The 70,774-nt window shown below is 48.2% G+C and overlaps 1 protein-coding gene across 7 annotated transcripts; it reads left to right on the top strand.

Annotated features, from left to right (window-relative positions):
• The first annotated feature begins 11,596 nt into the window (after positions 1–11,596).
• Positions 11,597–52,821, top strand: SPOCD1 (SPOC domain containing 1). 7 transcript variants are annotated; one of them, XM_026014494.2, is made up of 20 exons: positions 11,597–11,870; positions 13,560–13,633; positions 15,539–15,614; positions 15,736–15,821; positions 16,986–17,078; positions 24,514–24,581; positions 26,039–26,308; positions 41,342–41,383; positions 42,206–42,382; positions 43,184–43,244; positions 43,550–43,640; positions 44,616–44,775; positions 44,890–45,006; positions 46,514–46,639; positions 48,672–48,825; positions 49,046–49,196; positions 49,500–49,635; positions 50,153–50,242; positions 50,865–51,051; positions 51,991–52,821. In XM_026014494.2, exons 3-20 carry the CDS (start codon positions 15,544–15,546, stop codon positions 52,653–52,655), a joined length of 2,745 nt encoding a protein of 914 aa, XP_025870279.2. In that variant the 5' UTR covers positions 11,597–11,870; positions 13,560–13,633; positions 15,539–15,543; the 3' UTR covers positions 52,656–52,821. The 7 variants fall into 7 exon arrangements, with proteins under 7 accessions (XP_025870279.2, XP_072606501.1, XP_072606503.1 ...); XM_072750399.1 differs by lacking the exons at positions 11,597–11,870; positions 13,560–13,633; positions 15,539–15,614; positions 15,736–15,821; positions 16,986–17,078 and adding an exon at positions 24,348–24,396 and having other exon boundaries at positions 50,949–51,051; XM_072750402.1 differs by lacking the exons at positions 11,597–11,870; positions 13,560–13,633; positions 15,539–15,614; ... (2 more) ...; positions 41,342–41,383; positions 42,206–42,382 and adding an exon at positions 24,333–24,396 and having other exon boundaries at positions 50,949–51,051.
• The last annotated feature ends 17,953 nt before the right edge of the window (positions 52,822–70,774 follow it).

Genomic DNA, 70,774 nt, shown 5'->3' on the forward strand with positions numbered 1-70,774 from the left:
CAAACGTGTTCAAAGAGGAACCTCTGATCTTCCACCCACTCCCAGGTCTGCTCACCTGGAGCCCTCCCTGAACCTGCCCCCCCAAGTTGATGAGCATCCTTCCAGTTGCTCAGACCAAAATCTGTGGATTTTTCTCTTTTCTTACATCTCATATTCTAATTGCAAAATCCCGCTGGTTCTGCCATAAAGATATATCCAGAAATGGGCCGTTTGTTACCACCTCCACTGCTATCACCTCTCACTTGGATTATTACAATAGCTTCCTAAGTGGTCTCCCTGCTTCTACCTTGTCCACTTACATTCTATTCTCAATATAGTATCCAAAGGGATCCTTTTTTTAAAACTCTATTTTTATTTTTTTTTAAATAGGCCCAATGCAGGGCTTAAGCTTACGACCCTGAGATCAAGACCTGAGCTGAAATCAAGAGTTAGATGCTCAACCAACTGAGCCACCCAGGCGCCCCAAAGGGATCCTTTTAAAATCTGGATCAGATCATGTCCCTGTTCTGCTCAAAAACTTCAGTGGCTCCTACTTTATTCGGAATAAAAGCCAAAATCCTTGCAGACCCTCATGATCCGATTCCTTGTCCTACTCTTTTTCCCTTCTCATCAGCTCCAGCCATACTGGTCTCCTGGTTATTCTCCCAATATCCCAAGCGAGCTCCTCCTGTATGGTCTTTATAGCAGATGCTCCCTGGGCCCGGACAGCCCCTGCCCCAGATACCTGCTCCTCCTCACTCCTTCACCTCCTTCAGGTCCTCACTTGAATCTCACCATTTCTAGGAGGCTTACTCCAAGCACCCTACTAATATGGCAGCCTGCTGCCAGTCCTTTCTGTTCCCCTCACCCTGCTCTGCTTTCCCCATCTCCAGAGAAAAGACATATCATTTACTTCCTTATTGTGCTTATTTTGTATCTCCCCTAGTGGAGGCCAAGACTTTTGTTTTGTTCCTTAGTGTCTCCTAAATGCCTAGAATAATGCCTGGCATTTAGTGGGCTCTCAGGGAATACTTTTTATATAAGCAGTTTCATTAGAAGAGTACGGTTTGTACTTCTGTCCTACAGATGAGGAAGCCGAGGCACAGAGAAGATAAGGAACTTGTCCCAGGTCACTCAGCCAATAAGTGGTAGAGTGGGGATTTGAACTGAGAATCTATGGGCTCAGTCACTACTCTAGATGCCTTTGTAGCTTAAAACATGGGAACCTTTGCTATAGGCTACTCTCTGGATTCCAGGTACTCAAATCACTTAAATTCTCTTTCATTAAAGAAGGCTGTATTCCCACTCAGGTTGGGGATGGATTTTGCCTTTCTTTATCTGTTAAGATATTAAGCATGGTTTTCCATTTTACAGTAAAGACCTTTGAACTGGATGGGAACTTAAATTCTGTCAGGTTTTGGGGCACCTGGGCTCAGTTGGGGTTAAGCCTCTGCCTTCAGCTCAGGTCATGATCCTGGGGTTCTGGAATAAAGCCTCATGTGTGTCCAGGATCTGAGCCCAGCAGGGAGTCTGCCTCTGCCTCTTCCCTTCTCCCACAACTCATGTTCTCTCTCTCTCTCTCTCAAATAAATGAGTAAAACCTCAAAAAAAAAATTCTGTCATGTTTTCATGGTCACGAAACTCAAAGAACAGAACCCAAGCTCCATGAGGGCAGGTGTTCTTGGATACCCTGCCTCTCTTGTTCTTTACTGATTCAGAGCAGTGCCTGGAGCCAGGTCCATGCCCCACAGATATTTGTTAAATGCTGAGTGAATAATATCTGGGATAATATCTAGTTAAATTTTAGCTACCTCACGTGGCTTTGTCTGACTCGAGGTTGTGATTCATTACACGGTTCTCCAATTTATTACCTGCTCTCCTTGGCTCCTCTCCGTTTCATTATCTGAAAGTGCTAGACTGCCACAGTGGACTGTGGTCCTCCACAGGCTTCTGGGTTCTTGGGTAACTGCTCCAGGTCTGCGTGAGCCGGATGGACCTGTCTGTCAAGGTGTCCGAACACCACCTACACAGAGTCGGGGAGCATGACCCAGCCTCGGCCAGTCCTGTGATTGATCAACACTGTGACTCAAGCAGAGCAATCAGCCAGGAATTTTTATTAGTGTTGTTACTACAACTGTTGTCACTACAACTGTTGTCACTAAGAGGACAAGCCGGTACTCTTTCTTGCTTTACACGGGGATGAGTGTAGGCTGTCAGTGAGGTGGCTTCTGGGGCTCCCACTGGTCACACAGAGACTGTGTAACACCAAAGGCGTGGAGCCCACAAACAAATAAAGGCAGAGAGGTGAGAGGGTGGGAGAGAGAAAGTCAGGGAGGAAGGGCTGGAGAGAGACCTTTTCTTTATTAGCCTGTTCAATTTTTCTACTTCTTGAGTCGATTTTGGTAATTTATATTTTGATAGAGTGTCATCCTCCTGTGGATGTGTCAAAATGTTATCTTTATTTTTTTTTTAAAGATTTTATTTATTTATTTGAGAGAGAGAGAGAGACAGAGATAGTGGTAGAGAGCATGAGAAAGGAAGAGGAGAGGGAGAAGCAGGTTCCCCCCTGAGCAAGGTGCCTAATTCGGGGCTCAATCCCAGGCTCCTGGAATCATGACCTGAGCCGAAGGCAGACGCCTCACCCACTGAGCCTCCCAGGCACCCCATAATGTTATCTAGATTCCTTAGCCCTGTCTGCCCCACAGCTGTATCTCCTTTCCCATGATCTGTATGTATTTGTATCTCCAAGCCCTATAACTTTTGTTCTTAATTAGGCTTACTAGTGGTTCTGTACTTTACAAGATATTTTCAAAGAAGCCATTTTTCTTTATCCTTTTCACTGCTTTTTCTTTCTTTGTTTTCTGCTTCATTAATTTTCTTCTACTTTGTCTTGTTCTTTTTTCAGGTCTTAAGCTGCATCTCAAGTTTGTTCACTTTCAGCATATTTTAACAAAATAATTTCAAATTGTAAATTATCTTCTGAATGAAGAGCACTATGCTTCATAGATTTTGATATAAATTTCCATTAATTTGATTATTGTGATGTCTGTTTTTATTCCCTCTTTATTTTATTTATTTATTTTTTTGTTAAAGGTTTGGTTTTTTAAAGATTTTATTTATTCATGATAGTCACACAGAGAGACAGAGAGGCAGAGAGGCAGAGACACAGGCAGAGGGAGAAGCAGGCTCCATGCAGGGAGCCTGATGTGGGAGTCGATCCCGGGTCTCCAGGATCGGGCCCCGGGCCAAAGGCAGGCGCCAAACCGCTGCGCCACCCAGGGATCCCTATTCCCTCTTTATTCAGGTATTTTCCTTCACCCACTTTTCCTGACGAATTCCTCCTTGCTCATCAAATTTCAGCTTAGACACTATTCCTCAGGGAAGTCTTCCTGACCATGTCCCCCATCAGGTTAGGGCTTCTGGTTGTAAACTCTTATAGAGTTGATACTTCTCTTTCTGATACACATTGGGGATGATTCTTTATGTGATTACCTATTTCTTTTTAGCTTTCTTACCAGACAGCAAGCTCCTGAGCTCAGGGATTGTGTCGATTTTTGTCACTGTTTCGATAAGTGCTTATTGTATGAATGACTGAAAATTAATTATCAGGGAGGTTGTGAAATAGTACAACTCTTTGGGAGGTGACCTTGGTAATACCTAAAAAGAAAAAAAATCCTTGATTACTTATGCATTTACCCTTTTGCCCAATGATCCTACTTCCAGGATTCTAGCCTAATGATACACCGGGAAAAATGTTAAAATGATTTATGCACCAGGTTATTCATTGTGGCATAATTTGAGATAACAAAATATTGGAAATAATCCAAATGTCTATCATTAGGGAGACTGGCTGAATAAGCTGTGATACATTCACACCGAGGAACCAAGGATAGTATCCAGCTGTAACACGGAATGTGGAAGATGCACTGCAATGGAGCAATCTCCAGGATATATTGCTAAGTGAAAAACCCAAGTTGTGGAACTAGATATCTAGCATGCTATCTTTTGTGTAACAATGGGGTGGGAAGGACTATAAATATGTATACAGATTGTATTTGCAAAAAGAAACACTGGGAGAATAAAGCAAAAGAACCCCCAAACCACTCAATGACAATAAAAACAATTACTTATGGAGGAAAGAATATGGTGGAGGGACAGCGTTGGGAGGGAAACTTTCTAAATGCATATTGTTATGTGGCTTTGGCTTTGGAATCAGATAAATATTTCACATGTTCAACAATAATATTAAATCAAGGGGCACCTGGATGGCTCAGTTGGTGGAGTGTCTGACTCTTGGTTTCAGCTCTGGTCATGATCTCAGGGTCATGGGGTCGAGCCCTGCATTGGGCTCTGTGCTCAGCATAGTCTCCTTGGGATTCTCACCCTCTCCCTCTGCCCCTCTCCCTCCTTGCTCTCTCTCTGTGTCTCTCAAATAAAATGAATAAATAAAGTCTTTTTTAAAAAGGAAAAATATTAGGGATCCCTGGGTGGCGCAGCGGTTTGGCGCCTGCCTTTGGCCCAGGGCGCGATCCTGGAGACCCGGGATCGAATCCCACGTCAGGCTCCCGGTGCATGGAGCCTGCTTCTCCCTCTGCCTGTGTCTCTGCCTCTCTCTCTCTCTCTCTCTGTGACTATCATAAATAAATAAAAATTAAAAAAAAAGGAAAAATATTAAATCAAAAGGAAAGGAGAAAAAAAAACAATGTCTAAAATTTGAAAACAATCTGAAATGGACTTTACATCACACTGGTGATATAACTACTCAGTGGAAATAATTACCTGAAGTGGCTTCACAATACAATATATTGACAGTAAATGCTTAAAAATATATTTTCTAAGGACAAAAGAGCTGCAAATAAATTTCAAAATTGCATTTGGAAGTTTCACTGTCAGTATAAATATTGATGTTGTTTTTTGAAACTATTTTATGTAAATCATAGCATAAGGCAAATAAGTAATGATGCTAATAGGAGAATCCAAGATCTTCAGTATAAAAGAAAAGAGGTGTGAGGATAAAACTAAAGAGGTTAAGCAAAAACCTTGAAATGTGGCATTTGAATTGGAAATATTAGCAGAAATTCATGATTCTTTCATTTTTCTGTCCAAAAGTTATGTATTTTCCAGTTCCATCCACTGAAAAATTTGGAAGCAGTGATAACTCACTATCAGTGAGCACATTTAGTGCCCAGATTGTGTCCTCCAGCCACCAAGAATTAGGGCTTCTTGGAGAAGCAGGTGATTCCAAATCTGGGGCAGGAAATAGATAACAGGAGCCTAAGACATCTTGTTGAGCCAGCCAGCAAGGACATTGTCACAGAGTAATGGGATCACACTGAATATATAAACACCCATTTGTCCATATTGACATTCAGAGAGAGAGAGAGAGAGAGAGAGAGAGAGAGAGAGAGAGAGAGAAAGCCTCACATCAAGCAAATACTATTAAACACCATTGGTGGTAACCAGACCACAATCCTCATCCTGAGAATTAGCAGTGACAAGAAGAGAATTAGGTCTTTATACTGTCATTCTTGTGCTATTTCATCTCAACCTAGAGCCGTCGTTTGTGAGCAATGGTAGTTCCTTATAAAAAAAAATTCTAACTAGTAAATGTAGAAGGATTGATGGGATTAGAAAATCACCTTTGTTTTTTTACAACCACCAAGAAAATAATAGATTAAGGCAATAATCACCAGTGGATGAAATTATTATATGAAAGGTTGATAGGGAATTTTCTAATGGAGGGAGTCAGGTTGTCACTGTCTGAGCCCACTGATCCATCTTAGCACCACTATGTGTGTCCCTGACATGATGTCATATGGTGCACACAGCCCTACATGTGAAGTACATGCCTGAGTTTGGATTCCCTCAAAAGCACACCCTAGGAAAAACATTTGGGTGCAAATGGTTTACTTGGGAAATAATCCCAAAAAGTACCTTTAAGGGATTGGAGAAATGAGGCAGGGGAAGAAGAAAACCAAAACAAAGCGAAGTAAGGAATGAGCCACCACTGGGCCACTTGGGGTCCAGTTCCTGTGCATCATCCTCTGAAAGACTGCAAAGTGTCAGGAACTTTCTTGGAGAGGCCAGGAGGCTGGGGTCTTGAGCCACCAGCTCCCACCCTGCACTAGTCAAGGCTGTTACTGGGGCCTTAGCTCCCCTGCTGCTCTCCAGACCAGAAAATACTCTCAGGGTGGGAGACTTGAAAGGGCATTGGTCTGGCAGGTGGGTAAGTGGTTTCCAGGACTGGCCCAGAGGATTAGATGAAGCACCAATGCCACCTGCTGTGGTGTCATGTCAGGAGAGCTGACCTTTGGGCTGGCTTCTAGTTCTAGGAGATACGGGGATGGAGGAACGAGGTAAACAGTACTATGAGGAAGTGAATAGACAAATCCAGAATGGGGGAGCCTTCTACAGGAGGAACGATTTCTTTAACGAGGATGTTCTCGGAGTTGGTTACAGCTGTGGGCAACTGGGCTCAATCTGGCCAGGGTCCCTCTGAGGACCCACCAGGAAGAGCCTCGGACTTGTTCCACTTGAGGACTGAAAGCTGAGGTGTTTATCCAAGATTCCAGGCTCCCTTTGTTAAGGGTTGCCCCTTGGGGGCCTCAGCTTCCCGCATTTCTAAATTGTTCCCAGCTGGAGGGCTGTGAGGCCTTCCCCAATGAAACTGAGAGCCCTGAGACAGAAGAACGTAGGCTCTGTTGATGTGGGGGAGGGAAGGCACGCAAAACTATCTTCCCAGCTGCTTCCAGTTGAGTCAGGGGCCAAGGGGATGTGGAAGGGGCACCACCAGGCTCTGTATGCATTTTGGCGGATTCCAAAAGAGGTTCCAAAAAGAATCCTGCTGCTGCCCTACTGGTTGCCTCCAGCACATACCCCTGGCTCTCACTGGGAACCAGAATTTCTGCTGTGCAGTTGTAGTGGAAGTGCAGGGCCATCCGTGCTGTGTGTGTGTTGTGGTGAAAGTGCTGTATAGCCCCTGCCTTGTTCTCAGAAGGACCAGGTGCTTCTCAGAGTGCTTGTGTGGAGCCATGCCCGTTCCTGCTCATAGATAGCTCACAGATAGGGGCTCTGTGAGCACTGGGGTTCCTTCATGTTGCTTCCCTGCTTCGGATCATCCAGGCAGCTGCTGGGCCTCCTGAGATGCTGGAATGCAGCTTGGCTGCCTGGGTTCCTCTGGGGGGCCCTGGCAGGGCCACAGTAGGACCAGCCTCTGCCCCCACTCCTGCCCCATCCTGGTGGCCATCTCTCCTCTCTCCACTCATCATTCCCAGCCCTCTCTCTTGCCCCCTCAGTGTGCCTCCCCTTCATGTCAGCCCCCATTTTGGCCTTCCGTCTGCCTCGAACCCTCCATCGCTCTTTGTGTCCTTCCTCCTCCAGCCTTTTTTCCACCTCAATAGCCAGTTTTAAAAACCAACTCTTATAAAAAGGTTTTAATTACAAACACGCTATAAAGAGACATTAAAAGTTGGAAAGAGGGAAAAAAAAAAGAATAATCCTGTCACTAACTCAGCAGCTGTGGTCAATTTTGGTTATTTCCTTTCAGTCTTCTCAAAATGAATTTCTAAACATATCATCCTATACTTTGATCTTATATTCTGCTTTTTAATTTTAATAATAAATCCTTCTGCTGGCTTCCAATGTCAAAGCAAATATCAAAGCACCTTTGCAGTGGCCTACAAGGCCCTACGTGACCTGCCTACCTACCCCGCCTCCCACAGGTGCCCAGTGGTGCACCCTCCTTCCAGATACTTCTTTCCTCTGCCCATCACTCTGCTCTCGCTACAATGGGAGCTTACCTTTCCTGAAGATGCTGAGGCCTCAGGGCCTTCACGCTGGCTATTCCTATGCCTGGAATGTCTTCTCCCAAGTCTGCATGGATCACTTCTCACCCCCAAATTTGAAGGATCACTTTGTCAGTCAAGGCTATCATGTCCACCCTCCCTAAATGGCAGCACCTCCCAACTGCACTCCCAATCTGTTACCCAATTTTTCACTCTAACATTATTGGGAAACAACTCTATTGCACTCATGTTGGGCAAACACCTTTACCTGTGATTTTCTCAGCCATCGCCTGGAGGGACATTTTGGTTGAAGTGGAATTGCTGGGTTCAAAGGTGTGTACATTTAAATTTTCTATGGCAGGGATCCCTGGATGGTGCAGCGGTTTAGTGCCTGCCTTTGGCCTAGGGCGCGATCCTGGAGACCAGGAATCGAGTCCCACATCAGGCTCCCTGCACGGAGCCTGCTTCTCTCTCTGCCTGTGTCTCTGCCTCTGTGTGTGTGTGTGTGTGTGTGTGTGTGTGTGTGTGTCTATCATGAATAAATGGATAAAATCTTTAAAAAAAAATAAATGAAATTTCTATGGCATTGGCAACTCACTCTATACTAAGGTTTCACCAATGAGTACTACTACCAGTGGCACCTGACAATGCTTTCTCCCCTTATTTGCCTAATTTTTGCCCATTTGATAAGCAACCTGCATCGTATTGTTTTAATCTGCATTTTCCTTATTAGAACTCACATTGAGGGGATCCCTGGGTGGCGCAGCGGTTTAGCGCCTGTCTTTGGCCCAGGGCACGATCCTGGAGACCCGGGATCGAATCCCACATCGGGCTCCCGGTGCATGGAGCCTGCTTCTCCCTCTGCCTGTGTCTCTGCCTCTCTCTCTCTCTGTGTGTGACTATCATAAATAAATTAAAAAAAAAATAAAAAAAAAAAAGAACTCACATTGAGCATCTTTTCATACACTTATTACAAGTTTATATTTCTTCCTGGAATTTTATTTTTCATATCCTTTTCTCATTTTTCTATTGGATTATTCATCTATTTTTTATTGATTTATGAGTTCCCTGTATGCTGTGGATCTATTTAGCCCAAAGTAGATTTTACCATTATCTAGTTCTAGCCAAGTACATGTTTCCAGGGGTCTTCACTTCCATAGTACCACCTAATCTATGGATGTCAGAGATCTCACCCACTGGTTTAGGAGGAGGAGTAAAAGTCTTAAGTCACTTAAATAGGGGAGGCATTGGTAGGACTAAGTGTGGACAGAGCTCCTCAGCAAAATCCCAGGACAGGGGTGAGCATCACTTCTTTTGAGCACTCCAGACAACTGCCAGTGAAGGCCCTGGCTGGAGAGTGAATAGCTGAGTGGCCTAAGTGGCCTGGAGCACCTACATAAGTGGCCATAGAAGATCTGCCGGTAAAGGCGCAGCCCCCACAAAGCTCCCAGGCAGTGAGGTTAGAGGGTGTGGCCATCTCTGGGCACTGACTCCTTTGTGGCCCTGGAGGCCTGGTACCCTCATCCTAGTCCCCCTTGACCTCTTCCAAGGTCATGTCTGATCCGACTCTCTTTCTCCCTCTCCGCCCCATCTCTCCATTGATCGCTCTAGGTAGCACCTGGTCTGGGTCTTCTCTGTCCTCTTTGCAATCTATAGTTAATTTATAAACTCTATCTCCAGCTTCCTTCAGGATCTACCCTTTTGATTTTCAAGAGCATTTTTCTTCAGCAAAAGCAGCTTCTTGCAGATCAAAGGCTCTGCCTTTCAAAAATGTGGTTTCTTATGTGGGCTTCAGCAGATGATCTGGAAAGTTAAAAAACAATGCCATCTGAACGTTGGCTCTTTCTCTCTCTTTATATTCCCGATATAAAAGCACTAATTCTCCTGGAGGTAAAGTGGAACCTCTGATTGACGTGAGGAAGTGGAAAAACTAAGAGCAAAATTGTTATTTTTGAGATATGTACTTGCGGCATTACTGCATGTTCACGGCAGGCTTGTTTTCCCCAGTCTGTTACTTGTCTTTCAGCTTGGCTCTTGTGGTCTCTGTCATTCTGAAGATGTAGTCAAATCTATCCACCTTTCCTACTTTTCTTCTAAAGCTTTCGTGGGGTTTTTTCATATTCAGTTCTTTAAATCAACTTTAAAGAACTTTGTGTGTGTGTAACTTTGTGTGTGTGTAAGGCAGAGTTCAGATTTTTTATCTTTCAAATCGGAGAGCCATTTGTCCAAATGCCATTGATCACATAGTCTATATTTTCCTTGTGAGTTTGAAATGCTACCCTTAAGACAGATAAACAGATAGGCAGACAGTCTCTCTTCTGCTATCCTGCCTGCCGATCCCTTGTGGTGTAGTCAATAAATTCCCATCTCCTTAAAAAAAAAGATAGGATGAAGAAAAGAAAGAAAGGGGGAAGGAAGGAAAGAAAAAAAGAAGAGAGAAAAGAAAGAAAGAAAAGAAAGAAATTCTCTTGTTTTATAAGTATTTTTATTTCTGGCTCATTTTTATTCATTAAAATGATTTTTTCTTGTGGAGAAAGAGGGAAATGGGAGTTACTGCTTAATGGGGACAGAGTTTCAGTTTGGGAAGATGAAAGAGTTCTGGAGATGGATGGTGGTGATGGTTGCACAACAGTGTGAGTGTATGTAATGCCACTGAACTTTATACGTAAAAATGGTTAAAATGGCAATTTTATGTATATTATACTACAATAAAAAATTCTAAAAAATTTTTTTTTGGATCTTCTAATCTTGTGTATTTTTTCTTCCTGTTAGACTTGAGAATCAGGTTGTCAAATTCCATAAAAAGTACCTTTGATATTTTGATTGAAATTACATTAAATTTATAGATTATTTTGGGGAGAACTGACATCTTTATAATACTGAGCTTTTCCACCCAGGAACATGGTGTGTCTTTCCATTTATTCAGATCATTTTTAAAATATCCTTCAGTAAAGTTTTATAATTTTATTCATATCAGCTTATTCCTAGATATATGATGGCTTTAGTCGCCACTATGAATGGAATCATGAGTATAGCACAGGGGCTGTCACTCAGGTCTGTCCTCAGCCCAGCCCCTGGGATGAATGACTCGATCCAAAAGACACATGAGTCAGGAAGTAAAAACTGTCATTTCATTTAAAGCCTCTGCAATAGGCAGCAGGTGTATCCAAGCGAACTGAGCCGCAGAGGGCTGGCAAGGTCAAGAGGAAGGACCTTCAGGATCAGAGAAAGCCAAGTTTATCACCTGTGTGGTCAGGAAGAGGGAGAAACTGAGATGATGAAGGTTGGGACCTATGCTCACCTTGAATACTGATGTGCCCCAAATGCCTCTTTCATTCTGCAGAGCAGATTGTGGCTTTGGAGCCAAGAGACCTGAGTTTGAACCCTGGCTCTGTCATTACTAGCTCAGTGGCTTTGGGCCACTGATTTTGCTGCTCAGAAACTAAGTGTCCTCACCAGCAAAATAAGAGTATAATGTAATTCTAATTACATATTTAGTTGTTGGATCATTTGTCTGTCCCCACCCCCCCACCTGTAACTCTACATGGGCAGGTACCAATTCATCAATGTGCAGGGCTACTTCTAGCCCATCCAGTGCTTTTGAAGGAATTAGGAAAAGGCACCCTTCTGAGCAGACACAGCTTTGTGAATCCAGTCTGGTGATTGGCCTGTTGGCTGGATCTTGGCTCCCACTTATCTCTCAACTGAGTGCCCTTGTGTAGTGAGTGACCTGCCCCAGTGTGTATACACAGTGCTTGGCACAGACCTAGCAACATGAGAGGTATTCAAGGAATTCATTGAATAGATAGATGATTAGATGTGGGGGCTTAGGGAGAAGGAGATGAGGGAACCCCTAAGGGGTTGTCAATTGAGCTCAAAAAGAAGTCCTCTGCTTCCAGATATAAAATAACACAGATTATTCCAAGTACTTTATCTCTCTTAATTCTACAGGTGCTGGGGATGGTGTCCACTAGCACCTAGGCTATGACCTCTACAGGAATGGTTCAATCTGATGATCTGGTGGGATGGAAACCCCAGGTCTTAGGAAGCCTCCAAGAAGCATCCTCATTCAGGGAAGAAGAAGGAGACTGACTTGGTAACAAAACTGTGAGCAATCTAGGGAAGTGGAGATGAAGAGTAGATGAAGAATAACTGGTATGGGAGGGGGTACTTTCTGAGGAGGGGAAAGAATGTGGTGACCTGAAGGATGAGGAGGATCCAGACACAAGAAGTGTGTCTGGAACATGCTTGGATGTTGGATGGAATGTGCAAAAGTCCTGACACTGGGGACGGGTTGCTTAGCCCCCCTGGGGAGCTGAGTATTGGCCAATTTGGCTAGTCCTCCATGCCTCATTTCATAAACTTTTCAATAATTAGATGCCCTTTGGGATTTTTCTACACTACCTTCCTCTTTCTGAACTTTGTGAGGTTCAAATAACTGAGACATACCCTCACTATACCACCATCTCCCCGACATGTACTTTGTCTCTTCATGTAGGGCCAGCCTAGGTTTGACTGGGTCATCTCACCAAGACCAATAAGAGTCCTAACTCCACCATGTATTGGCTGTGGTCTTTGTCAATCCTCACAGCCTCCTTCTCCATCCATAAAATGGGGATGAGAAAATTGACCTCACTAAGTTGTTGGGAAGATTCTGTCCTCAATAATAAAGGCAAATAGTGCAAGAATAAAGGGGAGATAATTAAAAACTCCAGGAAAAGGGCACATGGGTGGCTCAGTTTGTTAAGTGTCTGACTTTGATTTCAGCTGAGGTCTTGATCTCAGGGTGGTGAGTTCAGGCCCCAGTTGGGATCTATACTGGATGTGAAACTTACTTTAAAAAACAAAAAAAAAACCAACCTCTAGGAAAAACATAAAGATGTAGAAGGAAGGAAATATACAAGCCCACTTCTTAACTCAGCAATGAACAATGTTTAGATGGTGAGAGTAATCCTTAAGCTTTTAATTTCTTTTTCATGTCTTTCTGTGCTGGCCAGAACTACCAGTGCAACACTGAACAAAAGCAGTATTAGTGGGCAACCTTGCTTTGTTCCTGACTTTAAAGGGAATGGTTCGCATATGCATCAACAAGTATGAACGCTAGCTTAAGCAGCTGTGGGAATAGTGAAATCTGAATCCTCACAGAACCTCTGATCTTTTTCTTCTTGCAACTAAACAGTGGTTTTCATGCTTCAACCATTCCAAGATTCCACAGTCCCAGTGCAATGAAGTTTAAGCCTTTTAAAAGCCTAGCATTCAAGGCCTCTTACCCTTTCCCAATTCTGAGTCTTTAGGATTTACCCACTCATCCCATTCCAGATGTCTGGACATTCCAGAACACACCCTTCATGAGATCTTAAATTCTATCTTAGAATATCTGTCCTTTGCGTTCTTGCCTGCCTGCTTTTCTCCTTGTCTGGAATACCCTTCCCTTCACGTACTTACTCCCACTTATCTTTGAAAAGCCAACTTACCTCATTAAGGAAACTTGCCTTCCACCCACTCCAGCACTCGGCATAAGATTCATTTATAGTCTGGGGACACAGGTCCCAACACATACTAGGGTCTTTATATATGTGTCTGTTGAATAAACACATATGAACTCCTGACTAAGACTTTAGGTTACCGAAAGGAAGGAAGTCCTGTTCTTCCAACAAATCCAGACTGTGCTTTTGCTTCAGCCTCCAAACTCCCACACATGTTCAAAAATGTTGTCTTCTGCCTTTATACTTGATCAGCAGTTTGGCTCAAAATAAAATACTTGAGTCACACTTTCTTTCCTTGCTGACTTTGTAGGTGGTGCTCTATTGAGTTTGAATGCTGGATGCTGCCATGAAGAAGTCAGAGGCCAGCCTGGTATCCACCCCCTTGTAAGTGACTAGTTTGCTTTGGTTAAGCTGCCCAAAGGATTTTTTTTTTAAATAACTTTGAAATCTAATACCTTTATTAGGACATATTTGATATTGATCATTATGGATCAGTTTTCCTGGGTCTCATTACCTTTTCAATGTCTCCATTTTTTCAAGACATTTTCTTGAATTATATCTTGAAATATTTGTTTGATGCCATTTTTTGGTTTACTTTTTCTGTTACGTGTATATGGTCTCTGTCATTTTCTCTCATCATTTAAACTTAAGAAAATCTTTTCATTCTATTTCTCTCACGTTCTCATTTCTATCCTCTGTCCCCTGTAGTGTTTCAGCAGAGTCTGTGCTCTTTGGCGCTACATCCACGTTAACTTTTATTTCTGTGTTATTGTAATTTTCCTGAATCCTGACAGCTTGTTTTACTTCCTTTGGTGATTTTGCTTTTATTTCTGTGAGCTCTTCTATCTCTTCTCTGTACTCTTGTTTAGTAGAAATAAGCCCTTGGCATAGTGTGTGGTGTATAGTGGGAATTTTGTGAAGTTCCTCTTCATTATCAAGGCGACTACTTTCATTTTCTTGTATTTTCTGCCAGGCTTTCATCAAATCAAGATGAATTTTTTGCATACTTGTGATCATGCTTCAAATCCAATTTTGCAGTCTGCTTGTAAACCTAACTATATTATAAGCATTAGTTTCCACACTTTTATAAGTATTTGATAGTGGCACACCATGCCATTGAATCAACGTGTCATTATTTAGGTGACCATTCTTCTGCTACTGGACATTTTGTAGTGTTACAAATAATTTCCTATTGAATTATATATTCTATGTTATTGTTGCTTTCATTTGTACCTCATTTTTATTTCCTACCGCAAGTTGAATGTTCTTCCATATTTACTTACTACTTCTATTTCCTCACTTGAATTGCTTGCTCATGACCTTTGTCCAGACAGATATCTCCTAGCAACCTATTTTTCATTGGTGGGTATGAAATCCTTACATAATATAGACATTAACCACTTGCCATTTTCCCCATTCCCAGGTGACATTTACATTTTACTTACTTTTCTAACACACAAACTTTTGGTGTTTTACCTATTAGTCTTTGCATTTGTGATTTCTTTGACTTAGTACATTGTTTATCCAACAAATACCGTGTGAGGACCTGGTACATATGACAGGTGCATGCAGAGGTATGGAGTGGGGGAGTAAAGGACACCCCAGTTCCTGATTTCCAGTTAAGTTGGGGATGCAGACATGAAAACAATCACAGTGTTGTCCCAGTAAGGGCTAGAACTGTGAGGATTGCAATGGCAGCTGCAGCAACAGGCCAATTGAGCTAGCTCTCTGCATCCAGCCCCTTTCCAAGAACTTGCATACAATATCTCATTTAAACCTCACAACAGCTCTGTGACTTACAGGAGGAGGATCTTCAAAATCATTACAGTTAGGGAGAATGATCTTCAAACTGCTAATGTGACTTATCCAGGCTCCCACTATAACTAAGAGCTGAAGTCAGTATTTGAAATCAACCAGTTAAGACTGTGGAGCTTGTGTTATTAACCATCCTACCAAACCAACTCCCAGGGGCAGGGTGGTGATGGCAGCAGTGATAGTGATAGAGTTGCCCATCAAGGAAAGCCTCCTGGAGGAGATGAGTCAGCACTGAGAAATAAAGGATGCAGACAATTTCACCATCAGGCAAAGGATTGTGGAGGAATGAACACCACCCAATTGTGGTCTGTTGAATCAAATGTATTGTGTGATATAAGGAGAAGCAGATTTGCCCCAGGCATGGAGTCCCCTGAGAGACTGTAATTTGGCCAATAGCCAGCCTCAAAGTACAGGTGGTTCTTTCCTAACCCACATTTTACTGTCTGTAATAAACTGTCTGTTTATTCCCCACAGGCTCCATGTCAGGTGCTGGGGACACAGAGGTAAACAAGACACTCAAGACACCTGCCCCATGGAGTTTATATTCAAGGTGGGGGAAATAGACAAGAAAGAAAATGTACTGAATGTTTGCTCTTGCCCAATGTTCTTAAAAATTCCTTTTCTACATTTTGATTATTCCTTATATCTCAAGTTCCTTCTTCCCAAAGCAGAAGCCTGCCTTCTTTGAAGCAAGGGTGCAGGCATGTGACCCACTTTCCTTCAATCCCACTCACCCATCGGAGATACCAAGAAGGCGGTGAGCTCTGTGTGGGATCAGATGCATGTGGGGCACACCTTTTGCTGGCCTGGGTGGCGGCCAACGCAGTATGGTTCTGGAGTCAGTGACAGTGGCAGCAGCTCCCTCGTCGGTCCAATTTTATAGTGTGCTTCTTGGAGATGCCCCTGGGAATCTGCGTCTAGAGCCTGTTTCTCTATCATCCAATAAGCCTAACATCCCTAAGTAAATTCCCTTTCTAATTAAACTGGCCGGAATAGATAACTGAGAGGCTAAGAGATTGTCCCCAGTGGTAGTTCTGGGACCAAACCTGGGAAAGGAAGAATCCAGACCCTGATCTCCTATCCTAGGTACCGCTGGGGTGATACCCCGGCTGGTGGGATCAGGCCGAAAGGGTTTGCTGGCACCCTCACATGATCATCCATGCTCAGCCTGGGCAGAACAACATGACTGCCTCCCCTCCTTGTGTCTTCTTCCTTGAGGACTGCAAGGTGATGTGTATTGGGATGGGACTGTGTATTTTTAAAATTTTGTTTCCTATTTTTTTAAAGATTTTATTTTTAAGCAGTCTCTAACCCAACATGAGGATCGAACTCACAACCCTGAGATCAAGAGTTGCATGCTCTACCAACCGAGCCAGCCAGGCACCCCAGATTGTATATTCTTGTTAATAGTATTGTTATACAATTATATATCCATCTTATACTCAGAAATAAGTAAGGGGCTAGAGCCCAAATGGACTTGTCCCAGGAAGAGAAGGAGAGAAATAATCTAGGGTGGGTGGCCTTGGGGTTGTGAGCCATCCCGACCCCGCATTATCTATGTGAAGGAGCCTGGCTCGATGCCCCTAGAAGCCAGATTTATGCCCTTTGACGTCACTGTTAAGACTAACTGCACAAGGGGGAAATGGGGGCTACTGCCACCAATTCAGATTCTGCTTTAATTAAATCAGATCTTGTCCAGGGAGACAAAATAACTCGCCAAGAGCACTGAACTGGTGGCAGGGGGAAGTCAATTGCACAGAAATGGCTTATCTACCAGCAGGGCCAGCCTGTTAGCGGTGCAAGGCGAGAGAGAGGTGTTTTTCTGTTGGATGCATTTCTTTGCATTTTCCAAGGCTGGCAGATCAATAGCTACAAACAGCTCAAATAAAGTTCCGTCTTTGCTCTCCATACCCTCTGACAGGAGATGACGGGCCACTGGATAACTCAGGTTCCCATCAGATGTTACTGCTGTCAGCAACTGCTGTCCATGACCTACTCGGAACAGCCTTCAAAGGTGAGGGCTACTGTGCCTTTTTCAGAGATATGAAAACTGAGCCTTGGAGAGGGACATCATGACCCAGAGTCCCAGAGCTTATCCTTGGCCTTAGGCCTCTGTGCCTGCAAGGTGTTTGTTATCACAAGCTAGGTTATTGCCATTGTCAATTCCCCAGGCTAGAGAGTAATCGTGACCCTCAGAGAGGGAATAACCTTGCTTGCTCAAGGTTACAGAGCTAGTGGATGGCAGGGCTGGATTTAGAAGCCGGCTAGAGGGATCACAGAACCCCCTGCTAGGAGAGCTCATTGGCCTGGGCTGGTCTGGCCCCTGCATGCCTGCCCTGGAATCAATGGGAGACGGGCATCAAGACTCGTGTTCCTCTGAGAACCCCTGGAGGGAGAAGCAGGCTCCTTCCCCATCCACAGTAGCAAGGGCATCAATTCCTGGCTCTGGAAGGATCTACTCCCCAAAGCTGCAGCTCTATTTTTAGCCTTGAATCCATCAATAAGTGGAGCCTGGCAGAGCAGGCAAACTCCTGGCTGCCTGGTATTAATAAGAAGAGAGAATGGGACTGTTTATTAAGCGCTTTCTGTGTGCTGGGCATTATGCAAAGTGCTTAACATGGATTATCGGCCTAAATCTTTACAACATTCCTATGAAACAACTACTATTATTATCATTTTATAAATAAGGAAAATGAGGCTCAAAGATGTTAGGGGATTTGCTTGAGACCACACAGCTGATAAACTGCAGAGCCAGGATCCAAAGGCAGGTCACACCCAAGTCTGTGGGACCCTGAGTCCATGCACTTTCCTCCTTACCCTTTTGTCCAATAGAACAGGCCCCTGGCTGTGGGGCAGCCTGGCTGGTGAGAGGGTGAGGGGGTGGGGCAGGGCAGGCTGGCTGCAGCAACCAGGATACTAGGAGGTGCTGTGAGGCCAGAAGGAGCCAAAAGCTCCAGCTGCTTGTGCTGCTTGGTTGGTTTCTGTCACTGAGAAGAGAAACCCAGGCCTGGGAGTCCCCAGATGGAGAAAGGCTGGAAGAGCATTGTGGGCAGAAAGAAGAGCATAGGCAAAGGCAAGGAGATATGAAGTGAGGCTGGTTCCGTGCATAGTGAATAGTCTGGTAGGATTTGGGCAGAGAAGGAAGATAAGGTCAGGAGCTGGGCAAGATCCCAAAAGCTCTTCAATCCCAGGCAGGGAGTCTCCGTATTCTGGATTCTGGAAGGACTAGGGGTGGAAGAGTGGCATTGTCATGTCTGAGCTTCAGAGCAGGCGGTGGATTTGAGAAAGAGGCCGGGGAGAGGGAGACAAATGGCTATCCCCACTACTAACAGTGATAACAGCTTCCATTTGTTGAACACCTGCTATGTGTGGCTGGCCTCATATTAGGCCCTTTTCATAAGCGATCACCTAATATACAGGGCAGGTGCTCCAACCGTGGTGGCTCTGTGAACGCTTTTGTTATTCCTCTTTTACAGAGGAGGAAACAGAGGCTTTGTGAGGTCAAGTGACCACCCAGGGCCACCAGAACGGGAATCTCCGGAGACCTTGGTGCCATGCTGGCCAGATAGGAGGGTGCAGAGTAATAAACAGTCTCTGGCAAAAGGACATTTATCTGAGGTCTCAGGAATGGAGACAATAAGGTAGTTTTCAAAGATAACAGAGATGAAAAAAATTTTTTCCCTTTAAATCAGTTTATTCTCACACTGAGGATAGCAGTTATGTTACTAAGGTTACAAAGTGCTTCTGGGCTGAAACCAGTAGAAAGCCTCAGTCAGGGGAGAGGGCATTGTGTCTGCAAGGCAGTGGCTAGGGGTGGGATGGAAGGGCAGGGTCTCAAGTTCTGTGAGTCCAGCAGCTCTGAGGTCTCCCCTGATCAGAGGTGTGGCCAAGGCTCAGGGTTCGGAGGCCCAGTAGCAAGTTGCAGAGGTGAGTGAAGGAGGGGGTCGGTCTGAGTCAGCTGCATCTGACATCTGACATCAGCAAGATCAAAGTCTCTAAGGAGGGGGAAATATACCACCACCACCCCTGCCACCACCAATAATGGGGACATGTGAAAATGTAAAGAGACACAGGAGTCTGCTAGAAGAGCTCCCAGTGGCCCAAGCTGGAATAGTTTGAGCAACAAAATAAATAAGGCAGTGTTGGGTCACAACCCGAAGTATGAAATAAATATCCATGAGTCCATACTGATATCAATAAATGATTGGATAAATGGTATAAATAAGTGATTGAAAAAAGACAGATCTCCCATATGGAATTCCAAATAATTTATGTAGATATTCCACCCTCCAGGAGGTGGCTCATAGTTCCCCACTGCTTATGTGTGGGCTGCACACAGTGACTTCCTTCCTAAGAGAACTGTTGGGGAACAGAGTTTCCTCAAACATGATCAAGGTCAACATCAACAGTGATAAGTCATGTCAATATGATGTATGTCCATCAGCAGTCCCTGGCAGCCTTGGAAAAGGTCCACTTTTCATAAAACAAGCATACCCACCTGGGGTAGCCACAGCTCCGGTTCATTCCTGGCTGTCTGTCCACAACCCTGCAAGATGGGGATGAGGAGCCCTAGAGGACCCGACCATTGCCTAAGTGGCTGGGAGCTCAGGAGCATGGGAAATGTGGTCACTTCAGCTGCAACCAGGACTTCGAGGGGCCGCCACATCCAGGGGTGTCTTGGGAGGGTACACTCGACTGGGAGAAATTAAAGCACGCGCGTTATAAGGTTAAGGATAACTACTAAAGATTAGAAACAGAAAAATCTAATTTCCAATCTTTGGAGGAAAATAAAGGGACTAAGTGTGATTTGATAAATCCTAAAGAAGGCAAAAAGGAACACAAAAGGAAGTGGGGAATTTGTAATAAGAAAGGATATGCAGCCAGAGTAGAAATAAGACCAAGTGTATCAGTAGTCCCAGGCATATGACTAGGTTAAACACATCGATGAAAGACAAAGATGCTCTGATGGGAATTCTAAAGTCTAGCTATATGCCGTGTACAAGAGGTGTGGTGAAAAGCAGAACTGCACATAAAGGTTAAAAATAAAAGTGTAGAGGGACGCCCGGGTGGCTCAGCGGTTGAGCATCTGCCTTCAGCTCAGGGCGTGATCCCCAGGTCTTGGGATCAACTGCTGCATCGAGGTTCCTGCATGGAGCCTGCTTCTCCCTCTGCCTATGTCTCTGCCTCTCTCTGTGTCTCTCATGAATAAATAATTAAAATCTAAAAAAAAAAGTGGGGGTAGAAAAATTATACCAGGCAAACTCTGATCACAAGGAAGCAGGGTACTAATAAATTAAGCAAATAATAAATGAATAACTAATTACTGTAATAGTTTATTATTAATAATAAATGAATAAACTAATAAGTGAATTAAAGCAAAAGAACATATATGGTAAAAATCTTTAAAAAAAAAAAGGAGGGGGGCGCCTGGGTGGCCCAGTTGGTGAAGCATCTGCCTTTGGCTCAGGTCCTCATCCCAGGTTCCTAAATGGAGACCCACATCTGGCTTCCTGTTCAGTGGGGAGTCTGCTTCTCCCTCTCTCTCTACCCCTCCTCCCAGCTCGTGCTCTTGATCTCCCTCTCAAATAAATAAACAAAATCTTAAAAAAAAAAAAAAAAAAGAACATCGATAGGAAGGAAGAGAATATTTGGCACAAATGAAAGTTGTAATCTACCCAAAAGAGGTAAAAATAAATGAATGTGTATGCACCTTAAAAGGTGTTTGAGATATAAAAGCAAAAACTCAGCGAAGTAAAGGAGTTGACAAAAAAAAAAAAAAAAAAAAAAAAAGGGCAACCCAGGTGGCTCAGCAGTTTAGCGCCGCCTTCAGCCCAGGGCCTGATCCTGGAGACCCAGGATCGAGTCCCATGTGGGGCTGCCTGCGTGGAGCCTGCTTCTCCCCCTGCCTGTGTCTCTGCCTCTCTCTCTGTGTCTCTCATGAATAAATAAATAAAATCTTAAAAAAAAAAAAAAGGAGTTGACAAGTCCATTAAAATCATGAGATTTAAAAACACCTCTCCTAGAAATGGATAGATCGAGTAGATAAAAAATAATTAAAAACACGATAGAGGATAACGTGGACTGATTCACTCCACATCTGTTCCCACATACAGGCGTGCTTTCTTATCTTGCAGAGGATGGAAAGCCGAAAACGATTTCCCAGAGTCCCTTACAGCTAGTGTTCCAAATGTGGATTAATTTCTGGCCTCGGATGCCACTGTGCAAGATCTGGAAGGTGGATGAGAGGTGGAGGCCATTGTGCTCTCACCTTGGGCAGGTGCTGCTTACGAGCTCAGTGGGAGAGCCATTGGGGTTCTCTATGCCCGTGTCTGGCCTCCAGTTTTGTGAATGTTGGGACACAGTGGCAGCCAGGGCCATGCCGTGTCCCGATCTTGGCTCACTACCAGCATGCCGTATTTGTGGACTGCTCTAGTGGCGGTGTCCCCAAGCCCGGCCTAGAGTGCACTCTTGTGGCCCTTCCAGCAACCTGGTAAACACCCACCACCTCGTATTGCTGGGGTGGTCATTGTTTTCTGCACTGAACCCCCGTTTCTACAGTTTCAAGTTACTATAGATTATTGTGGATTTGAAAAACATGATTCAAAAGCTGAGGTAATAAAGAGGCAGGAAAAGCTTATACCATTAAACTGAGACTTTACATGATTTCAAGCACACAACAAATATTAACCCTGACCCTAACCCTCATCTGTAAAATAGGGATAATAACAATATTTACCTCATAGACTTGATATAAAGATTGATATAGGTAAATCAAAATAGATAAATATAGGTAAAGCATTTAGATCAGTCTCAAAGTATCATTACATGTATTAGTGATCATGGTCTTTTTTTTTTTAAGATCATTTATCTATTTATTCATGAGACACACAGAGAGAGAGAGGCAGAGACATAGGCAGAGGAAGAAGCAGGTTCCCTATGGGGACCTGGATGTGGAACTCGATCCCAGGACCCTAGATCATGACCTGAGCCAAAGGCAGAAGCTCAACCACTGAGCCACCCAGATGCTCCAGTAACCACTGTCTTTTTATCCTCAGTACCATATGGTGCTAATAACACCGCCACATCCCCTTCCTTTGCCAATGGTGGGAGACTTCCATTATTGAAATGGACCAGAATAACAGTTCACCTGTTCTCAGGAGACATGATCAAGTCTCTGCCATCGTGACCAGAACATTCCATAGTGGGAGGTCTTTTCACTTAAAAAAAAAAAATCTTTATTTATTTATTTATTTATTTATTTATTTATTTCATGATAGACATAGAGGGAGAGAGAGGGAGAGAGGCAGAGACACAGGCAGAGGGAGAAGCAGGCTCCATGCCAGGAGCCTGATGCGGGACTCGATCCCAGGACTCCAGGATCGCGCCCTGGGCCAAAGGCAGGCGCTAAACTGCTGAATCACCCAGAGATCCCCACCCCCCCCCCCACCGCAAATCATTTCTTTAGAGCAGTATTGGAGGTCACTAGTGGCACCCAGTCTCAACTCCAACCTGATTTGTGAACCTGACAGCCAGATTGAGATGGATAGCTTTCGAGATGGATCACACAATATCTTTTTTTTTCTATGAGTTTTACATTTACAGAAAAAAATTGAAGATAAATACAGAGAGTTCCCATATACCTGGCACTCAGTTTCCCGCACTGTAAACATTACCTTGATTTTTAAAGATTTCTTTATTTGAGAACGAGAGCGGCCGAGCGAGCATGTGCAAGCAGGGGGAGCGGCAGAGGGAGAGGGAGACAGAATTTCCAGCACAGACCCCATTGAGTGTGGAGCCCAAGGTGGGGCTCCAGGCGGAACTCCCATCTCCCCACCCTGAGATCATGATCTGAGCAGAAAGCAAGAGTTGGACGCTTCACTGACTGAGCCAGCCAAGCACCCCGAGATTATCTTGATTTTGAAATTCAACATTATGTCTCTGAGATACAGCCGTATTGATCTATAGATCTAGCACATTCCCTCTAACTGCAGCAGAGTATTCCCCCAACCTGAAAGCTGCTCCTGGCCTCACATAGTGCCAGTGAATTCCATTTCCCTCTCGCTGATGTCTATCAGATTCCTAGTTCCGCAGTGAAAATATTTACATAGCCGTAATGTCATAAATGTCATCTGGTTTTAATGTTAAGAATCAATCTACAGGCAAAGTATGGCAAACTGAATTAGCTCTACAGGATTGGATGTACAAGCTACAAAGCTTGACAAAGCGAAAAGGTGAGTGGCTGGAGGAAGGGCAGCAGCCGGGATGGGAAACTATTCATTTCACACAGAGGAGAGTCAAGAGATGCAATCTCAGGAAGAAATGGACATTTTAAGACTATTATTCAAAGTGGTGATAGTTATCAATAGAAACAATAGCAACATAAATATGAAAGAGAAGAAAAAGCAGGAGGAGAGGGGGGCACAGGTGGTTAATGCAATCATCACAGCAGGGAGTCAATAGAGACTCTTACCATGAATAAGTCAAGTGATAGAATATGAGGATATTACTAATGTTATTAATATTATTAATTAGTAGTAGAGTATGAGATTATTCACAGTTATGAAAGCAGCGGGAATAAGAAAACTAAAAACGACAACAAACACGGTGAAAGAAAGGTTGCTCCCCAGAGTCAGGAACTGAGAGGATGGTTAAGCTTTTTTTTTTTTAACCTTTCAGTGGGGCTTGGGTAGGCATTTTCCTCCGTATGAGTTATATTTTTATATCTGATACAATTAAAGTAATAAATAATTAGGCAAAGGGGATCCCTGGGTGGCTTAGCGGTTTAGCGCCTGCCTTCGGCCCAGGGTGTGATCCTGGAGACCCGGGATCGAGTCCCACGTCGGGCTCCCTGCATGGAGCCTGCTTCTCCCCCTGCCTGTGTCTCTGTCTCTGTCTCTCTCTGGGTGTGTCTATCATGAATAAATAAAATCTTAAAAAAATAATAATGAGGCAAAAATGTGATTCTGATTCTCCTCGGGGTTCAGGCACTTTCAGTAACTCCCCGCGGCCTGAGGACCAAGTGTAAACTGTCACACAGATTCCCGGCCCCCCAAGGCTTCTGCCCTCGGGTCGGGGCCCACCTACCCCTGCCCTGAAGCCCCGGGGATTTGGCACCTCCGCCGGGAAGCCCTCGGGAGGGAGAGCGCGCCCTCTGCCGGTGCCAGGACGCCCGCACGCCGGGGGACCCGTCCTCGGCGCCTCTTCTGAGGCCCCGCCCCCGTTTCTCACGCCGGGCTCCCCCCCGCCCCCGCCCCGCCCTCACGTGACCCCCAGCTCCAGCCCAGCTCGGGGGGGGGGGGGGCGTCCTGGGAGGGGGAGCCCGTGGTTCGCAGGTGAGAGCCTGGGGACGGCTGGGCCGCCGGGGGCCGCCGGGTCATACCTGGTGGAGGTGTCCATCGGAGCGGGGCGGGTGCGACGGGCACCCCCCTGACTGTCTGCTCCCCACCCAGGGGTTAGGAGCTGCGCTTTCGGTGGAAGGAGGACCCCTGCTCTTCGCCTCCCGTCTGCGAGCCCTTCGGTGAGTCGCTAAGTGTCCCTGTATCTCCGTTTCCTCACCTGTGGCTGCCCCCATGAAATGAAATAATGCACAGTGGGTAGTTAAGAGATGGCAGCTGCTATTATTTCATCCCGTTTAAGCAAAAGTGGAACCGTCAGAGGTGGGAAGGCCTTAAGGGTGGCTGTTTGCCCTGCCTCCCCTGGGGCCCCAGGTCCAACCTGGGGTGCGCACATGACTGGGTGCTGACTCCCTGTGGCCCCTGGGAGTGCCCCCCAGGTGCCCCCAGCCCAGTGTTCTGAATGCGCTGGCAGCCTGGCGCTGCATGATGCCTTCTCCTCCCTGGCTCCTCATGGAGGAGGCTTCTGCTCTGGGCCCCTGTAGGAGGGCAGACATGTCCCAGGAGGGGTCTGCGGCGGGCTCCTTCGGGAGGCCCAGTTCTCATTCCCCGTCGCCGCTGCTGTGGGCCTTTCCAGGAGAATGTGGAAGAAGCCAGCCCCGCAGCAGGCTTGACACCACACCTGGCGGGGGCGAGCTCTGGGGCCCTGAGTTTGGGCTGGCAGCAGGAAGACAGTCCTGAGGGAAGAGACCCATGGAGGTGTCAGCTCCCAGGCTGGGGCTGCTCCTGGGGCCACCTTGGAGGCGGAGGCCCACTGGATAGTCCTGGAGCTGTAAACCATGGGACAAAGCCAGGGTTTGGTGCCTGGCCCCCAGCTCTGCTTCCAGCTGCCCACAGTGCCTGCTCAGGGGGAAGCTTGGGCCTTCTAGAGGCTCCAGATTTCTCTGCATGACATCTTAGCTGAAAGTTGACCTGGGAACCCTTGTAGCACGTCTGTGGATCTCCCAGAGAGAGCTCTGGTTGGCAGGGAGAGGCTGGCAGGGGTTGGGGAGACGAGCTGCTCCAGGCCAGGAGAGGCCAGAGATGGTGTGAGTGGTGAAAGAACTCCCACCCTCAGCAAAGAGTAGCCCCCCAAAAAGGAGCCTACCATCCTCATCAGGCCCAGCCCCTGTGGGGGCAAGAAAGAAAAACAGGAAGTATGAGGCCCACTCAGGGGGCGGGCGGGAGGCGGCTTCTTGTGGTTTGCTTAGAGCCCTAGTGGGGACAACCCCCAGTGTGAGGGAAGCCCCCCACCAAGTGCTGTCCTGGAGTCCTTGGGAGACCCTTGCAGTCCTCTCTCCCAAAGTCACTGGGTCTGGGCCTGAAGATCTGGGTGGAACTTGTGTGGGATGTGTATCAGGGACTGAGAAGTTGGAATATTTGCCTATTGTGGGGAATGGGGCCCAGCTAGGCAGCCCCCATGACCCCATGGAGGTCCTACTGCTTGATGGAGGAGAGTCCCCTCAGGCCAGTTGCCTGGGATCCTTCACAAAGCTCTGTACGGTACCTGGGAGTGTCTGGAAAGGCTTCCACAGAGTGGCAACAAGCTGAGTCCATAGTCAGGGCTGGCTGTGATGGTGGCCCTGCTGTCTCATACAATCAGGAGGAGCTAGAGGTCACGGCTCAGCCAGTGTCCAAGCTGAGGCGGGGACAAGGACTTGCTGCTCCCACTGACATCGCCTCCAGCTCTCTGGAGCCTGCGACCAGCAAGGCTCACTCAGGCCCATCCATGGGGCAGAGAAGATCCAAGTGTACCAAGAGGCTGAGGCGAGGCCCAGTGCTCCATGCCCAACACTGGGGCACAGACAGGAGGGCAGACAAGTCCAGCCAGGACCAGCCAGAGGAATCCAGCGCAGGAAGCTTCCCCAAACTGGTAAGTTGAGCCTGAGAAGTTGGGATAGGAAGGGCTTGGCCATCTTAACACCATGCTTGGTGGTGGAGTTGAATAGAAGTAAGCTTTTAGTGGACTTTAGCTTTTAGTTGAATAGAAGAGAGGCTTTTAGTGGACATTAGCCTTCCCACCCATTTCACACATGAGTCAACTGAGACCCACTGTGTCAGGAAAGAGAACATGAACTACATTTGCTCACATCTTGTGAGGGTTCATTATCTTTTGGAGTTGGTGAGTCCTGGGTTCAAATTTTGCCTCTGTCCACTTCCTAGCTGAGTGACCTTGAAATGTTTTTTAAACTAAGTTTTCTCATCTATAGAAAGGAGATACTAATTCCAATTTAATGGGAGTTGTTTTAAGGATTAAATGAGATGGTGGTGTAAAATAATGTGCCTTGCACCGCATAAGGCACAAAGTAAATTACTTAATTTATGTTAAATTTGTGTTTCCTTTAGTGTTAGCAAAAGCCCTATAAGATGGGTATTAGCTCCATGTTTCCAGGTGGGGAAACTGAGGCTCGAGGACATTAATAAACTCTTCCAGGCTCACACAAAAGAGAGTCAATGTCCAGCCATGTTCCCTGAGTTCACTACTTTTCTTTCCATTGTTCTTTAATTAAATTGTTATTTTATTAATAACAGCTTACATGTTTTTTTTTTAAATTACGTCATTTTATTTATTTATTTTAGGGAGATAGAGCATGAACATGATTAGGGGGAGGGGCAGAGAGAGAGGGAGAGAGAGAATCCCAAGTAGGTTCTGTGCTGAGCACAGAGTCTGAAGTGGGGCTCGAACCCAGGACCTTGAGATCATGACCTGAGCCAGAACAGAGTCAGACGCTTAACCAACTCTGCTCCCAGGTGCCCTGATAGCAACGTGTTTATATACAAGGCAGAAGGTCTTCTCACATAGTGGAATTTTTATCACATTCAATGAATATGTATTCTGTGCTGGGCACTTCTGTTTGAATAGTCACATGAAGCCCAGAGAAGTAAGGTAACTGGCCCAAGGTCACACATCTGGTAAATGATGGAGCCAGTATATAAACCCTGGTGGTCCATCCTGAGAGCCCACTGCGTGCCTGCTTCTGCAGCTTCCCTGTTGGCATCACAGTAGTGATGGTATCTAGCCTGCTTACCATGTGCTGGGTACTACACTGAGCACTTTATCTTCCTAACAGGTCTGTGAGGTAGATGCTGTTGCTATATACCCATTTTACTGATGTGGACACTGAGGCTCAGAGAGGTGAAATGACTAGTTCAAGGCCAAACAGCAAATTCATAGAACAGGGATAGGAACAAATGAGCTGCTGGGCGATATACCACTCTTTGCTATTATAATGGCATTAGAATGCTATTACATTGTTTTTGTAAACAAAACATCTTTCATCAAAAACATTAGTTTTTAATAAAAACTCTAGTATGTGTTTACCATAGAAAATAAGAAAAAAAAAACAAAACACCCAGATGCCTGTCATCTTTTCCCTGTGCATGCATATCTTTTCTTCATCTAGAAATAGGATCACGTGAGTCAAATGTATAACTTGACTTTTTGGTATTTAAAAAATTTTTCACAATAGGTGCCTGGCTGGCTCAGTTGGTAGAGAGAGAAAAGAGTGCAGGGGAGGCAGAGCGAGGTGGAGAGAGGAGAGAGGGAATCCTACACAGGCTCCATGCCTGATATGGGTTTCAGTCTCATGACCCTGAGATCATGCCCTGAGCTGAAATCAAGAGTCATACAGACACTTAACTGACTGAGCCACCCAGGCACCCTGGGCATGTGACTCTTGATCTTGGGGTCGTGAGTGCAAGCTCCACACTGGGCATAGAGTTTACTTAAAAAAAATTTTTTTTTTCACAATTAATTTGTTAACACAGAAAGAGGAAGTCCATTTAAATGCTTCCAGGCCCCATTGCCCTTCGTCTGGAGATAATCACTGTTAATGGCCATTGTTATGAACATCTGCCTCTATATCTCGTACATATATATAAATAAGCTCATACCATGTTTCATTGTTCTGGGATTGGTGCTTTGTTTATTTTTCAAGCATTATAGTATTTGGAGATCTTTCCAACTTGGTAATATTGTTCTGCTGAATCTGTGCTTTTCCTGTGCCCTGTATGCAGCAGGCTGCAGACATTTGTCACAGCCACAGGCGCTGCTAGGACCAGAGGATGGGCCGGGACTTCCTCTTCTCATTTCCCACCGCCTTCGTGTAGTTAAGAGTCCAAAGCCTGGAGCCTGGAGCCTGGCAGCCTGGCACTCAGTCCCGGCTTTGCCACTATCTGACCTAGGCAAGTGGCTTCACCTCTCTGAGGTGAATTTCCTCATCTGCAAAATGAGGGTGTGAAAAGTACCTATCTGATTGGGTGGTGGAGGGGAGCAAATGAGAGGACACGTGTTTGGCATTAAACACAGAGCCTTGTACAAGATGAACATGCAGAAATGTTACCTGTTGTTGACCTATATACAGTTGTGTGCTGTTCTGAGTAATGCTGGGGTGAAACTCCCTGGGCATCTGGTTTCTCCCTGTTTCTCATGATTTATTTGGGCCACATACCTGGAATTGGGATTCTGGGGCTTGCACTGGTCTAAGGGGCTCGTTGGAGCTTCGTGGTGGCACCAGGTGCCAACCTGCCTTGACGAGGAGGAGCCCACAGCTGCTCCCTCCTCCAGGCCCCATCCTTGACTCAGCAGCACAGCTTCCTAAACAGCCTGTTGCTATGGCAACTGATGCCAGCTGCAGGAGAATTGAGCCAGGGCTGTGACAGGGACCGGCCGATGGTTGAGGCCAGGGCTGAGTGTGGCATGGGCAAGCGTGGGCATAACGTCCAGCCCTGGCCCTAGCACCTTCTCCTGGAGGCAGCCTGGCTCATGTCAGGAGAAGACAGGTGGGGTGAAGATTAGTCCCTGCTTCTTTCTGCAGGGCAACTCTAGATGAGAGACGTCTCTTCTGTGAATTGTAGTTTCTTCCTCTATGAAATGGGAATCTGGTATGAGAGGTTGGTTGTGTTGTGTTCTTCTGGTTTGAGATACAGACTTTGTGAGGATATGGCAGGGTAGGTTGAAATGTCATTTTCTTCTCTGTCCTGAGCCCCGTGGTGGCCAGTGAGGTCAGGAGCTGCTTTGTGGTGGAGTAGCAGGTGATGTGGGGAGGGCAGTTCTGTCACAGACCCCTGGCTCTGCCTGTCACAAGCTGGGAGGCGCAGAGCTCCTCTGGTCCCACCCAGGTGTGCAGGCTCAGGTGCGCTGTCTGCAGCTGCAAAGTGTCAGGAGCTGCGCGAGAGAGGAGTGTCTTTCTGGCAGATGGGTAGCCTGAGAATAGCTCTTTATACTGGATGCTTAAGGTATACCAGGAGCTTCACATGATGTCATCATCTCATATTGAATCCTCACAATAGCATTAAAAGTTAGTGTCAATACTCAATACTCCCGTTTGGGATTCAGAGAAGTTAAGGTCACACAGCAAGTAAGTGGTGAAACTACTTTGTTTTGTTGTTGTTGTTAAGCTAGTTAGTTAGTTTATTTATAGCACGAGAGAGACAGTTTCAAGCAGAGCCCGACTTGGGGCTCAATTTCATGACCCTGGGATCATGACCTGAACCAAAATCAAGAGTCACTTAACCAACTGAGCCACCCAGGTGTCCCTGGACTTAGTTTTTGAATCCAGGCCTGTAGGCTTCCAGAATCTGTGCTCTGAGTCAGGCGGCCAAAGGCCTGGCTAAGGAGTTTGGATTTTTTTTTTTTTTAAGATTTTATTTATTTATTCATGAGAGACACAGAAAGAGATGGGAGAGAGAGAGAAAGAGAGAGAGAGGCAGAGACACAGGCAGAGGGAGAAGCAGGCTCCATGCAGGGAGCCTGATGTGGGACTCGATTGCGGGTCTCCAGGATCACACCCTGGGCTGAAGGCGGCGCTAAACCCCTGAGCCAAACTCCTGGGGCTGCCCAGGAGTTTGATTTTGATGGGATTTTATTATAATTTGTTTTACAAGCAAGGGGCCTCCTCTGGGGATCTCATGGTTCAGTGTGGGGAGGTAAACAAGTAACCAGAGGTGGACTGAGGCCCAGCAGACCTTAGACACCCAGAGGGCAGTTGACTGTCCTGGGGAAGGGTGGGTGGGAGGGCTTAAGATAGCATAGGGCAGAGGAGGGGGCTGTCTGAGTTGGGTTTGGGCAAAGGAAGTGATTGTTCAAGCAGAGAAGGTAGGAAGGGCATATCAGGAAGAGAGCAAAGGTACAGAGGCAGGAGGTAGCTCGGAGTGTTACAGGAGTGGAGCAGTAGGTGGAATGGGGTCTAGAGAGGGAGAAGTGAGGTGAGAGACATCAGCAAGGACAATATTGCTTGAATGCAAGTGGAGAAACTTAAGTGTGGTCAAGTATCAGGAGGGGATCTCTCAGGGCATGAGCTGAGGAATCTTAACATCAGTGTTTGCAGAGAGAATGTGGTGGGTCCCAGGCACTGTCCTAAGAACCTTGAATAATAATGGCCCTTGCATCAGCACTATGAGGTAGATACTGGTATTATCCTCATTTTACTGATAAGAAAACTGAGGCACAGAGATACTAAGTAATTTTCTCAAGATGATACAGATCCTGGGATGCCTGGGTGGCTCAGTGGTTGAGCGTCTGTCTGGCTTCGGCTCAGGTCATGATCCCGGGGTCCTGAGACTGAGTCCCATTTGACTCCCTGCTTGTCGAGGAGTCTGTTTCTGTCTCTCTGTGTCTCTCATTAATAAATAAATAAATAAATAAATAAATAAATAATCTTTTTAAAAAAGATTACTTAGATCCTAAGTGCTGCCAGTGTCCCATTGCATGAGTATGCCATAATTTATTTATTTATTGACTCCATATGGACATTTGGGTTGTTTGCATTTTGCTATTATATCTGGTGCTGCTATGATGAAGAGCTTTATGTATATGTCTGGGTACATATACCCAGACATGAGTATCTCCATGGAATATACCTGGGAGAGGAATTGCTAGGTTATAGGGTATATGGAACTTCAACTTAAACGCCAGAAGTTTTTTGTTTTGTTTTTTTAAAGTGATTGAAACAGTAGATACTCCCACCATCAGTGTATAAATCCCAGTAGCTCTGCATCTGCACCAACACTTGCACTTTATGCCAAAATGGGAATATGCTATGGTTTCTTTTTTTTTTTTTAAGATTTTTTTTTTTTAAATTTTATTTATTTATGATAGGCACACAGTGAGAGAGAGAGAAGCAGAGACATAGGCAGAGGGAGAAGCAGGCTCCATGCACCGGGAGCCCGACGTGGGATTCGATCCCGGGTCTCCAGGATCGCGCCCCGGGCCAAAGGCAGGCGCCAAACCGCTGCGCCACCCAGGGATCCCTTTTTTTTAAGATTTTTATTTATTCATGTCAGAGAAGAGAGAGAGAGAGGCAGAGACACAGGCAGAGGGAGAAGCAGGCTCCATGCAGGGAACCTGACGTGGGACTCGATTCTGGGTCTCCAGGATCTCACCCCAGGCCGAAGGTGGCGCTAAACCGCTGAGCCACCAGGATGCCCTATGCTATGGTTTCTCAATGTTGTTTGGATTTTTTTCTTTTTTAAAAAAAAGATTTTATTTATTTGACAGAGAGAGTGTGTACGCATGCATGGATGCACACACATGCAAGAGCTGGTAGGGAGGGTCAGAGGGGGAAAAGCAGACTCCTCACTGAGTAGGGAGCCCAAGACGGGACTTGATCCCAGGACCCCAAGATCATGATCTGAGCCAAAGTCAGATGCTTAACTGACTGAGCCACCCAAGTGCCCCTAATTTTTAATTTTTATTTTCATTTTGCTGTTACTTAGGAGAATCTTTGCATACATTTTGGCCATTACTGTTAAGTCTTTTGCCAAAAAAATTTGTTTTGGTTGTTCAACTTTTCACTATTGATCTGTAGGAGTTCTTTACATATTTTATTTATTTGTTTATTTATTTTAAAGATTTTATTTACTTATGAGAGACACACCGAGAGAGAAAGAGGCAGAGACACAGGCAGAGGGAGAAGCAGGCTCCACGCAGGGACCCCAACGGGACTCAATCCCCGGGTCTCTAGGATCACGCCCTGGACTGAAGGCGGCGCTAAACTGCTGAGCCACCCGGGCTGCCCTTTACATATTTTAGATCCTATTCCTTTGTCTGTTGTATGTTTTGCAAATATATTCTCTCAAAGTGTTGCACATGTTTTTGCTTGCCTTGCAGTGTCTGTTGTTGGGTAGAAATTGCTAATCATTAAAAAAATTTTCATTGTAGTAAAATATGCATAACATAAAATTTACCATTTTAACCTTAAGTATATAGTTCAGTGGCATTAAGTACATTCACACTGTCATGCAGCCAACACCACCATCCAGAATTTTTTTCATCTTCCCAAACTGAAATTCTGTATCCATTAAACAGTAAGTCCCCATTCCCTTCTTCCCCCAACCCTTGATAACTGCTATTCTTTCTGTCCCTATGAAGTTGACCATTCTTGTTACCTCATGTAACTGGAATTGTACAATATGTGTCCATTTGTGACTGGCTTATTTCACTTACTATGATGTCTTCAAGGTTCATGTTGTAGGATGCATCAGAATTCCATTCCTTTTTAAGGCTACTTAATATTCCATTGTATGCATATAGTACACTTTGTTTATCTGCCAGTGGACATTGGGTTATTGCTAATGTGAATAATGCTCCTAGGAACATTGGTGTATGAATGTCTGTTCAAGTCCATGTTTTCAATTCTTTTGTGTCTACTATGCCCAGAAGTGGCAGGTGAATCAAAGTGGAATTGAAAAGAAGTAGAATTGCTGGAGAAATTCTTAGTGTTAATGTATCTTCATTTATCCATTATTTTACTTATGTATTTTTAAAAATCTTTAAGGGGCACTTAGCTGGCTAATTTGGTGGAGTTTGTGACTCTTGATCTCAGGCTTGTGAGTTCAAGAGCCATATTGGGTGTAGAGATTATTTTAAAATCTTGAAAAAATAAAAATCTTTTTTTTTTAATTTTTATTTATTTATGATAGTCACAGAGAGAGAGAGAGAGAGAGAGAGAGAGGCAGAGACACAGGCAGAGGGAGAAGCAGGCTCCATGCACCGGGAGCCCGATGTGGGATTCGATCCCGGGTCTCCAGGATCGCGCCCTGGGCCAAAGGCAGGCGCCAAACCGCTGCGCCACCCAGGGATCCCGAAAAAATAAAAATCTTTTAAGAAATTCCTTTCCTTTCTCCAGGTCATGAAGATGTTTTTGTATATTGTGTTGTTTTGCCTTTCACAGTAAGGTCTATAATGTGTCTAGAATTAATCTTTGTGAATGATATGGGCTATATCTTTTTTATATGGATATCCAATTGTTCCAACACCATTTACTGAAAATTCTGTCTTTCCTCATTTATATGCAGTGCCAGATCTGTCACAAACCAAGTCTCAATGTATATGGGATTAGTTTTTGGTCTCCCTGTATTCATCCTGTTCAGAAATCTTTCCCTTTACTAACACTATAGAATATTAGTTATAGTAGCTTGCTGTTAAAAATTCTTGATATCTGGCAAGGTGTCTCCCATCTTTGTTGTTTTCAGGAGAATCTTTTATATTCCTTTGCTCTTTCATATAAATATTACAATCGGCTTGTCAATTTCCACACACACACAAATCTGTTGGGATTTTTGACTGGACATGTATTGAATCTGTAAATCATTTTGAGGAGCACTAATATCTTTGTGAAGAATTGTACAACATGTTCAATCCATGAACATGGTATATTCCTCCATTTATTTTGATCATCTTTATTGTCTTTCAATAAAGTTTTATATTTTCTCCATAAAAAAACTTACATATTTTTCCAACTTATTCCTAAATACTATATATCTCTATATAACTTTTTGTTATGGAAAACTTCAAATATATGTAAAAATAGACTGCATTGTAAGAAGGGGTTGGCAAATTATGGCCTGTGAGTTGGCCATCTCACCTGATTTTGTAAATAAACTGGAACACAGACACAACTATTTGTTTACATATTATCTATGGCTAATTTCATGCCCCAGTGGCAGAGTTGAGGGATTTTAATAGAGACTGTATAATCAGCAACCCTAAAATATTTTCTCTCTAATTCTCTACAGAAGAAAATTGCTGGCCCCTGGCATGAAGTTTCTTGTACTCATCACCCAACTGTACTATCTGTTATTTTGCCTGAAAGTTGACAGTAGTTCCAATAATATCACCTAATATTCATTCAATATCCAAATTTTAAGTCTCATAAAGATAATTATTTTTTATACTTTATCTTTTTAAAGTCAAGATCTAAATAAAATGCACACATTGCAATAGGTTGATATACCTTTTAGCCGGGACACCTGGGTGGCTTAGTGGCTGAGCATCTGCCTTTGGCTCAGGGCGTGATTCCGGAGTCCCAAGATTGAGTCCCACATCGGGCTCTCTGTATGGAGCCTTCTTCTCCCTCTGCCTGTCTCTCTGTCTCTCTCTCTGTGTCTCTCATGAATAAATAAATAAAGTCTTAAAAAAAAATAATAAGTTGCTTTCAGCCTTTAGGTTCTCTCTCCTTATCTTGTTTTTTCTGTAATCTATTTTTTAAAAGATTTTATTTATTTATTTAAGAGAGATCAGGGGACGCCTGGGTGGCTCAATGGTTGAGTGTATGCTTTTGGCTCAGGGTGTGATACCAGGGTCCTGGGATCGAGTCCTGCATCGGGCTCCTCATGGGGAGCCTGCTTCTCCCTCTGCCCATGTCTCTGCCTACGTCTCTGCCTCTCTTGAATAAATAAATAAAATCTTAAAAAAAAAAAAAAAGAAAAAATGAGAGACAGAAAGAGTATGAGTACGGGGGCAGGGGGCAGAGGGAGAGGGAAGTTACAGTTTCTCACTTTTACTGGTGTATAAAAATGCAATTAATTTTGCAGGAATCCTGCTGGATTCTTTTATTCATGTAATTTACCTATGGAAATTTTGTTTTCTGTGTGTCAGTCATATCATTTGCAAATAATGACAGTTTTCTTCTCTCCTCTCCAATTTTTGCATATTCTCTGCCCTCTTTCCTTTGTGCTAGCTAAGACCTTTAGTATAATGTTGAATAGAAGTGATGATAACGGAGCCCCTTGTATTGTTTTGAACTTTCTAGGGAATGTGGTCACCTTTTCACCAGAGTATTTGCTATGTTTTGATTGTTTTTTTTTTCCTCCAAGATTTTTATTTATTTATTTGATAGAGTGCTGGCACACAAGTAGGGGGAGGAGCCAAAAGAGAGGAAGAAGCAGACTCCCCACTGAGCATGGAGCCCTACACTGGACTGGATCCCAGAACCCTGAGGTCATGACCTGAGCCAGAGACTTAACCAACCTAGGTGCCCCTGTTTGCTAAATTTTTACATACATGCCCTTTATCAAGTTAAGGACACTCCCCTCCATTTCTGGTTTGCTCATTATTCTGAATGGACAGGACAGTACATTTGACCAAATATTATTTCTGCATTTTTGGAGATAATTTTTTTTTTGATAATGTGGTTTTTATTCTCTAATTTATTAGTGTAGTAAATTTAATGAGTTGGGTGGTTTTTTTCTTTTTTTTTTTCATGTTAAATCAGTCTTGCATTTCTGGAATAAACCTAACTTGATCATGTTATCTCTTTTTAGATTTTCTGAATTCATTTTCATAATATTTGGCTTGGAATTTTTGTATTTCTATTGATGAGGTAATTGACCTGAAATTATTTATTCTCATCTGCTTTATTAGGTTTTGGTGTCCAGGTTTTGCCTCCTAGAATGAATTGGAATGTTTTCTCCTTTTCTGCTTGCTGTAGGAATTTGTATAAGATTGGAATAATTTGTTCTTTGAACATTTTGGAAGAGTCACTGGTAACAAAGAGGCTGGACTGGTGTTTTCTTTAGGGATGAGGTCTCCTTTCTTACTGACTTAATTCTTTCTATGGCTAGAGGTTTATTCAGTTTTCTTTGAGTCAATTTTAGTGAGTTGTATTTTTCTAGAAATGTATCCATTTAATCTGAGTTTTTCAAATTTATTGGCAAGTTGGCATAAAGCATTTTATGATAGCATCTTATCTTTTTAATATCAGTGCACTTGTGATTACTCATCCCAGATATGGTCTAGTCATATCATCCCTCTTTTCCTTATTCTTGCCAGATATTGTCTATGTTTTGAGGCTGTTAAAAGAACTGATTTTTGGTTTTGTTGATCCTCTCCATTGTATGTTTGTTTTTAGTGTCATCTTTCTTTCAATTTATTTTTTCTTATTTTATAAAATCTTAAGAATTATGCTGAATTTATTAATTTTGTCTTTTTTCCCTTTCTAATAAAGTCATTTGAAGCTATAAAAGAACCTGTAATTATCACCTTAACTGCATACACAGACTCTAATGCATAATGTTTCTTATTATCATTCAGTTACTAATATTTCATAATATTTATTACAATTTTTCTTTGACTTATACATTATTCAGAAATGTTTTCTTTAATTCCTATGCCTCTGGCCTTTTTTCTTTTTTTTCTCTCTTTCTCTTTGTTATTGCTTTCTAGCTTAATCAGTGTGGTGTGAGAATGCAGGTTTTTTTTTTTTTTTTTTTTTTTTATGATAGTCATACAGAGAGAAAGAGAGAGAGGCAGAGACACAGGCAGAGGGAGAAGCAGGCTCCATGCACCGGGAGCCTGATGTGGGATTCGATCCCGGGTCTCCAGGATCGCGTCCTGGGCCAAAGGCAGGCGCCAAACCGCTGCGCCACCCAGGGATCCCCGAGAATGCAGTTTTTATCTGAGTTGTCTGATATGGTCGCCACTAGCCCCTTGTATCTTTTGAGCATTTGAGCTGGTCAAGATTGAGTAAGTGTAAAGACAGTACCAAAAAAGTGTAAAAGTCTAATAAATTTTTATATTGATTACATGTTGAAATGGTAATATTTTGGGTATGTTGAGTTAAATACAATATAAAGTTAATTTTTTTAGAGGTGGGGAGGAGCAGAGGAAGAGGGAGGGAGAGAATCTTAAGTAGGCTCCACACCCAGGGTGGAGCCCAATGAAGAGCTTGATCTCACTACCCTGAGGTCATGACCTGAGCCTAAATCATGAGTCTGACACTCAACCCAACTGAGCCACCCAGGTGTCCCTAAAATTAACTTGTTTCTTTTTACCTTTTTCTTCCTGTGGCTACCAAAAAGCTTGAAAGTACACATGGCTGATGTTTATACTTCTATTGGGCAGTGCTGGTGTAAAAAAGTACTAATCTTTTGAAATTTTTTGAGATTTGCTTTATGGTCCAGGCTGTGCTTAATTTTATCTGTCACATGTATCCTTGAAAAGAATATGTGTTATCTATTTGTGAAGAAGAGTGTTCTATATATGTGCGCAGGTGAAATTTTTTAATTGTTTTTATCAGGGGTGCCTGGGTGGCTCAGTTAGTTAAGTGTCTGCCCTGGGCTCAGGTCATGATCCCTGCTGGGGTCCTGGAATGGAGCCCCATGTCAGGCTTCCTGCTCAGTGGGGAGCCTGCTTCTCTTTCTTCCTCTGCCCCTCCCCCTGCTTGTGTTCTCTCACTCTCTCTGTCAAATAAATAAATAAAATCTTTAAAAAAGATTTAAAAAATAAATTGTATTTATTAGATCTTTTTGAATCTTTACTGTTTTGTCCATCAGACTGATCAACAGTTAGGGAGATACATAAGAATTTCTTGCTATAATGGTGGGTTAGCCTTTTCCTTGTAGTTTTGTCATTTTTTGCTTTGTATTTCTTAAGATTATGTTATTAGGTGTTTATAAGTTTAGACTTGTGGTAGCTTCCTGATGAAACTGCTTGTCTTTATGTAGTGAGGTCTTTGCCCCTCGTTATTTTTTTCCTTGAAATTTGTTTCATCAGATATTAGAATAGCAACAAAGATTTATTTTGCTTGGTATTTGCCTGTTTACATATTATTCTATTTTTTCTCATACTCTTTTTTGCATTTTTGTATTTTAGAAGTGGGTCTTATAAATATCCTTTCGTTGGGTTTTCTTTTTTTAAAGGTCTGATTTTTTTTATTTATCTCAAAGATTAGTCCATTTTCATTTGTTGTAGCTACTAATTTATTTGAATCTATTCCTACTCTCTTTTTTTGTGCTTTGCATATATATATCCTGCCTTTTCTATACTTTTCTCCCTTTTATTGCCTCCCTTTAGATGGATTATTTTTTCTTATTCCTTTTTATTCCTCTAGTAGTTTGGAATTTTCTATGCTCTGTTTATATTCTTTTGTTGGCGATTTTAGAAATTTCAAAATGAATACTAACTTGTCAAAGTTTAAAGGTAGTTACTACCGTTATCTGCGTTGGAAATGATATAGGGATCCTGGAATATTTCAATTAAATGTAGTTAATTACATTTAATTGCTTTAAATGTGCCTTTCTAATATATGTATTATTATCTAGTAAATTGATCCTATCTTATTTTTTAATCCCCCAATTACACACTGTTATAGTTTCATATGATCAATGTTCATTTAGATTTAACAACATATTTGTTATTTTCTTTGCTCTCAGCTTTCCTCTCAGGTATTATTTTTCCTTTCTGCTGCCTCAGGTTCATCGTTTAAACATTTCGTTTCTTGAGAAAAATAAAATTATCAAGGATAACAATAATTCTCTTGGTTTTCTCTAGGATATCTTTGTTTGATCCTCATTCTCAAAAAATATTTTGTCTGGGTCCCCAGTTGATAGTTATTTGCTTTAAGCAGGTTAAAAATATTATTCTTCTATGTTTTGCCTTCCATTGTGACTGTCAAGAAGTTAGCTGTTAGTCTAATTGCCATTCTTTGTACTAAAAATGTCTTGGCGAGAGGCATTTATAGCACATGGTTAAAGGTGTAGCCTCTAGAATCAGACTGCCTGGATTTAAATCCCAGCTCTTTGGTCTGGTGGCTGTGAGGCACAGAGCAAGCTGATTAACCTCTCTGTGCCTCTGTGACCCTCAGTTTCCTCTTCTGTAAAATGGAGAAGCAGTCTCTAGTTTACAGGGTTTTGGTGAGGATGAAATGAGCTAATGTAAAACATTCAGAAGCATGGTGGCACAATTTCGTGCTATTGCAGTGTTAGCTGTTGTTTTTTCTCTTTATGCTCTTAGGCTCTCCTCTTCACTGGTGTTGGGCAGCTGCACTGCGTTGTGTCAAGGTGTGGATTTACTTTTACTTACCCTGTTTGAGATTCGCCGAGCTTTCTGACTCTGTGAATTGTTGCCTCTTACCAATTCAGGAAAAGTCTTAGCCATGTATCTTCAAATCCTGCCTCTGCCCAGCTCTCTCTCCTCTCTCTCCTGGAACTTCAGTCTGATCAATTAGTTAGTCCCTATTCCCTCTGTCCTTCTGTCTCTTTCACTGTGTTTCACAGTCTCTGTGTTGCAAATACTCCAGATGATTTAAAATCTGTCTTCCCGTTCTCCAACCTATTCAGCTGTGTCTAATATACTATCAAACCTACATATTAACGTCTTACATTTTAGTGATTATTATCTTCTCTTTATTTCCAGAAAGCTTGTTCTCAACCAGAGCTGCTTGGTTACAGTTGAATATGGTTTTGCCCCTCGTTCATACGTTTGACTCCTTTTGTTTTGTTAAACACATTACACATATTTTGTATTCTAGTCTGATAAATCCAGCGTCTAAAGTCTTTGCTGGTCAGATTCGACTGCCTGTTGTTTTGCAGCCTCATAACGCTGATGTAGACACCCCCAGACAGGGGCCTGTCAGAAAGTTTTCAGCCATGGAGGGTAATTCTTTTTTTTTTTTTTTTTTCAGATTTTATTTATTTATTCATAAGAGACATAGAGAGGGAGGCAGAGACGGAGGCAGAGGGAGAAGCAGGCTCCATGCAGGGAGCCTGATGTGGGACTCAATCCCAGGACCCCAGGATCATGACTTGAGCCAAAGGCAGATGTTGAACCACTGAGCCACCCAGGTGCCCATGGAAGGCAATTTTAAATATCTAACCTGCTTTCCTTCCCAGATGTCCCGTTTTCTCCCCTCTTCCCTTTCCTCAATTTACTTTTTTGAAAGGCTGATTCATTCCCGTGATTTAAAAAAAAGAAAAAAAAAGTGAAAAGTCTCCATTCCAGCTCCCTGTCCCTTTCTTACCAGCATCCTCTGTTTTTAGGTTTGTGGATACTTCCAGAGATATTTGATGCAGATTCAAGCAAATAAATTTAAAATTTATTTCTCTTTTAACACAAATGGCAGCACACTACATACATTGTTCTAAACTTGTTTTGTAATTTAAAGAATATGTCTCTGATTATAAAAGAAATACATGCTCATTTTGAATAACATAAACACCCAAGTGCCTACAAGCAGAAAGTGAAAGTCCCTCTGGAATTTCATTCCCCAGAGATAACCTCCATTACACATCTATAAATATATATTTACATAAATGGGCTTATGCAACATACTGCTCTGTAACCTATTTTTTCCCCTCCAAATAATAAGCCTTGACATCTTTCCATGAATCTTTCCACATCTGTCCATGTTGTCTACATAGCCCGCAGTTCAGCGCCTGGTCTTGAGTCAGATGGAAGTATGTTCAAATCCTAGCTCTGCTCCTTAGTAGCTGTGGGATTTTTTAGATCCTCTCTGACCCTGTTTTCCTCATCTGTAAAATGGGGGTAGAAATAGTATATACCTCATGGTGTTGATCTGAGGCCTTAATAAGATCATGTGTGATGTGTTTCTTCCTTCAGGGGCAGCTACTGTATAAGCCTCTGATGAATGATAATTTTTATTATGACTCTTTTTAGTGGCCAGTTAGAATCCACAGTATGATATGTCACAGTTTATTAACCATTTCCTCTTTGATGAACATTGAGGGTACTCATTTGCTTTTTGTGGGTTTGGTTTTGTTTGTTTGTTTTTGCCAATCCCATGAACACTAAACATCTTTCTCTTTTGTGTGAGTCTCTTCTTGTGAACTCCCTACAGTGGGGTCACTGGCCCTCTGAATCCTAATCTCTACATCCTTTCTCTCCAAGGAGGAAATGAAAATGCCCCATGGGGTGAAGCACGTGTGTTACGTAGGTTTTTGCTTTTATTACTGCTCTTCCTCCTCCCCGTCCTCAGGTCTGGTGGGGTGGGAGGGGTCGTTCACATCAGAGGCCCCTCTGGGCTGCTCTGTAGTACTCCCCACTTCTTGTGATGCTGAACCTAGGACTTCCAGTTTCCCCCAAACTTTGGAACCTCACCATTCATGACAATTCACTCAAAGGTTAGATTTCAGACCCATCTACTTTCACAATAGTTCCCCATGGTTTGCAATAAATTAAAAGAATCAAAACATACTTGAAATGGGAGAGGAGCCTTAAAGTAAGAGAGAAAGGAGAAAAAAGAAGGGGAAATCTTGATGTGATAACCTCTCACCCTCTGCCAATCCTGGAAAGGTACAACAAAGTTAATGCTGAGCTTCCCAGCAGCCAAAGCAAAAAGGGCAAGAGGATAGATTCTATAGCTCACAAAAAGCTGCACCTTGAAACAAAGGTGCAAACTTTTGCACCTGTGCAAACAGGTGTTTGCACTGTGCAAACACAGTGAAAAGCTTCACTCTGCACCTTGAAATACTTATAAAGGGCTGAGGGTGAGAGGGGAAGACGAGAGGGTGAGAATAAAGACAGATTGCTCTCCTGTCACAGAGACCATGTAGTCAGCAAACATTTCTTGAATGCTACTTTGTGTCAGGCCTATTCTAGGCAGTGGGAATAAAGCGGGACCAAGACATCTAGTTCTCTGTCCTCATGTTGCTTGCAGTGCATTGGGGGAAAGAGACTAAACCAAGTACAGGTGAAGTGAGGTCTGGGAAGGGCCTCGCTGCTCAGTTCTGAAGTGCTTTCCTACCCCTGCAGCTTGGTTCCGGGCCAGTGATCCACCTCCTGGGGGCCATCAGCCATGGCCAGGCAGGGGAGCCTCAGCCTCCAAAGTTGGAGGTTCTGGAGAACATGATGGAGGTCAGCTTAGCATCACTGGTCCAGAGGCCCAGAAGGAAGGAAAGGCCCATGGCCCAAGGCCCCAGCAGGTGTCAGGTACGGAGCAGGTTCTTCACACAGGCAGCGTTACATAATCCCTGCACGTTCACACCTGCCTCACAGAGATGTCACTGCCACCACACAGGTGTGACTGGCTCATGGTCACACAGAATATGATAGCCAGAGACAGGGTTAGACCGCCACTTGTCTGGCTGGGCGGTGGTGTGTGTGTCTGTGTGTCCTTTGTCCTGTACTCCTGAATTCAGGAGCATGACTGGAGCAAGGCAGGGGCTGAGCTTCCAGTGCATTCAGAGAAAGAGCAATCGCTGATCTTTGTTCCTGGCTGACCAGCATGTCCTGCCATCATCAGGCCCTCTGGCCCCCTCCCTCAGCAGGGATGCATGGGCCCCTGGTGGCCTCTGACTTCTTTTGCCATTTGAGGAGTCATTCCATTCCCCTCGGCGACCCCACCCCCCACCCATCCATATCCTCTTTCTCTGGCAGGAGGGAGCTCCTGTTCAGAAGGCCTGGCCTGGGGCAGCCCCAGTGGCGCAGCGGTTTAGCGCCGCCTGCAGCCCAGGGTGTGATTCTGGAGACCCGGGATCAAGGCCCACATCGGGCTCCTTGCATGGAGCCTGCTTCTCCCTGTGCCTGTGTCTCTGCCTCTCTCTCTCTCTCTGTGTCTCTCATGAATAAATAAATAAAATCTTTAAAAAAAAAAAAAAAAAGAAGGCCTGGCCTGAGTGTCCTGGGGTGAGTGCTGCTTCCCTTGCCCAGCATGGCTCAAGGAGAAGGTGGGGAGATGATTGGGGGAGCAGCTGCTCCCAGATCATGGCTTCAGTTTCCCCTTCCCCACAGTCTGCCCCTGTCAAGGCTGAAGAGGAGGAGCCTGGTGAACAAGATGGAGGAGAAGACTCGGGTGAGGGGCTGTGGACTTGTCTTCCAGGGGCTGCTTGGGACTGTCAGGGCCTCCTGCCCAGCTTCTGACCCCAGCCCCTGCTAGTACTCTTTCTTCTCTCACCTCCGATCCCCCACTCTCACCGCCTTCAGTCCTTCCCCAGAGAGATGGGGGCTGCCAGCTGCCTGGGACTGGATCCTAGACATCTCAGGTCCCTAAGGGTGGGACCCCCCCACCCCGTTGCCTGCCTAAACCCCTCAGCATTGAGTTACCCCTTCCTCTTGCTCTGCTGCATCTCATGAGAGTTTGTGACTCTTTTTCTGTAGCTCAGCTTCAGCCTCAACAGGAGAAGCTATCCCTGGATGTTGGGGTACGGAACACAGTGGTCCATGCTATGCAGGAGGTGCTGCGGAGCCGGTAAGGTCTCACTCCCCACTTCCCTGACATCCGTGACATCCTGAGAGCCGTGCTCACCTCCCCGGCCCATGCCATGTTCTCAGGGCTTCTGAATGTCTGACTAACCCCATTTTGTAGCTGTGAGGTCTTTTGCCAGCACAGTGAGCTGGTGGAGAACTGACATTTGAACCTGGGTCTCTCTGGCTTCAAGGTCATGCTCTCCCATTTTGCCAATGCTGCTCATGTCCAAATGGTCATCAGCCACAGCAAATGCTTTCAGACACAGTGAGACTCCACTGGGAGCATCTGAGAGATCTGAACCCCGAGCTTTCATTTACAATGGTGAGACCAAGGCTCAGAGAGGGTAGGACTTGGCAAAAGAGACACACGTTGGGCAGCCCCAGTGGCTCAGCGGTTTAGGGCAGCCCAGGACCTGATCCTAGAGACCTGGGATTGAGTCCCACGTCAGGCTCCCTGCATGGAGCCTGTTTCTCCCTCTGCCTGTGTCTCTGCCTCTCTCTCTCTCTCTCTCTCTCTCTGTGTGTGTATGTGTGTGTGTGTGTGTCATGAATGAATAAGTAAAATCTTAAAAAAAAAAAAAAAAAGCCACACACGTCATCCCCCACGACCTGGTGCAGGGCTCTGTTCCCTGCCTTCTCACCCCACTGCACCCCCACCCAGGCTTCCTCCATCACAGTTCCACTGGCCAAGGCTAAAGCCTGGGCTGAGCAGTCAGATTTTGCTTTGTCACTATCATGTGGCCATAGGCAAAACCCTTATATTCTCTGAGCCTTGCTCATCCCATCTGTAATGGAGAATGATAATATCACCTCCTCACAGAGTTGGGGTGAGAATAAATGTGTATATGTAGGAAGATGTGCAGAATGGAAACCCCTCCATTGGGGTCCAGATCCTGCTCCATACTCTCCCCGTCGGGTAGAGAGCCTAAATCGCCTCATGGGCTCAGAGCTGTGGTTCCACTCTTAACCCCCACAGCCTCCAGGAGCTCCCAGACCTGGTGCTGAGTGAGGAGGTGGTGGAGGGCATCGCTGCTGGCATCGAGACAGCCCTCTTCAACCTGACACAAACCACCAGCTGTCGCTACAAGACCAAGTACCGCAGCCTGCTGTTCAACCTGCGTGACCCCCGGAATCCAGTGAGATGGGTTTGGGGCAACCAAACCCTCTCTTGGGGGCTTGAGGCCCTGGCAGGATGTTAGGGTGGGGGCTTCTGAAGCAGTGTGGTGCAGCCCCCATGCCTGTCCCTGCAGGACCTATTTCTCAAAGTGGTTCGGGGAGATGTCACCCCTGAAGACCTGGTGCAGATGAGCTCAACCCAATTGGCGCCCCAAGAGCTGGCCTGCTGGCGGGACCAGGAGGAAAAAAGGGTGAGCTGTTGGGTCAGGTCAGGATAGGTGACGGGGGAGGGACACGGGGAGGGGATGGCCCAAGGATGCAGCAGAAGAGACAGCAGAGTGAGGGGGCTGGGCGGTGAGATCTGGGGAGCACAAGACAGAGATGGGAGGAAATGGAAAGAGCAAGCACACATGGAGAGAGAGAGAGAGACTCTCTCCACAAAAAAATGGAAAAGAAGCTGCGGGGGTGAAAGGGACTGGGGATGGAAAGCTTGGTAGAGAGGTGAAACCCCGAGAGGTGTCATCGTCCACTTGCTTTTCTGTGCAGCTGGGCTGTGGGTGGGGCGGGTACTGGGCGTGATGGTCCGGAGTCTGGAGTCCAGGATTGTCATCCACCATTGATGGGGGTAGACAACCCCCTGGCGGTGCCCCTGCTCCCATCTCAGCCTCAGAAGCTCTCCAAAAGACTGGAAGTCTTCTCACTGCCCCTAGGCTGGGGGAAGGACCCCATAGCACTCATGTTCCACTGTTATGGCCCTGTATACCCCATGTCCATGGGTGTCTTCTTCCTGCTCAGGGACAGGGAAGGTGTGGGCACTGAGCCGGCTTTGGGGAATGCTTGCTGGTGGCCCATGAGAGAGAGGGGACTAATCTAAGAATAGGCCAGTGGGATGGGTTGGCGTGCTGAGGCCCCTGTTCTGGAAGACATTGGGCTGATTAGATTCACCTAGAATCCACTGGGTGACTCTGTCCACTATAGGCTGGGCTTCTGTCCAGGGACCTGTGGAGGACCAGGAGCAGGACCAGCTACATAACTGGGTGGGGGCAGTGCAAAACAAAAACGTGTGGCCTTTTGTTCAGCAACTATTAAGAATTTCAAGGTGGCGAGAGTGTAAAGCATGGGGCCCTGTGAGGTGTGGTGCCCTGTACCACAGCAGGAGCCCACACTCATGAAGCCAGCCCTGCCAGAGAGAATGGGACCTCCTCCAGGCTTCCAGGAAACATCACAGATAGGATGACATTGATCAACAATAAGAATGACAGGTAGCATTTACTGTGAGCCAGCCTCCAGCCAAGCATTCTACATTTGCTGTTTAATTTAATGCCCTTAATTGAATTCCTAGAGAACAGATAAACCGAGGTTCAGAGCAGTGAAGTGCTTGTGCAAGGCCACACTACCTTGGGGGTCTCTAGTAACAACCCAACTGATGCTCCAGAGCCTGCACTCTTTCGACTCCACCTTATCCTTCCCAGGACAGAGGCTGGGGTGCAGTCAGAGGCAGAATTGACTTGTGGGAGAAGGTGAAGTTCAGGAAGGCTTGCTGGAGGAGGCAGGTCTTGAGTTTGGAGGGTGAATGAGTAGAATATGGAGCAGTAGGGCATGGGGCTTGTTAGGTGAGGGGAGTGGTGGAAGCAGAAGTATGAAGGAAGAGGAAAGGTTGGCACAGGAAGGGGGCCTCGGGAGGAAAGTGCGCCCTTGGGCTCCTGGGGGCTTGAGACCCCCTGACCTGGCTGAGTTTGGGCTGCTGGGCCCTACCAGGGCCTGGAGATCATTGAGCAGCAGCAGAAGGAGCTGTGCAGCCTCCCGGCCTTCAAGCTGACTCACAAGGGTGAAGTCGAGATCCTGCGGGACGTGGACCAGACGCTGACCCTAGAGGATCTGGTGGTAAGTGGCAGCCTGGCCTGGCTCGGGTTGGGGGCTTGTGCCCAGGGTCCCACTCCTCACCTCGGCAGCTGGGTGACCTTGAGCAAGTCACTGGACTACTGTGCGTCTCAAGCTCTTTGTCGTGAACAAAGTGGTGACTATTACCATGGGGGTCCAGGTGATGTGGGGCGGAACCCTGGCCCTGGCCTGTCCACACCTTCTTGGTGCCGGTCACTTCCTTCTGGCCTGATGCCAAGGCACCCCACATGAGTGGTAGCAAGATCTCTGTGTCCACCACAGATCTCTGGTTGGGAAGCAGAAGGGCCATGCTGTTTGAGTCAGTGACTGCTTCTGGATGTGAACAATACACACCTACTCTCTTTGGTGGTGGGGGTTAGGGACACTATGTGCGCCGCACAGAACCACCTGGAGCCCAAGGCAGTTGCTACACTCCCCTCTTATTGCTGGGGATCTGCTCCATCCTCATGTCCATCCTGCTCCTTCCTTCTTCCCTTTCGCCCCTCCATCCTGCATGTGGCCTGACATGGTGGCTCAGCAGCCCTAAAATCAATGAGCTCATCATCAGCTCAGCCTCCCACAGACGATCGGAGCTCCCCTTGGCTTATTGCAGCCACTCTCAGGAGGCTGCTCTGGCTTAGCTGAGGTATTCCCTGGGTCAGATGTTCACCTGACTCTAATCAGCTATGTGTCCGGGATGGACAGTGCGGATGGACCCCATGAGCCATGCTCACTGGGTAAATGACAATGAGCACGAAAGACAAAAATCCCTGCTCCCCTGCCCTCACCCCTTCCAAGCTGGTATCCAGGCCAAGCACCAGAACAGCTGCCTGTGTGGAAGGGAGTCCCCAAACCAAACCAAGTGGTATTCCCTGAATACATTGAACATAATTGTAGATGGAGGAACTAGAAAACCCAGAAAGAAGTCTCCACTGGGGAGAGAGTTGCAGAGTACCATAATAACATCCTTCCTCGAGCACCTGCTGTGTGTCCCTTTACTGTTTACAAACAGTGCCTCATTCAGATCCCACCGTGACCTACGAGGTAGGGGAGGCATGTCCTGGATCAGGAACCTGAAGCCCTTTGCCCAGGGTCACGTAGTGGGTCATGGGGGAGCGGTGACTTGAAGCCCGTGCCTTGGTGCTACTCTGGAGGTGGTTTAGGAGGCAAGAGTTTCAAGATCTTTTAAAATCTTCCTCAAGCCAGGTTTGTTTTGTGTTTGAAGCGGTCTCTACTGTGAGGGGGAAGGGGGATTAGGCAGGGAGCATCAAGTCTCAGAAAAACGTTCTTTCTCCCTGATTCTGCCGTCTGGGGTTGAAAACTTGTCCCAAGGACACAGTTGAAATTCTCAAAAAACACTTTCTGCATGAGGATGTCCTCAGCACTGTTTGCAGTGGTGAAAATGTGGGAACCACCCCACTGTCCCGCAATCGAGGCTATGCCTCGAGTGTCGGCGCACCAGTGGACAGGCCTGTGTAACGTGCAGACGGCCCCGCTGTGGTGCACGGACGCAGTGAGAATACAGGTTGAACATCTGATCCCAGCTGTTCTAGTCAAAGGACCCCCCAAACCCTGTGGTTAGGAAAACCGTTACAGGTAATACCCAGAATGCCCATCACTGTCTCTGAGTGCTGGGACAAGGGGTGATTTTTAGGTAATTTTCATATTTTCTATATTTCCCGGATTTTCTTTCTTTTTTTTTTTTTTTTAAGATTTTATGTATTTATTCATCACACACACACACACACACACACAGACACACACACACAGAGGGAGAAGCAGGCTCCATGCAGGGAGCCTAATGTGGGACTCCATCCCAGGTCTCCAGGATCACACCCTGGGCTGAAGGCGGCGCTAAACCGCTGAGCCACCGGGGCTGCCCTATAACAAGCTCATGGTACCTCTGCAATAAAAGGATGTGTTATTTGGAAAAATAAGACCACATCCCTGAGGCTCCCCACTCATAGAAATCTGCTCGCACCCCCGCCCCCAGTGCCTTTCCAGTCTACCCGCTCTCTCCTCTTGTGCCTCCTAGGAACCCATGGTGTCCATAGACTGTAGCACCTTGGCCCTGCCTGCCCCATCAAAGGCCACCACGGAGCAGGACAAGGCCACCACAGAGCAGGACGAGGACACCACGGAGCAGCACGAGCACCACTTCCTGGACCCCAGCTGCCGAATCTGCATGGGTTTGGGGAGACACAGGCTGGGTGAAGGGGTGGTAGGCAGGCTGGGGCTGAGGGTGGGCTCAGTAGTAACAGGGATTCATGGCCCTGGGAGAAGGTGGCAGGCTGGGCACACCTGTGACCCAGGTCACTTCAAAAAGACCCTGTTCAAAGCCTGGTTCTGAAGCCCTAGGCTGGCTTCATCTAGCTGCCTGCCTGTCAGCTTCCCTTCTGTTCTTTGCAGACTGGAAGCCCTCGTGTGAGCTGCCAGACTCCCTCACAGCTACTAGGAGGATGGGGGACAGTGTCTTCCAGAGGGCCCCAAGCCCGGCCCTTGCATCCTCTCCAGAGATGCCCCAAACTAGGGAGAAGCCTCCCACACAGCTCCAGGACAGGTGGGGGACTGGGGCTGGGGGAGGGTCCATGGAGGCGGCCACGTGGGGGGCAGCAGACACAGTATGGACTCTTCTTTGTGGTCTTGGGCTAACCCCGCCTCTTCTGGGGGTCTCAGTTTCCTCCTCTGTGCAATGGAACCAATCATCCCTGTCTGCTGGTCCCCACCCCCACCCTTACAAGGCCATGCTTGGTTGAGTGTTCCAGCCCCCACATTAGGAACACAAGACCTTCTCAGAAAAGTCAGGAGATGGTGAGGAATGTCCTGCCAACCTGCTCTGTCTGGCCCTCTCTGTCCTCTCTAGGCTCCAGATGCCTGCTGGGCCCACAGAGGCCCTGCCCGGCCAGCCGCCCTGGGAGGGAGCTCTGGACATGTTCTCCATCAAGCGGTTCAGAGCTAAAGCCCAGCTGGTCTCTGGAAGCAGCTGTCGGCTCCTCATGGTACTCCAGCCCTGCTTGCCAGGGTCTCCCTCACACACTGGCCAGTCAACTCCCCACTTTCATTCATTCTTCTACTCCTTCTAAAATAAGGCATTGGCACCCTGTCTGTGCCTGACCCTGTACTGGGCATGGGCCAAATGAGACACCAGCCCATTCCTGCAGGGACACACAGAGGTCAGATTCCCTGTAACCCAAGGCCTAATGTGAGAGGGCCCCAGGAGAGGAGTCTCATGCCTCTGTAGCCCAGGGGAGGGTTTTAGGAGTGATTGTTGAGTGAACAATCAGCTGAACTGTTGGATGTGGGTGGAAGATTCAAGGAGGGAGGACAGGGCTTCTGAGGAGCTGTAGGAGACTGGCCCCAACAAGCTGTAGACCTCCAGTGGCAGTCACGGCTTCCTGGGCAGCCACTGACCTTCCTGGGGTCCTGGTATCCTGTCGGTCCATCCTTGTCACTGAAGGCTATGGCTTCTCGGTAGCTGGTGTTGAGGGCTGACCGGCCATCCCTACCTGTCTCCAGGCCCTGCCTGAGGTGATCCATTCAGCAGGCTGCATCCCCTCCAATACTGTCTGGGAACTTTTGGCCAGCATCTGCCCAGCCAAGGCCAAGGTAACTGCCATCCTCTCCCCCCTCTCCTTCTAGCATGGGACCCTTCTAGCATGGTCCCCCTCTCTCCACCTCTGGAGCAGAGACCTGGTTTAGGGTGTTGGGGTCTAGTTCCCACTATAACTGTAGACACTCAAGTCCCTCTCTTTCCTCCTCTGAAAAGTGGGGACACACATCTTCACAAGGTCATCAGAGGTTTTTTGATTTAAGATTTTATTTATTTATTCATGAGAGACACACAGAGAGAGGCAGAGATATAGGCAGAGGGAGAAGCAGGCTCCCTGTGGGGAGCCCAATATGGGACTCAATCCCAGGACCCTCGGATCATGCCCTGAGTCAAAGGCAGATGCTCAACCACTGAGCCACCCAGGTGCCCCTTGTCAGAGGTTTATTCTTATTTTTTAAGATTTTATTTATTCATTCATGAGACGCAGAGAGAGGGACAGAGACACAGGCAGAGGGAGAAGCAGGCTCCTTGCAGGGAGCCCGTCAGTCTCCAGGATCACGTCCTGGGCTGAAGGCGGCGCTAAACCGCTGAGCCACCCGGGCTGCCCATTGTCAGAAGTTTAGATGAGAGCAGGGGTGTTCTCTGCCCCCAAAGCCACCCTCCTTCCTGCAACTGCAGGACATCTGCGTGGTCAGACTGTGCCCACAAGGGGCTCGGGACACCCAGAACTGCCGCCTACTCTATTCCTACCTCAACAATAAGCAGTGTCATGGCCTGGCCGCCGTGGAACATGTGTGGGTGGTCCTGCTGCCCCTGCCCGCCTTCCAGCTCCTGCCCACCAGACTGCGCCCTCTTGGAGGCCCCGGTGAGTGCCCCATTGCCCATACCAGACCCTGCCTCCCCTCACCCGTGACCAGAGGGTGCACGGTTGACAGTCACCCCTGTGTCCACAGAGGCAGGCCCATCTCAGGAGGGAATTCCTGCGGCGGGCACATGGGGTAGCAGTGAGAGCTGTGTATTGCTTACCGTGGGCCAGGCAGTGTCCCAGAAGCTTTAACTATACTAGTTCATTTGGTCCTCAGAATAACCCCATCAGATTGGTGCTATCGGTTTCTCTATTTCACAGATGAGGACACTGAGGTAGGGAGAAAGCAGGTGGCTTGCCCACAGTCACACAGCCAGTCAGCAGAGCCAGGCCTCACACCGGGCAGCTCAGCTGCAGAGACTAGGCTCCTAACAGCCACACAGACTGGCCTCTTCAACGAGGCATCCTGAATAGAAACTCATGGGACAGCCACATTTGATCCTTACCCAGTGCGACAGGGGTGGGACCCTCAAACAACTGAAAGCATCACCTGACACAGGAAAGAGGGAAGTTTTCGCCACAGTTGTCCTAGGCCAAGGTTGGCCTTTGTGCATAGAGCATGGCTTCAGCAGAACACCTGGGGTGAGGGTGGAGTGTCGGGGGGGGCTGCACCCATTTCCAAGCAGAGCGCTTGGCTGTTCTGAGCTGCCTGTCTTGGAGACAATGCCGTAGACTCTGAACCCATATGGTCCTAAGGTCCAGCCATCTGTTCCCCACCTTCAGTCAGGGGAGTCATTCCCCTGCTGGAAGTAACTCAACCGAGACGACCTCCCCCTCCTCCTTACTGTTTCCAGCATCTCATGGGCCCCCATCTCCTTGCTGGAGAGCCCTTCCTGGGGCCTAATCTGTAGACCTCCTGCTGCAGCCACCATGTAGCTTCTCGGGACTGTATGTTCTCTCCTACCTGGCCTTTGGACTCTCCGCTCCCTCTTTCCCCAGGCCTGGAAGCCACTCACTCAAGTCTGGTGTTAGCTGTACTGCTCCCCAAGGCAGGGCTTCTAGACACAGCAGAGTCCAGCCCTTTGTGGGAGAAGGTTCAAAAGATGACCTCCTTCAACAGAAAAGTGGAGAGGAGACGCCATCAGCCGGAGGACAGGAGTCCCAATGTGGCCCCGAAGGGCTCTCCTCCCCCAAGGCCTGCTCTGCAGCAGAGCCAGGGCAATAGCAGCCTGGCTCCAAGGGGAATTTGTGCTTGGCCGAGGCCCCCCAGAGGCAGGGGGAGACTGTGGGGAGAGCCTGGAACCTGGCAAAGTCCTGGGAGAGGGCAGTGGCCCCCCAAACCAGGCCCGTGCCAGTCCTGGCATCCCTATTCAGCAGCACCATCTGGCCGTGGCCACCACCTCCACAGGGCCTCATGTCCCCACCAGGCCCTGCTCCAGCATCTTGAATCCCTGGTGTCCATGAGCTACCAGCTCCAAGCCTCATTGATATCCCCTGGCCAGGGGTTCCATCCTGCAACCCCTGCCCAGCCCCCTACAGCCCCTGGAAATCTTGGCCTACATTGCCAGCCCCCTGCAGCCCCAGAACCCCCTGGCCAGACTCCTGACTCTTTGGGTCCTTCAGATGGGGCTGGCTCTGAGTGTACCTTCTCCAGAGAGACCTGAACCTCATTACCCACCAGAAGAGAGGCATTGATTCCCTCCCCAGTACTGAGTCCTGGGCTGTTCCAGAGGGAGTGGGCAGCCAGGGGAGGGTCAGCTGTTTGAATTTCCTTTTCTGCGTTCTGCTTGGTGTTGATTTTTGGTTCAATAAAGAGTTTGGCAAAGGTGAGACTGCATCTGCTGGCAGGTGTGGGTCGGGGTAGGTATTGTCTGTGAGTTTCTGTGCACAGATGTAGCAGAGCTAAAGGGCTGGGAATGGAGGGCAGCCGTGCCAGGTGCTTGTCTTGAGATCTAGAACCATCACTGTGCCCCAGGGCCATTCTGCAAGTATTCTGCAAGTATTCTGAACTAGGAGGAAGAAATGATGGGAGAGAGGGCAAGACCAGGGTTGGGGGGACAGAAGTGAGGTTTTTGCAGGGGGGCACAGACACCTAGAGATTGTTAGGGAGAAAAAGAGCAAGTTGCAATGGTTTTTAAAGCTTTCACTTACCAAAAACGATTTTTTTCCATTACCAAGATTTTTCTCATTTGGATAGTTGGGTACCACCATATTTCCCATGCGTCTCTGTGTCTGTGTGCATCCGTGAGCATGGGTGTGCATCTGCGTGTATGTTATGTCTGCTTGCATGTCTCTGTGTGGGTCTCTGTCGAGTAAGTTGGGAGATCTACATGGAACCACTCTTCTCTGTATCCCTTGCTAGCTCCCAGAGACTGGTACAGGAGAAACCCAAGGGTCTTGCCTGGGACAGGGTGGGCATTCACGGTGTGGGGTTGGAAGCTGCTGTTAGGGCTGGATGGTGCTGCTTTGCCTGGGGCCTGGAGTGAGCTCCTAACAGCAGCTACAATTGTAAAACATTTCAGTGTGGGGTGGACCTCGGGAGAACTGAGTCTGGGGACCCACCTGGAAACTAGCTGCCCCCTGGCTCCCTAACCCAGTGGGAAGAGGCAGGGCCTGGCTCACAGGAGAGAACTTCTTCTGGCAGGACCCCTCCCTCCTTCTAGCCCCCATCCCCTATCCTAAAGGGGTGTACCCCGTCCATCCCTCTGGAAGTCTACCCTTGCACCAGCCTCGCTCTGGACGGTGCCGGGCTGGGAAGGATGGGGAGTTGGTTTGGGGGAATCCTTCTTCTCTGCCCCATGAGCTCTGCTGCTGCCCTACCCGCGGCTGACAGCAGAGGGGGCCCTCGGCCTAGGGATGGAGGTCGGGGCTGGGCGGGATGGGAGGACGAGCTGGGGGCGGGGAGAGGTATGGAACTTAAGCCGGAGGGACAGGAAGAGGGGCCGGGGTGTGGTGCGGCGCAGGAGAGGACGCGGAGGGAGGTCTGGACTAGTGAACCAGGGGAGGGGTCGGGGCTCCGACGGGCTGGTGAGCGCCACAGCGTCCGTGCTATATGTAAATGACACAAATTACTATGCAACCTGCAGCTTGATCTAAGTCGGCGGCTTGGGTCATGCAGTTGGGGCAGGTCGAGGGTTAGACGGCTGCGCACCCCTTCTTCCCAGGCCTAGGGCTCCCCCGCAGGGAGACAGGAGAGCGTGTGCTGCCTTCTCGGGGCACACGGGATAGAACAGGCTCTGGACTCTCGGCCGAGACTTCCTTTGGGAGCTTTGGTTCCCCCCCCACCTTGCAAATGGGGGCGATGACGGCCTTCTAGCATCTCGCCCCGCGAACAGGGCTAGAGGCGGACCGCGAAACCCTGCGGCGTGCTTGGGGCCGGGGCGGACGGCAGGACCTCCACCCACGTCTTGGCCCCAGGCCGCAAGCCCCTTTCCGCGGCTTTCTGGTGGCAGAGGCCGGGAGCAAGGATTAGGCGAGCTGTTGCTAGGGGGCGTGGCCGGCGGTTGCTGGGCTCGGGGGACGTTGCTAAGCAACGCTGGGCGGGGCTCACGTTGCTAGGCCCGAGTAGCAGTCCCCAGGGACTGGAGAGGCACCCAGCTCCCCTCGGCTTCAGGGGCAGGCGCCCCAAGAAGATGCTTTCTTGCGACTCTTTTCGGGCCTCAGCTGCCCTCGGCTGGACGCCGTCTCCGAGGGGCCTTCGGTGCACACCCTCCGAGACGTAATCCTCTGGGCTCTGGAGCCGGGGACCCGGGGCCTTTGTGCACGTGTCTATGCGCTCGCTGGAGCGGTAGAGGGGGAGGGGGTCGCATTTGGGTTTCCATAGCAACCGCTCCTGTGTCATCCCATTTCTCCCAAAGGTTTTGAGCGGCGGCGTGTAGACATTTACATATATCTGCATGTCATTAGCATAGAGGCGGGGCCGGAACTTGTTCGGGCAACTATCCCTGGACGGTTCCCTTTGCTTCTCTCTCATCCCGCCTGAGGGGCACATGGGCCGCGCATGCGTGAGTGTTTTGCTTGTTAATGTTCCTAGAATTGGGGTGGGTGGGTGAACTGTAATAGTGACCTCGGGTTCTGGCCCGACCCCCTATGGAACCATTAGGATGAACTGGTCCAGGTACCCTTGACCAAAGACCTTGCCCAGCACCCCCAGGCAATACCAGGCCTGGTTAGAATCCCAGTTCTGCCCTTCGCTGTCTGTGTGGCCGTGGGCAAGTTTAGTTCCCCTCTCTGTGGCTCAGTTTCCTTCTTTGTAAATCCCGAATTCATCAGGTGATGTGAGGATTCGATGAGATGTCACTTTTATATACACTTACGCTGCTTCTGGCACACAGGCACTTAGGCTAGCTTCTACCCTCCCTCCATAGAATCCAGCTCCTCTCAGGACCCAACCAAAGCAAATCAACTTCCTAATTCATCAGGTGATGTGAGGATTCAATGAGATGTCACTTTTATATTCACTTATGCTGCTTCTGGCACACAGCAGGCACTTAGGCTAGCTTCTACCCACCCTCCATAGAATCCAGCTCCTCTCAGGACCCAACCAAAGCAAATCAACTTCCTTCACAGCTCAAGACTTGACAACTAAACACCAGGAAGAGTTTCCAGATGTCGGGGGAAACCCTAGGACCACCCCTTGTCCTTTCTGGGCCTCAGTGTCCCCACACTGTGGACAACTGGGGTTCCTCTGCTGAGACATGGGGGAAAAAGGGCAGAGGTCAGCTCCGGGTGAAGAACCCTGTCACCGCGGGAGCTGTGTAGCAGTGCCATGAAGGCAGTGAGTTCTCTGTCGTTGGGGATACGGAAGCAGAGGCTCAGCAGGACTGGGTGCACCCCTGCTAGGGAATAGCAGATCTCCTCTTGGAATTTCTTGCTCTTGTCTGGACTCCAGTTGTCTGTATAGCCTCTTCAAAAGCTGGAAAGGCCTTCCTGGGTCTAACATCACCCCTTCCGGCTCTGGCCTTCTTGCCTTCCTTTTCCCCAGAGTCTCTGTAACCTTAGCCTTGACTGCTAGGGTCAGAGGGGAGGCAGAGGAGGTGTTCAAGGAGGAGAACCAGCTCCACTCTGTGTTGGTCTCTTAGTTCTCAATTAGGTTCAGATAATTAAGATAAATGAGGTTGGCTCCTCTCCTGGGTAGACAAAGTTTGTTGGTGATGGAGAGGGAGTGTAGGAGCTGGATTCTGATTGGTTGGTTGGCTTTTTAGAGGTCGGGATTACATGAAGGCTATACCCTACAGTTGTCACTCTGACCGCTGTATGCCAGACTGCTGTCTGCCTGTGGATGGCAGTGGGCCAACTCCTTCCCTTGTAGCCACCTGCACTCCACAGGTAAGGGTTCCAGGGACAGGCTAAGAGCCTGTCAGTGCCCGGCTGGCCTGCTTGTGTCCCACTCTGGGGGCCAATTAAGTCTCCATCCCTAGCCGCGCCGATTAACAGTTAATAAGGCAGCAAACACCTGCAGCTACGGAGGCGAATTAAGAGCAACAGTCGGCATAATACACAACCCGATAAGTGAGCAATTAACAACCAGAGAAAGATTAATAGAAGCAATTACGTCCTCCTCGGAGCTCTGTAAATACAACTGTCAATGGCTGAGGGATTCAGTCCAGTCCGGCCCAGCCCCACCCCAGGCCATAGCCTCTGTAGGGAGGGGAGCCACCCGGCCCTCCTGTGGACTCCAGACCCTAGAGCCATATACATACGAGGAATACACATATGTGCAAACACATGCACGGACATATACAGACAGACATTTGTGGAGCGATGGTCCACAAGATCCAGACACAGAATACACACATTTCCCACTGTCATCCACACTTACAAAAATGTATACACAGAGATACAAGTCCTGCTGGAAATACACATAGATCCAGAAAAATATCCACAGTGTCACATAGAGACATTTCCCTATTTTACACAGGGCTAGAACCCCACAGACTATGAGACATACAGTGGAGTGTATACAAACGGGGACACAGTTATCTCCTCTTGGGGTCCCATATGCACGTGGCACTTGACCTTCTTTGCCCGCCTTGCAAAGGGTCATCCATAGAGAACTGCAGCAGGGTATTGGACTAAGAACTAGAAACCAGGGTGAGAAGGGACAGAATGTGTGTGAACACACAAGCAAGCATGTCTGCATGCATGTAACTCTAAGCATGTGTGTCCTCCCACTCATGGGCATGTTCTTGTGTGTAAATAGGCATGTGCCTTACATCTGTGTGCCCATATGAATGTTTGTATGTCAAGATGTGTGCATGGGTGTGTGCACATGTGCTCGTGTCCAGTGGATCTGTGACTACTGTGTGGGTTTCTGGTTCATGTGTGATACTGTGCCAGCGCTCATGACTGGGATAATTGTGTGACTACTTCAGAGTGGCTTTATGTGTGTCCCATCTGTGTTGTGGCAGGTGACGAGAGTCACTGCAGGAGCTCCCCAGGAAGCCTGGGGGTTCTGATGGTGCCTGAAACCAGGGCCTGCCTCTAGGGAACAAGGTTCTAGGGCTCCTGGGGCAACGTGGTTTTCTTCACAGGAACTTCCAGCCCCTCTAGTGGGACTCGGCACTACTGGGCCTCACCCAGGCAGAGGGAGAGAAATGAGAACAATCTCTAAAGAAATGGACCTGGAGGGACGCCTGCGTGGCTCAGCAGTTGAGTGACTGCCTTTGGCCCAGGTGTGATCCTAGAGTCCCAGGATCGAGTCCCACATCGAGGTCTCTGCAGGGAGCCCGCTTCTCTCTCTGCCTGTCTCTGCCTTTCTCTCTCTCTCTCTGTCTCTCATGAATACATAAATAAAATCTTAAAAAGAAAATAAAGAAATGGACTTGGAGGTTAATCCCTCCCGATTGAAGCTGAGAATGCACACCTTTCTATCTCCTACCTGTGTCTGGGAGCATCCCATGGAAAACGTACAGAGCCAAAACCCAAACACTTGGCCCCTTGTCTGTGACATAGGTCGTCATACACAGAAACCCCAGACCATGAGGATCTAGTCATTGGGACACACGAACATAGACAGTCATGAATAGAAACATAAAATTCCACTCACAGTCACACCCAGACCCGGCCGCCCATGCACACTCTTGCCATACCTGAAATCACACACATATAGGCACATGTGCAGCAGTGCTCACACACACCTGCACTCCCACATGCCCCTACACCCATTACTCTCTGAGATGAGCCCAGTGCCAAGCCTGAGAGCCCAGAGGGGCGTCCTACGACAGGTCCCCCCACCCACCTAATACCAGCCTGGCCAGATGGTAGAGGCTGCCAGGCCCCAGGAGAGCTCTCTATCACCGCTAACCCGCCAGCTGACAGGCTGGTACACGGAGGCCTGGCTCTGCCAGAGCAGGGCAGGGGTGGAAATAAGGAAGTAATAAAGCTTGCCAGTACCCTCCACACCCCACACCCAAAGGAGGCTTGTCCCAGGGCCTTTCATTATTGAGCAGGGAGGAGCTTCTAAGCCAGGACACACAGACACAGAGATGCACGGATTCATACAGAGTCACCCCCACACACTCAGGCTTCCACAGGACACACAGGGACCCAGACACATGCAGACACCACCACCCCCAAGCCCCCACAGGCATGGCTCTCCCCTCCCCATGCATGAGCCACTCACCAAGGCCAGGGCTGAGTTTGCAGAAAGCCTGGCCAGGCCCCTAACCCCCCTCCACCTCCTACTGTGGAATGAAAGCAATATGAAACAGATCAGTGGGCCCCCAAAGCCAAAACACCCGCTGTAGGCCTGTCCTTCTATCAGTGAATCCAGCCTTCTGTTTGACTTTTGGTCATTTGATTTTTGTTTTTCATTCATTCGTTTGTTCACTCGTTCATTCAACCAATAAGGACATTAAACAAACCATTATAACCAGTCCAGTGGCCTCGCTGTCCTGGCATCTGGCAGCCTGGCAGCCTGGCGTGGGGGTGTGTAGCTGGGGAGGGAAACAAAGGGGGAGGCTGTGCTCTGAGGGATGATGGGGGGAGTGGAAGCAATGTCCCCATCCCCTACTTCTTCCTCCATCTCTCAGAGTGAAAGAAAAGGTGCTGCTTCTGCAGCTGGAGGGAAAAAAGCCAAATCCCAGGATAATATAGACAATAATAGCGAACACTTACAAGCCCTTTCTCTGTGCCAGGCACCGCCGCTCTAAGTGCTTTACATGAATTAACTCAGTTCTTCCTCCTAACAACTGCATGAGGCAGGTACTATTATTAACCCCACTTGGGGGCATAGGGAGGTTAAGTAACTTGCCCAAAATCAAACAGCTTATCAGAGCCACCCCAAAGGTTTAAAAAGCCTAGGGCAAGAGTACAACAGGAGACCTCTAGACCTCCACCCATCCCTCTCCTCTTCACCCCGGGGCTCCTGGCAGCAGCGTGAGGGGCTTCTTATGCAGACCTATGGATACCCCAACACGGAAAGAGGTTACCTGGGCCCTTGGCAGCTGACTTAGGGCTATTGGGGCAGGGAATTCTGGGGTGCGGGGTTGGGGTGTGCCCTAAAGGGGGGATGGAGCTCCAGGTGAGCATCACCCTGTGGGCCTGTGGACCTTGAGATTCTTCATTCCTTGCAGAAGAGCACCCAGGGCAGGGGCATCTGTTGCCCAGGTCTGAGACTGTTGGAACTGGTAAGTGGCAGATCCAGGAGACCATCCCGGAACTCTGACTTGAGCCAGCTCTTAACTAGACTTGCGGGTGCTGAGGCTGCCAGGGGGCTGCCGGGGAGGGGGGGGGGCACAGAACTAGCCAAGTGGAACCTCCCCACCCCCACTGTCAGTTCTGCTCCTACCAAACTCAGGCCATTTCCACCCCATTTCCACTGAGGGGATTGCTCTGTGCCCAGCCCCATGTGGGAGCCCAGGGTTCTCAAGGGCGACCGGCTCTCAATCCTTTTATCCCTCCAACCGCATTCCCAGTGACATCCCCACCCTTCCTACACTGGCTTTAGGGGAGAAATGGAGGCATTAAGGGAGGACCAGCAACATCAATGCATCCAGCTCCCAGCCTCTGTTCCCCTGGCCCCCAAATTATTGCTCCATCTCCGGAGGCTTTTTCACACAATTACTCAGGCTAGGAATTTCGATCTCTGGTGCCAGCCAGACCCTTGTTATGCAAATATAGGCAAATGAGATGCAAACAGAGCAGTCCCAGATTAACAGAGAAATCCCCAGCAGCTGGAGGAGTCACCATAAAGTCAGCTCACTGGAGCACGCTGTCCCCAACCCCCTCCTTTTCCAGGCTCCGTCCACCTGGATGGATCTATCCGGTCCGTCCCTGCCCTCACCACCACTCTTCGGCCCGGCTCAGGAGCTACCTGTTCAGACACAGGGAGTGTCCAGCCAAGGAGGGACACCCAGACCCAGGCTCTCTACCATGGTTCCAGCTTGAGATCTCTGCCTTCCCCCTATTTTTAAGAGATCCGCACAGGGGTGGAGGTTAGGGGTAAGGGTGGTGAGTGGAGTTGGGAGAGAGGGAGAACTCTGTTTTCCCCCTGTGGAAGGGAGAATTCTCTCTCTCTCTCTCTCTCTCTCACACACACACACACACATACACACACGTACATGCACACGCACACAGAGCTGATATGAGAGTCACCCCTAAAATGCACACATACACTGATTCACACACAAGTCTCACATATACCACTTCACAAATCTGGCCAAGGTCCACCCTTTGCTTCTTCCCCCAACACGCTGTAAATTAAGTGACAGATATCAACAGACTGCAGTGGGGGTGGGTAGGCTGTGTCCCCCATTCCTAGGGCCTGGAGGTTAGAGGGTACTACGGGCAGGACCCAGGTCTGTGTGAAGACAGAAGGGAGTAGAAGATCCAACCCAAGGCATGACCTGGGGAAGGAGGCTGGGGTGTGTGGGAGAAGCCTGGCATGGGTAGTGGCTACCAGGTGCCCCCCGGGGGGGAGGCGCTGAGGCTGGTGTCGCTGTATGATGTCTTCAGGCACCGCCCAAGGGAGCCGAGCGGGCTGCTGGCCGGCCCAAGCAGCCCAGGCCCAACTTCTAAAAATAAGAGTCAAGAATCTAAGCTCCTGGTTGGTTCTGTGGAGCCTGTTGCCTTGGCAACCCCTTCTCAGAGGCCTCCCTCCCGGCTGCTGCCCCGTTTGGCTGCGGGTCCCTGTGCCAGTCCCCTCTGCTGGCCCCTCTGCCAGCCCTCCTTCCGTCCTCCTGGGGAAGGGAGGAGCCGTGTGGGGCTGGGGGTGGAGCAGCCGGAGGACCTGGGGCTCCAGCTGAGCACAATGGGCTGAGTGTGAGACCTGTCTGGGGCTGTGTCGGAGGCTGTCTGATGGTGGGGGTGTGACTGTGTGTGTGACAGGCCTGTGGCTAACAGCCTGCGTCAGGCTGGCTCTGTGTGCTTCTCTGCCTGTGACTTGACTCTCAGCGTCCCCGTGGGTGACTGTCCTCTCTCTTTGTGAATCCGGGTCCATGTGTGTGACAGCGTGTATTAGGTCCCTGCGGAAGATCTAGCTGTGGCCTTTTATATCTGCTCTTGCCCACACACACACACACCCGCCCACTCCCTGTGGGCTTTCCCTTAATCCTGCCCACCCCCACTCCCTGGGGATGCAGGCTGGGAGCACGGAGGCACAGGCATGCCCAGGTGAGCCATAGGTCAGGTGTGGTGACCTGGCCAATGTCAGCCTCTTCCAGGGTCAGCAGCTAAATATTAAATAAGATCCAAAACTGCCTCTTGGGGGAAATGGAGGGGGGAAGTCACTCCTGAAGATGTGTGATCTAAATTTCTGAGTGTGTGCACGTGTGTGTGCTCTAGCCACTGTCAGAGGCAGAGCCTCCCCTCCCCCACTCGGCCTCCCCTCTCCAATTAATCACCAAGTCCTGTCAGATGTCCTCATCGTCACTGCTGCAGCTTGCCCCTCCTCTCTTCCTCTCTGCCACCCTCGAGCAGCCCAGGCCAACCCCCTCCCTCACCCAGGCACTGAAACAGCCTCCTCTCAGGGTTCCCTGCCTTCGGTTCCAGGTTGAGCCTCGCCCTCCCATGCCCCTCTCTTCACCTCCATTCTGTGGCCACAATGACGATCCTTCCACAACACAACTTGGATCCTGTGACACCCCCTGCTTGGGACCGTCGACTGACTTTGTTCTCAGCCTGGTCTTCTACGCCTTCCTTGGTCTGGTCTCTGCTCTCGGCCTGGGTTTACCTGTGGCCCCTTCACTCAGCCGCACAAGCAACTAAGAGCTTCCAGAAGAGATCAGGATCTTCCTTGCTTCTGTGTCTTTGCATGTGATTTCCCAAGCTGGAACCAGTCGTCTTTTCTTTGGATAAAGATTATAAGTTCTGAGACACAGCACAAGTACCACCTCTACCAGGAACCCTTCCCTGACTGAAGGTAGGAGCCTCTGTGCTCCCATGACCTCCTGGGCTGCCCCCCCAACACCGCCTGGCACCCATTGCATGTATTTTTTACTTCTCCCCACAGATTTGGAGATTTATAAGAAACAAAAAAGTACCAATTGAAACAAAAAATTACCCACAATCCCCTCAGATTAGCTCCTGGCTTATTTCCTGCCAGACTTTCTTTAAATGAATTGATAAATATTTTTTTTTCACAAAATTAAGAGCATCCTATAGGTATAGCTTCATTTAACTTATCATTATATAGTGAGCATTTTCCCAGGTTATTTTTTTTTAAGATTTTATTTATTTGTTCATGAGAGACACAGAGAGAGAGAGGCAGAGGGAGGAGCAGGCTCCATGCAGGGACCCTGATGTGTGACTCGATCCAGGGTCTCCAGGATCACACCCTGAAGGCAGCACTAAACTGCTGAGCCACTGGGGCTGCCCGTTTTCCCAGGTTATTAAAAATTCTTCAAGAATGTGACTTTTAGGGATGCCTGGATGGCTCAGTGGTTGAGTGTCTGCCTTTGGCTCAGGACATGATCCCATGATCTGGGATCGAGTCCCACATCGGGCTCCTTGCAGGGAGCCTGCTTCTCCCTCTGCCTGGTCTCTGCCTCTCTCTCTCTCTCTCTCTCTTTCTCTCGTCTCTCGTGAATAAAATAAAATCTTAAAAAAAAAGAATGTGACTTTTAATGGTTGTGTAATATTCTTATATATGGATATATCATCATTTATTGAACCAACCCTCTATTGCTAGACATTTATGTTGGTTGTGATTTTTCGTAATTATAAATAATGGCAATAAGCATCCCTATGCATGGTTCTTTTCCAGTATTTGGTTATTTCTTGGATTGAGTTCCTAAAAGTAGATTAACAGGACAAAGAGGTCTGTTTTTAAAACTCTTGACAGCATGGCCTGATGGCCTTCCAGAAAAGTTGTTCTAGGGAGCGCCTGACTGGCTAGAGCACGTGACTCTTGATCTCAGGGTTGTGAGTTTGAGCCCCATGTTGGGCATGGAGCCTACTTAAAAAAAATGTAAGAAAAGTTGTTCTAATTTACTCCTCCATCAGCAGAGTCTAAGAGTGCCCCAGATTTCAGTTCACATCAACACTAGTGCTGTCTTTAAAACACACACACACACACACACACACACACAAAAACTGTATTAATTTCAGTAGGTAAAACTGCATTGCGTTGTTGTTTTAATTTGCATGTCTTTGATTACTGGTGAGGATAAACCTTTTGTATTTTCTCTTTTGTGTCATGCACAGAACACACTGAGCTATAATTATATTTTTACATCCTGCTTCTCTCTCACCAACCTCAGCTCTTAAGGGCAGAGCTTGTTTGGGTCCAATCCAATCCTCTATCAGGAGCAGGGACAGAGGATGCATTCCCAGAGTGCTGGATGGATTGAATTGAAGAGTCTGTCTTCAGCCTAAGCTCTGACATTGGGCAGACCTGGGGTCAAGCTTAGCTCTGCGATGTGAACTTGGACGAGTCACTTAACTTGTGTGGGTCTCAGTTTCTTCATGTGTCAAGTGGGTTTGAGTGAGGATTAAACATGATGAAGAGTGTGAAGAGGTGTGTAAAAGGTTGTGAGCAGTGGTTATTGTTTGAGGTCTGTTCATGTGTAGGATGTTGGTTTTGCTGAGGGAGGAAGGAATGTTCAGGAAGAGTCAACACCCTACTCCTAGAGATGAGATGGTACCCAGAAGCCTGGTGGTCCAGAGGTGGGCAGGGAGCTCAGAGCAAAGGGTCTGGGCAGGAGCGGGATGGGCCGTGATGGCAGAGGCCTAAGTTCAAGTTCGGCTTAGACAAGGGGGTTTGTGCCCTTGTATAATTCTGAGCAGGGAATTGCTGGTTTTGTTTACATCTGGCAGATGCCACTAAACAGAGAGGGAGAGGGCCTTTGCCCTGGTGGCACAGCATCTCTTCCTAAGGTTGGCCCGCTGCCACAGGGAACGCCTTGGAGACAAACTCTAGCTGGGGGTGCCCTCACCCACTCTGGCTCAGGACATGTTCCAAGACAGACACACACAATTTCTCTGCACATTACAAGCCTAATGATACTGTCATTCCGAGTCTGGAAATGAGGAGAAATCGGCTTTTTCTTGGTAATTAACGTGAGTGATGGGCCTTGAGATGGAGTGGCAGCCCCCCAAGTGAGAATGAAGCTCTCCCGGAAAGTCAGCTAGGTCATCCCCCTGCCTCCAGGAAGGTCTGCATTCCATCCCTGGCCTCTGCTTGGTCTCCTTTAGATAAGCTGAAGCGCCTGCTGCTTCACGGCCAGCGCCCCCCTCCACCACCTTCCCCGCCCCCACCCCTTACCCATTGCTCATTCCTTTACAGATCACTTTAGGGGCTGAATCCTGATGGTCAGCAGGTTCCTCCTTGAGTCTGCCACTAGGCCTTCATGCTGCAGTTCAGTTTGCTGTGCCACTGCCCTCACAAGAGCTGCCTTTATTTGGGGGGTGGGTATCCTGAGCTTAGTAGGGGTTTTCTTGATCTCATTTGTCGAAAGCAGAGCTGAAAACAGCTGGGTAAGAATAGGTTGAAGGGAGGTACTCCGAGCTTTGGGAGACTGTTCAGGAAGAAAACCTGGAGTGATGGGATCAGGGCTTGGCTCCAGTGAACAGAGGGCTGAAAGCTAATTCAGCTTTCCTTTCTAAATGAAGCGTCCACCAGATTCATGAATATTTCTCTGGGACTCTGCCTCAGTTTCCCCGCTATCCTCAGGGGAAAATTGTTTTTATCTCATTCCTTTGTCTTCTTTGTTCATTTGCTTTCTGTACTGTATGAAGGAGACACAGAGTAAATCAGCTCCAGGCCCTACCTGTGAGCAGCTCCGAGTCCAGTGGGACAGGAGATGCTGATACCAACAGCTTTGATGCAGAGTGAACTGTGCCACAGAAGGTGACAAAAGGAGCCCAGAGGAGAGACGAATTGGTGCTTCCTGGAGGAATCTGGGAGGCAGAGGAAGGAGACCTTGAAGGATGCGTTTGGTAACAGGGAAGGGGTGTTGAGACAGCAATCCAGGCAGAGGGAACGGCAGAGTCAAAGGCTGGGAGGTGGGAGAGAGAGAGCCTGGCACCATCAGGAATCAGAGTCCAGTTCCCAGGACAGTGGGTAGCTGTGGAGGCAGAAAGGGCGGGGGGGTTGGTTGGGAGGTCTTTAGGGGCGAGATGCTCAAAGGCAGTGAACGCTGAGGTTGGTGCTTGAACTTATCCAGAGAGCACTGGGGAGCCACTGAAAGTTTAAGCAGATGAGGAATCCGATTTGCTTTATTCCTTAGGGTGATCACTTGGGGAAAATGTGGAATGAGGGGCAGGGCTGGCAGCTACAGCCACAGTCTCTGTGGTCATGGACAAGGGCAGCGGGTTCCAGTGATGTTAGAGGAGACCCCAGGGTGGCTATAGGTCGCCTGGGTGGTTGCTGGTGGCCCAAGCAAGGTCAGCATGGTCTCCCTCTCCCACCCGGAGCCCTCAGTGGCTCCCAGGCCTCCAGGAGCATACTTGAATTCTCTGTATTGGCATTCCCTGGCCGGCCTTACCCACCTCTACAGCCTCGGCCCTCCCACCCCTTTACATGAGCCTGTGCTCTGACCTAACTGGTTTTTCCATTGGTCCTGAGCTCATATGACCCACTGAGTCATCCAAGCCTTTAGCCACTCAGTTCCTGTCCCCCATTCCTCCCAACCTCCTCAAGGAAGATGGCCCTATCCGCCTCCACTCCCCACTGCCCACCCTTCCTTTTTTTTTAAATATATATATATATATATATATATATATATATTTTTTTTAATTTATTCGAAAGAGAGAGAGAGAGGCAGAGACGCAGGCAGAGGGAGAAGCAGGCTCCATGCAGGGAGCCCGATGTGGGACTCGATCCCAGGACTCCAGGATCACACCCTGGGCCAAAGGCAGGCGCTAAACCGCTGAGCCACCCAAGGATCCCCTGTTCACCCTTCCTTGCCCTCCTCTAAACCCTCTCTTAGCAGAGGCCTGGGCAGACCATGTCCTCAACATAAACAGCGCTTAAAGACCTTTAAAGGAGGACCGCAGACTGTGGCCCAGGTCTGGGTGGAGGAGAACTGGTGGCGCCCCACATCCGGGGGCTCCAGGAGGGCCAGGCGGGGTGAACTGTCTTGTCTGCAGCATTCTTGCCTCGGCCAGTGGAGCTTTCCTTATTGCTCCAAATTAGGCACCAATCTGCCCGTGTAATTGTTTGCTAATTGGCATGAAATCCTAATGTAATTAGTTGGGCCCCTTATCAGGGAGCCTGGGGAGCCAGAGGCGGTGGGGGGCCGCTGGAGCAGGGGGGTCTAGGAGGCTGGGGAAATGTTCTGAGAGAGGAGGTCCCAAGGTGCCATCAGGGCTGAGATAAGAAATTACAGAAATGGCAGCATCTCACAGTTCCAAGGAACTTTGGAGAGTCAGCAAGTGCTGCTTATCTCACAGATAGGGAAACTGAGGACAGGTCGGGAGCGGAACCCTCTGGGAGCCGGTATTAGAGCTGGACCAGATGCCCACGTCACCTGTCTACAGTGAGGAAACCATCCGAAATGTGATGAAAGTGCCTTGGAAATTCTGATCCTGGGAGGGCTGGAAGGTTCCACTAAGGTGTTGTCCCTCCCAATCCCAACACAGGGGGACGCAGAGGCTCAGGGGCCCCCTGGGAAGTCTGTGGCCCTGTGGACTCTCATCCCAGGTTCTGCTGCTCCCCGGGGCTGATTCCTGCTGAGCGGGCTGCAGAGTGACTTGAGGATCCATCAAGTCACCCTTAGAAGCACTATGGGTGGACAGGTTGGCTCTACTGGCCAGGATGGTGGTGGAGGGGGCCCAAGGGACTTCCTGGTTGAAAGGGGCTCCTGTGGGGATCCCTGGGTGGCGCAGCAGTTTAGCGCCTGCCTTTGGGCACGATCCTGGAGACCCGGGATCGAGTCCCACGTCGGGCTCCCGGTGAATGGAGCCTGCTTCTCCCTCTGCCTGTGTCTCTGCCTCTCTCTCTCTCTCTGTGTGACTATCATAAATAAAAAATTAAAAAAAAAGAAAGAAAGGGGCTCCTGTCAACAACCTCAAAGTTGTTGGTCATTCTCTTGAGGAGCCATCCCACAGCCAGAGGCAGGTAAGAGCCAGGGGCTGCCTTCTCATGGGAGGTCTCCCAGCATCCTGGCTGGGAGAGTCAACCCCAATGACTCCTTCCCAGGCAGGAGGGTGGATTGGCAAGTGGGGAGAGACTGTGGCCCCAAGGCAGGGGAGGAGGGGAAGCTAGGACCAGGACCATTCTGGGGGTGGGGTGCCATTTTTGTCACATGGTCCCCATCCCTGCTCCCCATCCCTAGCAGCCATTCTCCCTCAAACCAACTCTCACACCTTGGGCTGCTCCCTGCCTGTGGTCTATCCTTAATCTCTCCTACTGCAGCAGTGCCCGGGCTTCCATTCTCCCTAATCTCTATCGTTCCCCACATCTCTGCTGTTTCCTGGTCCCTGTCCCTGGATGTCCTGAAGGTACCTCAATGCAGCATGTCCAAAATAGAAATCATGGATTTCCCCTAAGTCTTTCCCCTTGTGAATAAGTGGCACCCTCCCCCTCAGGACCTTTGCACTTACAATTACCCCTATAGGGACTGCTCTTCCTATATGTATCCCTCACCTCCTTCGGGTCTCTGCTCAGGTGGTACCTTCTCAGAGACACCTTTCCTGAGCACCTCACCTAAACTCGCCTCCTGTTCTCCTCTAACGCCCTTGCCTCCCTACCCAACACTATTTTCCTTCTTTGTTCTTATCAACACTAACAGTCTATGTATTTGTGCTTTTGCATCTGCCTCCCCTCCCCCACCAGAAGGTAAACTACTCATAAGCTCAGCCATTATGTGGTCAGGTTCTAGAAATTCCTTGAAGTTCTAGATTCCATCCATTTCACCACCCTTTGTGCCAGACAGTTTTATTTATTTATTTTTTTAAGTAGGCTCCACGCCCAATTGAACTCACGGCCCTGAGATCAAGAGTCACATGCTTCACCGACTGAGCCAGCCAGGCGCCCCAGTGCCAGACACTTTTAGTAAGCACTCAATAAATATTTGCTGAATGAATAAATGAATGAATGAATGAGCCTCTCACTGGTCCTCTTCTCCAATCCTGGCTTCCTCAAATCCACCGTCCAGGTGCCCAGCTGTTTCTCCTTAAGCAAACTTGACTATGATTCCTCTCTAAAACCCTCCATAGAACTCTTGCTTTCAGAATAAAAGCGACCTCTGGTTTAGCTTACAAGGGCCACAGTGATGTGTTTCCAGGCTAACCTTCAGCTTCCTGTGTCCTCCCCCCAGACACAAACACACACACACACACACACAGCCATGCAGAGAGCCTGGATATACTATTTGTGCCTCTGTACGGTGCTCCCTTGGCCCTTAGGTGGGCCTCTACATTCTCTGACTCATTTCTTTCTTTTTTTTTTTTAATATTTAATTTATTTATTTGAAGGAGAGCAGGAGCAGAGGGGAGAAACAGAAGGAGAGGGAGAAGCAGACTCCCCACTGAGCAGGGAGCCTGATGAGGGGCTCCATTCCAGGACCCTGGGACCATGACCTGAGCTGAAGGCAGATGCTTAACCAACTGAGCCATCTAGGTGCCCCTCCTTTAAAAAACAAAAAACAAAAACTCAGTTAATAGCATTTTTGGAGCAGCTTCTTGGTGCTAGGCCCCTTGCTGAGCCTTACTGACAGGAGTCAGCCTCTATCCCTTCTCAAAATTTTCCGCAGAAGAGGAGGACCTGAAACCATCATCCCATCCCTAGTTCCTTGTTGTCCTCTGGTCCTCCTGACAGCAGCCCCCCTACCCACTCACCTGTTCTAGCCAGGATGCTGGGAGACCTCCCATGAGAAGGCAGCCCCTGGCTCTTTTTTTTTTTTTTTTTAATTTATTTATGATAGTCTCACACACAGAGAGAGAGAGAGAGAGAGAGAGAGAGGCAGAGACACAGGCAGAGGGAGAAGCAGGCTCCATGCACCAGGAGCCCGACATGTGATTCGATCCTGGGTCTCCAGGATTGTGCCCTGGGCCAAAGGCAGGTGCCAAACCCCTGCGCCACCCAGGAATCCCCAGCCCCTGGCTCTTACCTGCCTCTGGCTGTGGGATGGCTCCTCATGAGAATGACCAGGAATAACTGGATTTGAGGTCTTTATGCCCCCCCCCCCCCCGCCCCAACTTCTGGAAGAAGTGATGTAGGCTGAGCCATCCTTGTCAGGATCCAACTCAGGGCCTGACAGAGTAAAGGGGACATGAAGTGACTCAGGCTGCCCCTCTTCCCTAGGACTTCTGAGCTACAGCCCTCTTCACCCCACAAGGTCCAAGACCCAGAGAGGGGTGAGTTTGTTCACCTGTGTCTCCGCCATGTGTGCGTGGGCACTTGCTCACGTGCGCGGATTCCTGGGTGTGCATCGGTGGGCCTTACCCCTTGATCCAGGTGACAGCAGCCTGGCCCACACTCCTGTGTGTGTTAGGTGTGCCCGGGAGTGTGCCCCGCTGTGTCTGAATTAGGGTTCATGAGTGCGAGTCTCCTGTTAGGAGATGGCCGTGGCCTGGGGCGGGCGGTTGGCGGTCCTTCCTGGTGTCTGGCTTGAATCTCCAGTGCAGCCACAGGGCGGTGGCGATGTTCGTCTGCAACGGCGGAGCTGCCCCCGCGCCCTGGGAGAGCGACAGCCTGGAACCGCCGCTCCGCCCCCCGGGCTAGCCGCCCCTCCTCTCCGGCCTTTGCGCCTTTGCCTCCCGAGAGCCCACTGAGCTCCCGCGGGTCGGGGAGCGGGGGAGCGGGCGGGGAGTGGCGGTGGGGGGCGCCCTGGCTCCCCCACCCTGCTCCCCGCTGCCCCCACCCCAGCCCCGCACAGTCGCGCAGACGCCCGCGCCAGCCAGCGCTGGGAGACCCAGTGACACAGACCGCGGCACTCGGACGCGCCGACACGCTCGCAGACTCGCGCAGGGGCTGGGGCGGGGGCGGGGCACGCTCAGACGACCCCGGTGCCTGCAGACGGACGCCCACGCGGACTCGGGTGCAAATGCGCATCCACACGTGGGCGCGGACACGCGGACACACCCTCACACCCCTGCGGGCGTCCACGCAGCGACACAGACGCGGGCGCCCAAACGCGCGGCCACACTCGCAGCCACACGCAGGGCCTGGAGCACCGACACACACACGCACACACGCACACGCGCGCGGACGGTGGTGCAGGCTCGGTCTAAAAATACAGCCCTCGCCGCCGCCGCCTGCCCGCCAGCGCGCCCAGACTCGCCGCCGTGGCCGTCCCCGCGGCCTCGACCCCCGGACCTCGCGCTCGCCGGCACTCGCAGCCCACGCGGGGCTCGCACGCGCGCTCAGGCACACTCGCAAAGCTCGCTCGCCCGGACA

This window comes from Vulpes vulpes, chromosome 2, assembly GCF_048418805.1.
Source record: "Vulpes vulpes isolate BD-2025 chromosome 2, VulVul3, whole genome shotgun sequence".
NCBI lineage: Eukaryota > Metazoa > Chordata > Mammalia > Carnivora > Canidae > Vulpes > Vulpes vulpes.

Bases quoted from the DNA above. Each gene is read 5' to 3' on its own strand.
- SPOCD1 (XM_026014494.2), top strand. From the start codon at position 15,544: ATGTCAGGTGCTGGGGACACAGAGGTAAACAAGACACTCAAGACACCT. The intron at 26,309-41,341 runs GTAAGTTGAGCC...TTTCTCTCCAAG, and splicing joins CAGGAAGCTTCCCCAAACTG to GAGGAAATGAAAATGCCCCA. The intron at 46,640-48,671 runs GTAAGTGGCAGC...TGTGCCTCCTAG, and splicing joins TGACCCTAGAGGATCTGGTG to GAACCCATGGTGTCCATAGA.